At 42.9% G+C, this 70,199-nt stretch overlaps 1 long non-coding RNA gene across 1 annotated transcript; it reads left to right on the top strand.

Annotated features, from left to right (window-relative positions):
- The first annotated feature begins 26,637 nt into the window (after window positions 1-26,637).
- LOC121033437 (uncharacterized) lies at window positions 26,638-31,935 on the top strand. The gene is made up of 4 exons (XR_005791899.1): window positions 26,638-26,724; window positions 27,566-27,626; window positions 29,370-29,443; window positions 29,535-31,935. It is a non-coding gene; the product is annotated as an uncharacterized LOC121033437 (long non-coding RNA).
- Window positions 31,936-70,199: the final 38,264 nt, after the last annotated feature.

Below are 70,199 nucleotides of genomic sequence, written 5' to 3'. Positions count from 1 at the left end.
TTTGCAGAGAAATATCCTGCATAGACGTTTAAAATGTGGATTTCAGAATCCCAGTGTTCAGCATTACTCTCTAAAGAAGCTTTGAGGAGACTCCTAAAAACTGAGAACAAACTGAGGGTTGATGGCGGGTGGGAGGGCGGGGAGGGTGGGTGATGGGTATTGAGGAGGGCACCTGTTGGGATGAGCACTGGGTGTTGTATGGAAACCAATTTGATAATACATTTCATATTATAAAAATAAAAATAATACAGAAATAAAAAATAAAGAAGCTTTGAGGAGAAGAGGTGCTTGGCATGAAAGATACAGAAATTTTTAGGATCACTCATTACCGATGCACTATAATCCTCTCAAAATTTAGTCCTTAAAATTAAAATATAGGTAATATTTCACTATACATACTGTACTAGAAGCCAACCTAAAGTAAAAGTGGATTTGGGGGAGACGTGTCCTTGCTTTGTGAGATATGACTCGGTTTGGGGTAGTCATCAGCCACATTGAACCCAAAATGTTCGCTTGAGTTTAGGCAGATCCTGAGGTCTTGGGAATTTTAACTTGGTCTATAGAATCAAGTGTGGAAAGGTCCTCTAGGACAGTGGGGTTATAGGATGACCAAGGGAAATCATTTACAGGTTGGATCAGTCCTTCCAACTCCTTCTCTGGAGAGTTTGCAATCCCTTGGACTCAGGGAGCCTACGTGTCTGGCAGATTTGCAGGATGACTTTATCTGACCAAAGGTGATTCACTGGGAAGAGTGAATTTGCACGGTTTAAGGACTAAAAACAAAACTGTTGATCCCTCTTGTCTTCCGTAAACTGACCTAAACAATGTCAAGGATCTTAGAGATTCTACAGACGTGAAACAACTCCCGTCTCCAAGACAGATGTTGCCAGAATATGACATAGTACAGAAAAATACTTCTGATTGTGTTCTTGGCCAAAATGGTTGATGATGGAGTCGTGAGGCAATACAGACCGCTTTGTTTTACGCAATCTGAAATCTCAGTTTCTAGAAGCTGAAATTCAGAGCAAACTTTTCCCGAATTCATTCCAGAAAATCTTAAGGAAAGTGCAGCGCTTTGTCTGAAAAGCACCACCTCTCACCTTAGAGATAAACGTTGGTGTACAAAAACAGATTCTACCCCTGCAAGTGCCCAAACGGAGTATTGGTGCAGGAGTGAGGAAGTACGAAAATCAGGGCAGCATCAGACCCAAGAGCTACAGCAGCAGCTATATCTCCCACGAGCCGTGGAGTCTTAAGCAGAAATGAGCAACGTGCTTAAGTGTTTCTGAGCCAATTACACAGAGAAATATTTAGGCAAAAAAAAAAAAAAAATTGATTTGTAGTGTGGAATTTCTATTGCCATGAACTTCAATCTCAGAGCTCACTTTACAGCTTTGTCAGAGTAAATGGATGGCAGACAGCTTTATCCTTCACATTCCCTCCCTTCGTGCCACAAACGGGGGTCAGTGTCTCCACCGTTTGTTTTGTTCATCGTTTCTCGCACAAAGTCCAGAGTTAAGCCGAGAGCTGCTGGAACTAACCAAAACAGCTTAGGTTTTCTGCTGCCATTATACCCATTCCCTCCCTTTACGGGTCACCTGGTTCTTTAACTTTGACAAACGTCCTGTTGAGTCAATGGTCCGCATCTGGGTAATGGTGACTGATTTCTACATTCTGATCTTAAACATTGGTTATCGAATTGGTTGGTGATACCATGAACGAACAGGGTGGTACTGTTTCTATAAAACCGTGTATTAGGTGTTGAGGCACCCACAGATTCCTGGCGAATGGTAACCTGTGTTTTACCTCAGGTTCAAATGATAAAGTATAAGTACATAACCCACTGCATGGTGGGGATTTTGAAACCATCTGCCTACTCAACATGCGTGTGCCTTTGCTGTCTCCACAGGCCCAGGACTTCATTCTAGATGATTAAGGCACATCCCATGGCTATGTGCGTCAGTCAGCAGAAAATCTCTGTAGTGCTTCTCAGGACTCTCCCCATTACTTGCCTCCCTCCTTGCAATGCCAATGGCCAACTTTTTTTTTGGGGGGGAGGCATAAAGTCTTCAATATAAGGCAGGGAGGAGTACAAGGGCCGAGGCCTCCATAGAGGTCTGAAATCATACAGGAGCATCAAACATACAATCAGACACTTGGCCTTGTGAAGATTAACTTTCTCTACCCATAACTCCCATACCTTATTATGCTAGAAGAGAGTCTAGATTCTTCTCAGACTTGAGAAACGTATGAAAAGCCAGCCCGCCATTCTTGTATTCTCAGTGAGGTCCAAGGGAAGGTGAGGAGGTGGGCAAGAATTGGAGAATCCACTTCAAGCATCAAGGAAGTAGGGAAGCTGGAGTGGATGGACACCCTGGGGGGCACGCGGGGCCAGAGGTCAACACAGAGCAGGCCACGAGCTCCCGGTTAGGGTTTAGGTCCATGAGGGATGGGATTTGAAGTTCCATAACATCCTTGGCACCTGCCACAGTGCTTGGCACATGTCAGATACTCAGTAAAGGGCTTTGAAGGCACTATTTAAAAAAATATAACAAGTTGCATGTGGGCCAAGTTTCCAATCAAGAGAGACAGGAGCACTGAGCTTGCATCTAGATTTTTTTTTTTTCCTAACCCTTAATTCACTATGTCACAGGCCATTGGAAGAATCTGCAGCAAAGAAAAAAAATTTTTTGAGTATCAATTCTGAATCTTGAATATCATTTCAGGGGTTCTTGGATCCTCCAAAGCCCATCTGAAAGATTCACAATCCATGGGGTGGGGGGTAGAAGGGCAGTATTCTCCTGATGCTTGTAAAATGCTACAGAATTTCCACTTCCTCATTTTATTCACCTAAACCAGCAATCTTCAGGTTCTTCAGAGACACACTCTTCCTACCTTTTTGTTCCCCTTTCCCACTGTCCTGCATTGCTTTGCAGCGGTTCATAAGCATGCACGGAGGAGGAAAAAAACCACTAGGAAAAAACCAAAACCCAAACCAGAAACGATGCTCCTTCTAAGTACACCTTCTCAGCTTTGACCATGAAAAGAGAGCCACCCCAAACCCTCAACCCACGATAATCTGTGGGGCCGTCGAACGCTTCGAGACTGGCCTGCCCCATTCCCAATTCTTAAGATACCTGCCAGGGTTAAAATTAAAGCCAAAGAGGTCTCTCAAGGAGCCCAGGACGGCGAGGAGGAGGAAAACCCAAAGGTGGGCGGTGTGCATCTAGCCCAGCCTGCGGCTGATGAATCCGAATCCCACGGCACAACAGACCCAGACCTCATTGTGGGAAACAGTTGTTGGCAATTCGAGACGCAGCATGTACTTGGCCGTCAGGAGACATCCCCGGATAGCGCGGTGTGGTGGCCGTGCGAGTCAACGTCGGAGGAAATCAGAGCCCGCAGAGAGCCCAACAATTTTGGACCCAACAGACTTGACAGGTCTGACATAATCGTAAGCTCCCAGGAGTGTTGTAAGACAGAGCTCTTCATAGAACGAGAGAAAAGCACCTTAGAGCTCCCCACGTTCGAATGAAGGCAGAAGTCAGGAAGGGACCTCTGGAGAGCGAGTGTTACAAAGCTGTGAAATGGGTTCACGGCACATGCAGGTTCTCTGTCTCAGGGCTCTGGCAGAGTCACCCGGGGCGTTGAGAGTCACCTAGAACCCACTTTCCCTTCCCCTGCCCGTCATCTGGGGTGAGGTCGGGAGGCACGTGCCAGACAAGATGGGGAGGTCAACGACATTTGGGGGGGGCACGCTTCCATGTGCCTACTTAGCATCTCACCTTTGTTACGTTCATCTCACATCAGGACCAACGTCCCCGGGAGGAAGCATAATTTTCTGGTTAAATACATCGACCCAGAAACCATGGCCGGGGGTTCAAACGTGGGGCGCTTGACTCACTTAGGAGCGACGTGACTTGGATGGGTTCATTGCCTTTCCCGTCTCGAAAATGGGCAGAGCTGTAGTCTGAGCTCTTGGGGTGATGTCGGAGAGGCAGGTGGGTGAATTCACAGGAAGTACGGAGGACAGAACTTGGCACGGGGTGACCGTCGGGGAAGTGCTGGCGATTACTCTCAGCAAAATTTTACAAGTGGGAAATGGGAGGTTTGGAAGGTTAAGTAACAGCCGAGGGTCGTGCGGTGCTGGAGATTTTTAAACGGTTCTAGCACATTAATAACCACCCTGGGGCCCGGACCGTGTAGTCTCGAGGTGGGAAGGTGATTTGCTATCTTAAGAGCACGCCCGACGCTTGGTTCCGTGATTTACTCCGTGCAAGGGAGCAGGACGGCACCCTTTCCGCCATGCAAGTGAATTTCCCCTTCTGGAAGTACACATAAATAGAGAAAATAATGCTGCAATTAGGTCTGTGAAAACCGCCTTATTTAACATGCAAAGATGTTTTTCTTGGCTCACGTGCTTCAACCCCATCTACGCACAGGAGAAAAGCTATCTAACCATTTTGTAACCTTCAGGCTTTGACAGGGGTGAGGAGTCTTAGGATCGGGGCGGGGGTGGGGGTGGGCAAACCAGACCCGTTCTGATCTCACTGCCTCTAATAGTTGTCTTGGCCATTGCCCCTGATCTGGAACATACAGCTCACCACATGGGCTGCAGCTCTGAAAATCAGGCCCCCTTTGTCATCATTCCTGACCAAGTGATGAGGCCATCAGAAATATTCCACACTAAGAACCCACTTCCGGCTCCCAAAAGATGTGCCCTGAGCACGGGCCTTGGGGATTGCCTCTGGGCCCTCCATCCCAAATTACTTTCTCGAAGTTCCCGTCTGACGCTTTGCTTCTGATCTTGTTCTCACTGTGGACGTGAGGCTGAGACTTTCTCTTGCTTGCTAGTAACTCTTGGCCCAGGACGCAGCGCTCATGTCCCCCTTGCTTCCTGGGCCGCAGTGGGGGTTATCGCTACCCCTCTTCATACCCAGGATCGTTCCTAACCTTTCCTTGGACAGAGGGGAGCATTCACAGAATCTATCTGATTCGGTGGGATTTGATTCAACCTAACTCAGTACAATTCAAGAATTCTGAGCACCCGCTTGGAGACCAGCCTCACTCTGGGCACTATTTGCCTGGAAATCAGAGAATAAAAATGCATAATAATAAGGATAAAATATCACATATTAAGACGAACCTCCCGCCTCTCCTTTTCTCTCAACTTTAACTTCAAATAAACTCCATCTACTCGTTTTCTACCTTTTTTTTTTTTTTTTTTTTCTTCCTGGAACAAGCTAGCAGGCTTTTAAGACTCTTTGTCACATAAAAGGCAAGGCTCTGGTTCGAGATATAACCAGAGATCTGACAACTGCTTTGGAAGCAGAGTAATAGCACGCCTTTCCCACGGGTGCCCTGGGCATTTTGATTTCTCTCCCGTGCGTGTGAGAGAGTGTGTACGCGTGGGGCTTTTGCTTTTAAAAATACGGCTGCGAGAATGAAACTACCTCTCTCGGGGGTGCACGGAATCTCACGTGACATTTCAAACTCTGCTCCTGCCGGGGGGGGGGGGGGGGGGGCAGTGGATTTAAAACACGGCGCAGGCACCCGGGCACGGCCGTCCGCACACACTCCCAGGCTCACACGTTCAGATCCTGCCTGATTGCTTGCACGCTGGTAAAGGGGGCCCCACCGCGTCTGCTAAATGCACCAGGGGCAGCGGAGGCTGTTGGGGGACACACGTCCCCCCGAGATGGGACCTACACAGCGGCAGGGCGGGCAGGCTCCCTCGGCTCTCTCCTTTCCCCTGTCTACAGGGCAGTGAGTGCCCGTTGAGAAGTCCCAAGGATTCTGTATGCTTTTCTGGGTCATCCCTTGGCACGTTCAGCTGACTGCCTGGCCAGCCCTGCCCCGTGTCTGGTGTCGCTCTCAGGGCTGGGGCCGGCGTGTGTGGCCGCACCTTGCGAGACGTCGCTCGCTCAGAGGTTGGCAGGACAACTCAGGAGCCGGCAGAATCCCACACCGGGGTGGCACTCACGCCCAGGGGCCAGGGCAAAATGAAATGGCACCTAGAAACAATGCTCCGTCATGGGGTCGGGGGGGGTGACCCAAGTCAAACACCTTTGGAAAAGCTCCCACTGAAAACTTCTCTGGGCGAATCACTGTTCCTCTTAGCCTATTAAAGGCTCTGATAAGGTTTGCATTTAAAAACCTTGCTTGCCACAGTCCTCCAGAATCTTGACCTTGAATAGACAGATCCCAAACACATATACGTACTTGGGCACGCATACCCTGTATTGTCCCCGTCAGCTGCAGCGGCTATAACAAAATACCATAGACTGGATGGCTGAAACAGCAGTTTCTACCTCACCGTTTTAAAGGCTAGAAAATCCAAGATCAAAGTGCTGGAAGATTCCGCCGCTGGGGAGAAACCTCTCCCTAGTTTGCAGACAGGTGCCTTCTAGTGGCATCTTCACACGGTGGAGAGAGCTAGTCTCTTCTGATGAGGACCCCAACCCCATCATGTGGACCCCACCTCCAGGACTCAATTACTAATTTAGCCTAAACCTAATTACTTCCCCACACCCCATCCCCAAACCACGCTGGGATGTAGGGCTTCAACATACAGGTTCTGGGGGGATGCAAACCTTCAGTCTGTTAACAGTACCCGTTAACCAAGATCCTGTGTACTTGAAATTTCCCAATGCTGCTTTTCCTTGACAGCTTGCGGAGTATATCTCGCAGCGTCCAGGTCACGGATTCAGGACTCTGCCGGAGCTCCCTGGCCTGGCAAAGCGACCTGCAGCAAGGCTAAAAATAGTGACGATCGTAGAAAGTCCCTGAAACAGTGAAATATATTGACCAAAGGACCAAGACTGGCACAGGCTCTTCACAAGCAGGCAATAAATGTTAATTATTGTTAATTTCCTCTGTAGACCGTATCTTAAGAAGCGTGAAACTAAATTAGTCTTGCTGGTCACACTGTTCGTTTCTCCTGCACCCGGTCAATTTTGGTTTCTCATTTTTCAGCGTCTGCCGAAAGCGAATCTGTTATGAGTATGAAGGTCAGCATTTCGGTTTTTATCAGGGAGATGGCGACTGCAGGGACCTCCTGAGAACCCGGCCACAAACATATCACGCCGTGACTCCAGCTGAGCTAATGCTGGTCGGGAAACACAGGGCTCAGCTCTTGCTGAGTCCCCTCGGTCCCTCTTTACTTGGTGTGCATGACCTCGAACTGATACGCTTGGGAAAATAGAGGAAGGGACGTTTGGGGCTCTGGACAACCCTGAGAAGCTTGTGGCCCTGAGATAAAGTAGAAGGAGATTTAAGCCGCTCCTTGGGCCCACTGTCCTGTAAGCGCCAGCTCTGGGGAAAGTGACCGGCAGGACAATGTCAGAAGGGACCGTCTCTATCTCCTCTCCTCAATCCCTAGTTAAGATGGTTCATAGTTTGCTGAAAAAATAAATAAAACAAGCAAACACATAAATAGGAACCGTGCAAACAACGAAGACAAACAAAATCACGCCAGTTAAGCTCTGGGCTTAACAGACTTTGTGCTCTGCCTCGCTCGATGTGTTCAATGTCACGGAAAGGTAGGGAGTTCTTCCATTTTCAGTGCCTCGTGAGGCCCAAAGGCAGAGACTTCCCCTACTTTTTGAGCACTTCTGGTATCTGGTAGCATAATCCAGATTCAGACTGGTGCAAAATAAGAGTGAACATATGAAGAAGACGGGGAAGTGACAGGACCCAGACTGGGGAGAGGAAAGTGATACATTCGTCTTGGGTGCAAAATTTGAGAGAGTTATCAAAAACTCAGTAACCAAATAATATTTCAGTGTGACTTCTCCTTCTCTTTCTTTCTTTCTTTCTTTCTTTCTTTCTTTCTTTCTTTCTTCTTTCTTTCTTTCTTTTTCTCCCTTCCTTCCTTCCTTCCTTCCTTCCATCCTTCCTTCTTTCACGGGCTATACTCGATGTGGGGCTTGAACTCACGACCCTGACTGAGATCAAGAGTCACCTGCTCTACTGACTGAACCAGCCAGATGCCCCTCAATATATCTTAAAAATATTTAAAAATTAAAATTGGGGCGCCTGGGTGGCTCAGTCAGTTAAGTGTCCGGCCTCGGCTCAGGTCATGATCTCATGGTTTGTGGGTTTGAGCCCCGTGTCAGACTCTGTGTTGACAAGTCAGAGCCTTGAATTCTGTGTCTTCAGATTCCGTGTCTCCCTCTCTCTCTGCCCTGCCCCTCCCCTGCGTGTGCCCTGTCTCTTTCTGCCTCTCAAAAATAAGAATAGACATTAAAAAATCCGTTTAAAAAATTAAAATTAATGTAGAAAATCCATGAGGAACCAAATATCAAAAGTTTACGTTGAGACAAGATCGGTACTACTAAATGTTCTTTTACTTTGGATCTAGCGTGGCCTGACTGTGGGATGGAATAGGAGAACGTGAGTGCTAGACAAAGATCAGACCAATAAGGAGAAATAATGAACAATTTCCACCAGACTACCTTATGTTTCTCAAGCTTGGCAAATTTAAACAAGCTGTATCTAACAGCAAAAATGGAAAGATCTTTCTAGCTGTCTTAAAGCAAGATCAACGTTCAAGACTTCCATGAGCAAAGCTAGAGGTTGAGGCAGAAGGGAAAGAAGATTTATTGGACATCTGTTACTTCCTGGCACGTGATCCTTTAAACTTCATGACGAGTGCAGAGCTAGATATTTTTATTACCACTGGATTGCTGGGGGGGGGGGGGGGGTCCAAACCTGGAGAGGGATCCTCGAGCTAGAAGCTAACGTGGACGTAAAATTTATGATAGATCTGCTTTGCTCCAAATCCCTTGTTTTTCTTCCGCACTGTTTTGTGTGTGCCTTGGCCTTTTTCTTTGTAAGGCAGTGCATCAGTTCCCGTCATTTCTTATTAAGACATGAATAAATATACCTTACTTGCAAACTATAAAAAGACTATGGGAATATGAATTCATTTATTCTTTATTTTTAAAAATTTTTTGTTTATTTATTTATTTTGAGAAAAAGAGAGCGTGAGCAGGGGAGAGGCAGGGAGAGAGGGAGGGAGAGAATCCCAAGCAGGCTTTGCACCATGAGCGCGGACCCTGACGTGGGGCTCGAACCCATGAACCACAAGATCATGACCTGATCTGAAACCAAGAGTCGGACGTTTAACCGACTGAGCCACCCAGGTGCCCCTATTTATTCTTTAATTCATTCATTACCTATTTGTGGAGTACCAGGAAGTTGACTACGTTGATCTGGAGTATTGCACAGGGGGGAGAAAGGCCTATCGTTTGGATTTAAAGTCGTCACAGATTTGCAGATTCTGAACCCTGGAATTGACTGTTCTCGATTCTCCTCGTTTTTTATGCCAGAAACAAAGAAGTAGCTCGTTAATCTGTCTGGAATTGTTTATGAACGCAGGTAAAATATTCTTTCAGTGATTGTCCCAGTGTTAGTTTCAAAACTTTGCTGTTAGAGATTCGGCCCACAGGTATGAATGAAGCATCATATCTTAGAAGTCCCATTATTTGCCCTTGGTTCTTCAGTTTACCAAACATAACAAGATTTTTTTTTATAGGTAGGGAGATTGCTGGCATTCTGCAGGAGTGTCTCTTGATGAGTAGACAGACTTCATTCTAGTCTTCATGGCAACCGGAAGTTGAATTCTAGTTTCAGATCGTGAACACTGGCTTTCCTGAGCTGGTTATAAGTATACGAGCACGGCAGGCTATGAGAAACGCTGCTTCAGCTACTCAGGAGGATAACTTAATTGCATTTCACAACGTAAGCCAGCACATTTGAAGTGTGGTCTTTTTATGGTGACTATCTCTGGCAGGTAGTTTATTATTTATTAATCTAATGACTTAAAATTCCACGATAAAAGCTTTGGTACCCGAGATTGTCTAGCTTTGGCTGAATGATTACTAATGGGTTGTTAATAGCTGTTACACTGGTAACAGGTCTATTAAATTATGTAGATGGAAATTGCAGCGATGACCTCAGGTGAGCCGCTCTTCTGGGAATGGAGATTCACTTGAGGAAGCAGAAGCAAAATCAGGGAGCTCGGACAGGTTCTTTTAAATACAATGTCTCCCTTGACAAAAATAGTCGGACGAAAAGGAGAGTTTATACGAGAGCCTGGACCTTGATGTTCTTTTTGGAGTTTGTACCCCAGGAAGAGGTATAGCAATATTGTAGAGTAGTTAAGGCACGGGCACCAAGAGCAGAAGCTCTGACTCTAAATCATTATTTCTTCATTCCTAAGAGAGTGTACTATAACCTTAGGCAAGAATTTGACCTCTCCGAGACTTGCTGTCCTCACGTGAAAAATATAGTTATGCTATATAACCCATGGTGTTGTTGAGAGAAGTAAATGAGGTCATAGGCTTGTGAGAGGAACATATTAATAAGGAAGTACTCAGAGGTTGACACCGTTTCCTCTGCCCAAAAGGATGCTTCAGTTGTAAATCCAACTTTTCAGTGTCTGACCATTCTCTAGAGTGCATCACTGCCAGAGAAACCTTTTGTGATCCCGAATAAGCCATAAAGAATCCTAAGACTCCGAGTAAGACAGTGAGACGGGAAGAACTTAGCAGAGGAGCTGAATGAATAAGTAACGAAGTGGAGAGGTTGGAGGAGAGTAGCCAATGGAAGCCTGGAGAAGGAGGGAAGGCCAAGAGCTTGGAAAGTGAGAAAAGGAGACAGGACAAGTTTCCATTCGTGCTCTTTGAGAGATTGGAATGAGGAATTGGTCCCCTGACTTCATTTCATCGTGTCTCATTTTGTGCTGTTGAATTCTGAAGCTTTGAGCATGACCGTCTTAAGGAACCTGTCTGGAGGCCATAGATTTCAAATGACCTTACATGTAAAATGATTACTATAGAATATGGCACTAGGAACTAGTGAATACATGAAAACGTTTATAATAATAACCACAGCAACAATGGTGGTCTTGACGAGAGTGCTGATTATCCGCATTATCTTCATTATTATGTCTGACGTGAAATTCCAACAAAAGCCTCCCTTGAACATATATGTCCTATGGGCACCTCGTTAGAGACATCCATGATTGGAGCACTTAGGAGAAATGGTATTTTGCTGTCCCTGTCTTATCTGAAGTATATTTCCTTAGGAAAACATAGGAGGACCTTTCCAGTTTTGATGGGATAGCCCAAAATTAGCATGGGCTGCTGGCTCTCCTTTCTTAAAATCAACTCTGGAGAAATCAGGAAAATACAAAGATGGGAAGATTTGGGGGAAGTGTAAGGCTATCATCATGCTCTGGTGTGTGTGTGTGTGTGTGTGTGTGTGTGTGTGTGTGAATGGGCTAGGCACCTGAGAAGTAGAGAAGCTAGCCATTTAAAGGACTATTTCTTGACCTTTCCCCATAGAAATTGCAATGGCCAGGCTGTTGGTGTTGAATGTTCAGTATGAAAGCAGCATAAGAGAACCTGTGGGATGAAGTGTTGATTAAAACAACCCTTGAGTATTCATTATTTTAGCCCCCTCCCTCCAATTCCCATGGCTGGTGGTTTACAGCTATGAAAGATATCTCTTTATCATATCATTTTCCTCTAAAAACCTGAAGGTGATTTACCGACTGGCAGCATTTCCTGTGGGAATGAGATTACAGAGGGACATCCAGAGCCATTCTGTGGTATCTCAGTGGGGTTACATGCCAAGGCCAGACCTTTGAGCCATCATATGATACATCATCATGGGGCTCGTACCCCAGGGTAACTTGACAAGACACCTGAGAGTTCCTAACCACTTAACAAAAAAAGGGAATAGTCAAACAGATGGCTATTTTAAGTAAATATGATAAATATACTCAAAAAGGGAGAAATATTGGCAATAGGAAGTCAGGAAGAGAAGTCTCTTTTTTTTAAGTTTATTTAATTATTTTGAGAGAGAGAGAGAGAGAATATGGGAGGGGCAGAAAAAGAGAGAGAGATAGAATCCCAAGAAGGCTCTGTACTATCAGCACAGAGTCCAATGCAGGGTTTGAATTCACGAACACTGAGATCATGACCTGAGTCAAAACCAAGAGTCGGAGGCTCAACTGACCGAGCCAACCAGGCTCCCCAGGAAGAGAAGTTTACAATTGTAAACAAGTAGAAATATTTTGTATCAAATACATAGCAGACAAAATAAAATATTCAGTGAATGGCGTAAGTATCAGAATGGACACGGATGAAACTTTGGTTATAAAAATGAAAGATTAGATGGAAGAATTTTCTAGAGGATAGCAGGCTATGATAAAGGGAAAGTAGGGTGAGTTAAAGTGGGAAGTGCTAAAAACTAGATAATAACGTTCCAGGGGGAGTCAAAGAATGGAGGGAAGGACATATTTGATAAAGATAAATTTCCCATCATTACGTCAAGATAAAAACACCTAAGATTGAAGGGGCTCATAGAATGCCAAACAGGGCTGATCAGGGGAAACGCATTCTTCATCCTAATGAAGTGGAATCCCAGGACATAAAAGACACAAAGAACGCTCAAAAGCTTTCAGAGAGAAAGCAGACCATGCACAAAGAAACAAAAGTCAGGTTGGCATCCTATTTTTTAACAAAGTCTTTTGTACTCTTGCCATCCTTCCTGCCACTGGTGGCTGGTCACTCATCCCAGCACAAGGGGGACTGTGCACCGTCACTCACTCCTGAGTCTGCACTATTTTCGATGCCTCACAGCCAAAAAAACATGGCGGCGCGCACTGTTTCTTCTGAGGTTAAGTCAAAGCAAGTTTGGCAGCTTCCGCTTTGATCTCTTGCATGGCCCGTGCTCCAGATCTTTCTTCTCCAAAGCCAGTCCCCATTCTGGTAGAAGTTCAAGCCCCATGTAGGAGTTCTCCCAGACGAGCCCAGACTTGCGGCAATCCCCAAGGGCGCCGCTTACGAGTGAAGAAGGATCTTGCAGGTGGGCCCCCCCCCCCCCCGCCCCGTCCCAGAACTTTCAGTGCCCAGCTGTGGAAGTCATCCCCAGTTGAGGCTCTGGACATTTAGAGGAAAGAAGAGCCATCTTCACTCTATTCTTCTCGAATTCCAGACCCACAGAATCTATGAGTATAAAATTTTGAATGTTTTTTTTTTTTTGCCATTATATTTTAGATCTATTTGTTACACGGCATTACATAACTGCAACCCTTAGGGTGTTCTTTCTCTAAGAGGCACATTGTAACAGATGTAAAGAAACTTAAGTAGGCCTATTCTGTCTCGTCCATGTATTCATTCGCTCATTCATTCGTTCGTGTCCCCAATATTTATTAATCATCTACATTTGTCAAGGACTGCCCAAAGTGCTGAGGATACAAGAGTGTGCAACCTGGACGCAATCCCTGAACTCACAAAAAAGTTTAGTTTTTTCTGAAATTATTTTTTTCCTTTTCTGCATTCTTGGGGACCATAGAGTTTGAGTTAAAGCTGGAGTTTCACACAAACACACACACACACACACACACACACACACACACACACACTATACATATCTCACCTTTTTTTTTTCTTTTCAACGTTTATTTATTTTTGGGACAGAGAGAGACAGAGCATGAACGGGGGAGGGTCAGAGAGAGAGAGGGAGACACAGCATCCGAAGCAGGCTCCAGGCTCTGAGCCATCAGCCCAGAGGGGCTCGAACTCACGGACCGCGAGATCGTGACCTGGCTGAAGTCGGACGCTTAACCGACTGCGCCACCCAGGCGCCCCGATATCTCACCTTTTAAACATGTACATTGTGCACAGTGAGTTAAATGCTTTTGAATTTACGAAGCAAATTCGTAACGAATAACGAATAACGAAGTTCTGGAACAGGAGTAAGTAATGACACCAATAATACTTCTAATGGAGTTTTGTTTTGTTTTTTTTTTTGTTTTTGTGTTTTCCTCACAACAGCATATTCAAGCTCAACCATGAAGGACCCTAGAATCAAATTGGGTAAAATTCCTGAGATTCAAAACCTTGTGGAGCTGACATTACCCTTTGTGCTTGTGGAGTCCAAGCCTCTCATTTTGCAGCTGGAGCAAGTGAGCCCCAGCAGGCAGTGGAACCGGATGGGTCAGGCTATCAGTGGCACTGCACAGCAAGCTAAACTCCGCGAGGTCGGCTGAGGTCTTGTGTAACCCAGAGGGATTCTGGCATGAATTTCAAATCCTCTTCTCAGTTCTGGCACCATTTCTGGGATCCATATGTCCGTGCATACATAGAAGCTGAGACAGAGGAACGCGTGAGAATTGCCAAGGTCTTAGAATCCCGAAAACAGTTGCTATATCCCGTTGCCATGACAACCCGCTCAGGAAAGTACCTAGGTGCCAGACTTAGATTTCTTTCTTTCTTTTTTTTTTTTTCTTTTTGGGTCCCAGGGGAGTACCAGAGCGGGTTGATAACTCTTTTATTGCTACCTGGAGAGAAGCCTTTCCCACCCGGTATGCCATCCAATGGCAGATCGATACCCCAGGGATGGTTACCCAGGCGGCCGTGGCTGGATTTATTTTCTTCAGAGACAAAGGTCTCTGATGATTGTTGTGTTATGAAAAGTAAGGAGCTTGTAGAAGCTAACATGTCTATGAAAACTTGTGATTTCTTTAGCCCCGGCTTCCTCCGCATTTCTGAGGCTCCCTGCTTTATCCCTCCCCACCCCCCCCCCCCCACCTCCTTGTTTTCCACCAGTGCATCTGCCCCTTCCTGCAGAGGAAACATTTGTGCTGTTCAAATGGTTGGACTATGAGTCACAAAGTAAGCTTGAGGGACTTTTCTGAATGATGCCGAGCAAGGCCTTAATTAAAAGGGAGGAAGAAGTTCTGGTGAGTGGGAGCAAGGGTTGGGGTGTTAGAGCCGTGAGACGTGCCAGCCTCCCCCCCTGGGTGCCGAGCTCTCCTTCTGGCAGGACAGCACCATCCACTTTTAGGAGGCACACGATATCCATGGCCTGGGAATTCTCAGAAGTACATTCTGATGCTACCAGAACCATGCACCTGGATTTTGGAAGGGGATAACGATTGCCAGCCAGCCCTTCCCTTGTGCTTCCGATGCATCGGACGCTATTTTGGGCGCTTTTCTGGTTTAATCCATTACGTCTTAGCACTAACTCAATGAGGTAGGTACCAGGGAGGTCACGGTCCAGTACGGCAACCGTGCAGTTTGGCTGGTTTTATCTCCTCTCAAGATGAGATCGTTGTGACGTGAAAAGTGAGTGGCTTGTGTGAGCGCACACGCCCGTGGACGCTCGGGATTCAAATTCAGGCAAAGGGCGCCCTCGCCCACCACGCCATGTCACTGAGATGTAATGGTCCAACCAGTTGGCGTTAGATGGAAATCAGAGTCCTTCATCCCCACTTGTTCAACGGACCACCACTTTCATATTCTTCCGCCCTGCTCCCAAACTCCTTTGGCTACCATCTCCTTTCCCCCATATTCTATACTGTGCCTCAGTTAAGGTACTGATTGTTTCTCAACTGGCCAGTCCAACATCTACATGTCCTACGCCCCTGCCTCTCATGCTGGTTTTGTCCAACCCATTCCCCACACTGCAGCCAAGGAGATTCTTTGGAAACGCATCTCAGATCTTTTCCACCTCTGTTTAGAGACACTGCAATGCTTCCTCATCCTTCCCCGGATCTCCAACCTTTGGCAGACTATCTTTGCATCTTATGCGTGCTTTTGCCGCTATTAGGTTTTTCTCCTTTGTCATGGCCTATTTGTTCTGAGCGAACTGTGACTTAATCCAAGGCAGGATTTTTGTTCTTTACCCTCACCGCTCCACTTCCTCAAACACTTGCTTACATCCAATAAACATGCAAGAGGGCAAGGAAAGTTAAATTAATGGCTATGGAATTTAAATGGCTAATTAGGCCCCGGTCTCCATGTTAGGAAGCTGCCACGATACATCCCTGGTTGTATTTTAAGCCTAGTTATGACATTAACATTATAAAGCATATATTCATCTCACGGAACAATTGAAGAACATGCATCTGACAGCCACAATTAGTATACTACTCTGGAGACAGCATTTTCTCAATCATAAGACAAGTGGCTTTCAGTCTCAATCCAGGAATCATTGGCAGGCACGTGTTTCTGGTTTTTTTTGTAAATTAGTATCTGCCTTTTCTCCAAGGGCCCCAAACCAGGCTCTTCTACTCGGCGAACGCTGCTTTAGTTGCTTTTCATGCACCTGATCCATTCATGTCATGTGTCACAATACGCCTCGTTAGAGAACATTATTTCGTGGTCTCAGTCATCATCAGCCGCATTTTGGGGCGCACCATTTGAGAGCCGAGTCTGAAGCTACACCAAGATGGTTCCGTGAGGAACAAACGGGAGATGCTCTCAGTTTCCCAAGGAGGATTTCCTCATTTCACTTGGTGCACCTTCTTCAATCCAGCCATCTATCTGCCATCTTGGTTCTTCCTTCCTCTCCCTCAATCGCCACATTCAGCGGTAGTTCGATAGGTTCATTGGTTACCGAACTCCACCTCTCCTCATCTTCACCGCGACCACTTCTGCCGTGGCCTGGCTGTCCCTTAGTGGGAACTGCAGTTTCCTCTTTGCTCGGGTCCCCCCTCCTGTTTTCTCCATTCGCAATGCCCTCAGAGCGTTCTCCCTAAAGAGCAAAGCCCGCTATGTCATTTCCTCATTTAAAGCCCTTTTCGCACTTGGCGTGATCCAAGTTCTGGAGCCTGGCATTTAAGACCTCCTCTTGGTTGACTAACAGTTAGACAGTATTTACTGGATGTCAGGAACTAAAAAAAGTAAAGCACTTTAGACGTGTTAACTCGTTCATCCTTGCAACACTTCTATGCGGGAAATGCTATTTGATCACTGCCTGGCGCTCAAGTTTCAAAACTTTCCATTCCCACTACGTGCTGTGCATGGGTGGTGCGATGTGATGTGGTTCGTGAGATTTTGTTCAGATTTCTTCCTCTTCCATTTGCTTGCCATCTTATCTTCTTAACAGGTTACTCGTCCTTCAAAACTCATTCCAGGCATATTATTTGCTCCCTGAGAGTCTGTTTTTCCCTCTTTCCCAAAGGCAAGCAAGAGGTGATGTCTATGCTTCACGAACACCTTACGTAAAATCTAAACAAGATAGGCACTGTGCTGAATTGTCCTTGTCTCTTTATAGATGTATAACTATCTGAGCCTCTACCAACAGGGGCTATGTTTTATCCTGTATCTGTCTTTGCACCCCACCTATTCCCACCGGAGGTCCGATGAATACTTTAAATAGAATGGGTACTTTCCTTCATATTCATGAAAAAGAGTATTTACCCCTAGTGTCAGAAGTATGTTGGCAGGGGTAGGAAAAAGAAGGAGTTAGGGATTAAAGTAGAAGGACCAGGTCTGAATCATGTAAAAGTTTTGAAAGAACAGGGAAGCAGAGAGAGGAGAGAGGAAGAAAGATTATTCCAGTGGTTAGTTTTCTGTGGCATATTTGGAAGATGTTATTAGGGCCTGAAAATAGAATGGGCTTTACTAATGTCTAGAGAAAATGACTGGGACAATGGCAGTACTCTGAACGAAGCGCAATAAAGTATCTTAAATATTAGCCATCAGAGAATTAGTGATTGCAAGCAATGGAGAGCTACTTATGTTCTTGAGCAGGGCAGGGTGTTAACTAAGATGGAAATTAAGAATGGTGATCTAGGGGCGCCTGGGTGGCGCAGTCGGTTAAGCGGCCGACTTCGGCTCGGGTCACGATCTCACGGTCCGCGAGTTCGAGCCCCGCGTCGGGCTCTGGGCTGATGGCTCGGAGCCCGGAGCCTGCTTCCGGTTCTGTGTCTCCCTCTCTCTCTGCCCCTCCCCCGTTCATGCTCTGTCTCTCTCTGTCTCAAAAATAAATAAAACGTTAAAAAAAAAAAAAAAAAGAATGGTGATCTAAGCAGCTTTTAGGCAGATTGGACATCAGATGGTATAGGAACAAGGAGAACAAATAAGGTATCGATGGCAAACTGTAAAACTTAACCATGGTATATTTAAATGATAGAGACCTCTACAGCAGTGAAAAAAGAATGAATGAGAACTACACCTGTCACCCCAGACGAGTCTCTGAAGCACGATGCTGAGAATAAACACATCATCACAACATCTATATGAAATATACACTACAGAAAAAACGTTAGTTTTTAACATTAACCATTAGAAATGGTTAATGTTTAAGGACACCAATATGAACAAGAGTTTATACTTATTTGGGAAGGTACCCATGGGAAAGATAACAAGCAAATTCCGTAGGTCAGTTGCTCTTTGCGGGTAAAGAAAGGCCGTGAATGCCGAAGAGTACACGAGGGGCTCCAATGCTTCCTCAAGTTTTAGTTCTTATTCTGGGTGGTGGGTAGATAGATAGCGGATATTTATTCTCATACTTTATATGGCAGAACTGTTTTCCAATACTTCCAATACCAGTATTAGTATTATTAGACAAATAATCAGAAAACATTGGGAGCCTATCTGAATCATTTTAATATACTTCCTTGCACATGCCACGGCGGGTAGAAAACAGAAAAAAAAGACCCAAGGAATTACTGTAAGGAAAAAAAATAATAATAAAAAGGGTGATGGTCTTTGGTGAAATGTTCCAAGGCAACCAAAGCAAGGAGGAGGGAAAGAGCAGAGTCACTCAGGCAAGTGACATCTTGGTGAGAGAGTTTCACTTTCCTAACAGAGCTATGATGGTGAGAGATAAAGAGATTCGAGAAGTAGCAAGGAATATAAAACTGTTGAAAGAATGAGAAGTGACAAAACAACAACAACAACAAAAAACCAAAAAAACAAAAAAAAACAAAAAACAAAACACCTCTGGGGAAGGTGGATACAATCTGAGGTCTGGTGATAAGCTACAGACACTAGGAGCAAGTTCAGCGAGGGCCAGAGCCTTGAAGAAGAAACTCAAGGGCTCGGAACAATGCAGAGTTCGTGAGCCCAGGGAGCAGGGGAGCCAGCAAAGGAAAAATGTGTTTATTTCCTGGCAAGGGCTCCAGAGACGAGTCAGCTCTTTATTGAGTTCGAACATAAGGAGAAGTACCCAAGAATGTAAGCCTTTCATCACATCATCACATTGGTTTCATCTGTCACTTTATTTACTTTCTCTTGGGAGTTGAAATGGAGAGAGATCTGAGCGAATTTGAAATTTGTTATTTTGTAATGTTAAGTCCAAAGCTTCTAAATAGTTTTTGAAAAATCATCAGGTCTGTTGGAGATTTTTTTAGAACACTTAAAATAAAAAAAATGTGCCTGTCTCTTAAGTTTTAAGTCACTCTTCCCTCTTCTACACATTGCCACCTGCATTTGACTTTCAGTAAGCAAAAGAAAATTAGGACTGTCACGAACATTTGTTGGGAGAGGTCTATAAGAGAAGACCCAACGCCAAACCTCGTGTATTGATGACCTCATCTAAACCTCACAGCTTTATAAACACATACTTACCTAATCAGCAACTATTTGTTGAGCATCTATTATGTGTAGACCCAGCTCTGAGCGCTGAGCACACCACAGTGAGCACGGTAGATACAAATTCCTGCCCGCATGGAACTTCTATTCTTGTGGGAGGAAAGAAGTCACAAACACGGTAAGTTGTTATAATGTCACATACAGTTATTTTGTACTGACACAAGTAATGAGAGAAAGGCCGCGGTGTTCACCTTCAAGTAAGACGGTCAGAGAAGGCCTCACCAAGAAGACAGTCCCGTTAGAGCCTGGGTAGACGGAGTCAACAGTAAGGGTGATGTGGGAAGCGCACTTAGAGCTCAGAGAATGGCAAGAACAAAGATCTCACAATCCACCACTTGGCGGCTGTCTGTCTGGAGTGTGGCCTGTACTGTCAGGGTGAGGGGAGCAGTTAGAAACAGGGTTGGAGAGAAAGGAAAATGAAAGAAGGGAAAGCGAGCGGGCGGGAGGTGAGAAGGGTCCCGGGAGACACTTGGAGGCCCTCTGAGTGCGGTAGGGAGGCCTTGGCAGCTTCTGAGGAGATGATTGAGCTGATGTGAGTTCTGTTTCAGCAGAACCGGTACAGCAAAGACAGAAGGAGTGGTGCCCCTGGAGGGAGCCGGGATGAGTTGTTGGGGACTCAGACCAGGGCAGGAACGGTGGAAGGTGGAGGAAGTGACAGGTTTCTGGAAGAACGTTTTTTGGTTGTGATGTGACTGTGAAATCGCTGGCTGATGTCCGTGTGGCTTTAGGGCCAGCATACTTGCAAGGTCTATGCGAGGGGAGCTTTCATCCCTCTTTTTCCTCCTGTCTGTTTTTTTAACACTTGGGAAACCATCACTGTTCCGTTTGCTATGGCTATGCTCAATGCAATGGCCTCCGTTTGTTGCATAGAGATCGGTGCTCACGAAATTCTTTTCTAAGCTTTTGTTGCTCGTTAGACGACAGCAATAAAATGAATCCCGCTGACTCGATTACGTTGCCATTTTCATGACGTCAAATCAATGTCTCGCTTTATTAAAAACTTAAACACAGAGTCTCATTCCGTAGAACTGTCCTCCGATTGTGAGTTAGTATTGCGGAAAGAAGTGTATCTATGTTACCGGTAATTTAATACAGATGTAGGCCTGGGGTGACTTTGGGAAGATTGACATTAAAACACACCCTACTAATGTCAGTCAGGTTTGCTTACCAACAGCTAAATGCTATTACCATAAATACTTGCTTGGCTCAAAATAATCGTAAATATCAATCAGAGGCAATCACTAAAGTAATGCAGTAACCCCGGGGTAATACACCAGCCAGCCAGATGATCCAGGATATACTTTTATATCTTTCGAAATTACTTTCCACAGAAATTACAAAAATAAACAATAATAATTTTCCTAGGCAATACTTAACATCTTACTGACTCTTATAATAACAAAACCACAATGCAGTACCGTTTTTTACCTCTCAGAAAGCGATCGATGCACTAGTCACAAACTACCGCGCCAAGAATACGTAACAAATTACTTCCAGACTCAGTAGCCTGAAATGGCATTCGCTCAAATCCATGGATCTCAGCAGCTGCAGGTCTGCCCCTGCTGGCAGAGCTTGGGACGGAAGTTCTACGTCAGGGTGCAGGCTTGTAAATACGCTGGGAGACGCTGCTTAGCGTGTTTATCCGCCTTGAACCGGTGAGCTGGCCAGGGCGCCTTCTTCTCCGAGCGATGGCAAGCGTGTGGGGGAGCATGACCAATGGGAAACATTCATTTCAAGCAGGAGTGTGCTGCAGCTGGTTGCATTGACAGTAAAACCTTGGATGGCCAGTAACTTTGTTCGGCGAGGGTTCTGCAAGACGAGCAAATGTTTCTACTAAACTTGAACTCGATAAACGAGCCATGCCTTGAAATAGAAGTGGTACCTGACACCAGATGTCACATGACCACAACTGGGCCGATGGTTCTTGAAATTTGATTTGGTATACACGTGCTTTGGACTGTAAGCGTGTTTCAGGAACGAATCATGCTCGCAAACCAAGGTTTGACTGTATTGACAAGAGTCGATTGTTACATTTTTAGCCTTTTGTGAGCTGGTTGCTAAAAACGGTCATTATTAAATTTTAAATGATACAAAGATACAGTTAAATACATTAAAACAGAAACAGACAATTGTTCAGAGCTCACCACTTTCTAATTACTTTTCTACATTCTCTTATTATCTAGGACCTCGAGGTCATTTAGATCTATTATATCTGTATGATAGCACAGGGGCCAAGGGCAAGCTGCCTCGCAATGTGCCACACTGGCATATTGATAATTTTAAATAAAAGTGATTGGAGAGACTGCCTGTGTAAGAACACTCAGACCCTCCTTTGTCCCCCTGATAGAAGGAAATAAATCTCCCACCTGAAAGGTGCCCTCCCTGTACGGGGAGGTGAAGAGAAATTCTTATCACCAGAAATAGGAAACTTAGAGCCCAGAAGGCTATATAAACAATCCTTGTTCTTTCTACTAATTTACTACCCCGGCCCGAATTCTGTTTAGAATTCCTTACTAATTGAAGCTCCCAAAGTTAGGTTTTCTATATCCTGTCAATTCCTCAGATTCATTCTATCTTTGTCTAAAAAGTATCCAAACTGTCTGCCTTGGTCTTTTTTTTTTTTTTTTTTTTTTTAAGTAGGCTTCACTCCCCGCGCAGTTCAATGAGGGGCTTGAACTCACAACTCTGAGATCAAGACCTGAACTGAGGTCAAGAGTTGAACGCTTAGCGGATTGAGCCCCCAAAGCCCCCTGCCTTGGTCACTTCTCTAGGTCTCAATTTCATTATTGGGATTCCCAGCACATGTAATAAAACTTTAGGGTTTTCTCCTGTTAATCTATCTCATGTCAATGTAATTCTAGCCCAGCTGGAGGAGCTTCAAGGGTAGAGGAAGGTTGTTTCCTTCCCTTCAGTAGACATCCTATGAAATAATATTGTCAATGCATATTTCTGCCCAGCTTCGCATTCACCGGTATCTCGTGGGTAGCTTGAAACTGGCTGTGGTGGGAGTATTTGTACCATGAAAATCATGAACTGCCACAAATCAGAAACTCTTTCCTTCCGTTGTTTAACAATTGGTTCCACACCTAAGCTGTTTAATGAGTGGAGAGGCAGCTGTTAAACATTTTCAAGCATGGCATTCATTTAGAACTTTTGCTTGTGTCAATCTGCAAAAATCCTATTGGCCAAAATCAAGCCGCGGGGAAATGAGCTCTATGTTTAGTGACAGTGACCACAGAGTGACGTGACTAAGGTGCATCCGGACCAGAGGACGACTTATTGAAGGTAATAATTCAAACAGCTGGGCAATGGTACAATAGGCAAGGAAGCAGGCAAGTCAGTGTGCCCACGTATGGGTGAATGTGTGAGTGCATGTAACTTTGACTTTCCTCATTATTTCTAACATTTCCCAGAGGAAAATAAATATTGAAAAGCGATCATTTGAATTACAAAATAGATTTTTATCGATTTGTATTTATAAAATGCTCCGTCCTTATATTTAGGTACACAAGATCTGAATTAGCTGGCAAGGGTTGCCCGCTTATGATTCGTAAACGCTAACAAGCACACTTCCTGAGAAAATTGTATTCCACTCTAAATCAATCAGAGTCCACCCCAACCATCGTTCTTTCGAGATCCTGCAAATCTGACATGGCCTATGAGAAAAAGCCTCCAAGCCTAACTCTAAGAATGTTAATAGTCTTGCTTTCCTTACACGCTGATTTGTCTGTTAATTGGAAATCGCATTCCCAGCTGCACTGAGAATGTTTTCTGAACAAAGGGAGGAGGACATCTTAAAGATTGCATTGGAAGTCAAGGCAAACCATAATTTACATTTCAGAATAAGAATGCTCCCGGGGAGCCTTCTTCCCCTGCTGCCTAGAACTTTGATTGGCATTTCAATAGGACTCCACCAAATTGGAGGTTGGTCCCAGGAAACCCATCCTCCTGGATACCAAGGACTGTAATTCCAGGCGTCTGATCTGAGAAAATACTGTCTATGAGAACAGGACATTTAAAAAGTCAAGGCCAACTGTGAAAGCCAATGAGAAGCAAGCCAAGGACACGAGTACTGAGGATTTGTAGATGCTTCGTTATGGAGATGAGCTGTATTTCTAATTCCAGTTCGTCCTGCTTGTGTGGTTGCCAACGAAATGGCAGAGAGCAAACATATTTCATATATTTCCCACCCCCCACCCCAAATCGATCTCCTCCAGAGAGAATTATCTACTGCAGTCTCTTTTTAGATTTAAAGCGTTACAAAAATTGTAGCTTTGAGGATATGAAGTTGCTAGAATGTCTTGGGTAAAAATTTGATTTTGGATGTTAAAATTTGAAATCTGGTCTCTTCAGCTTTGAAACGTCATTATAAAAAGAAAGAAATTGAGGTCCCTCAGGGTTATTCTCAACTTCTCCTTCCATAAATAGTCACCAAGTTCTAAATCACCCCTGCAGTTCTCCAGAGCTTGGTGCCATTCACGCTTTACCTGCTGCACTAGCCGTGACCTCTCCATGCGACCTGAATTCCATCAGGGACAGAGCTCCCCTCCCTGTCTCCCTCCCTTACTCATCCCCCCCCTCTCTTTTTTTTCCCCCTTCCTTCTTTCCTTTTCTTTGGTCTTTAATCATTTTGATGAATGATAAGGTAATATGTGGTTTTATACATAAGAATAAAAATAGGAACATACAAGAATATACCTGCTGACGTGGAGAAGTCTAGTTTGCAGGATGAAAAAAAGAAATCTAACAGTGTTTTACCAAAAGGTTACCAATAGTATATGAACACGCTAATTTATTAAAGGGTCTATTTTGACCCGAAATGATTTAAAGTATGAAAAATATTGTAAAGATCATTTCCAGTTAGTTATTCACAGGTTTTTCTCCATTGGGTTTGGCACTGACATATCTACTCTCATGTTAATATTATGTGGACTAATTATTACAGGTTTCGAGTATTTTTTTTGCGTATTTACAAAGATCCCCTGATAATTTCCTAAACATTTTCTTGACTTGTCCTTCCCTTTTTTTTCTTTTTCTTTTTTCTTTTTTTTTTTTTTTTTTTTCTGGTGGGACCAGATACATTTTAAAATCTCCTGGCCAAGAGTCTTTAAAAATTCTTTTGAGATTTCAATCACGATGAATTTGGCAGTGATTGACGTCTTTATAAGTTCGCATTTTCCCATTCCATAATGCGTATGTCACATTTCATTTCAATCTTATTTTGTGCCTATTTAAAGCTTCATTGTTGTTTTCTCTTTGTGGCCTTCATCAAAGTTTGGAGTTTGCCTCTTACTCCTAGGGTACATTCTCGCTTTGCAAACGAGGAGTTTTGGAAACCGCCAACTGTATTCTTGCCATCAATTGGGATGACATGTTGCCTCTCTTCCGACAGACACTTCCCTTTGCTATCGTGGGGAATTAGAAGGTTTGCTAAAATTATTAGGAAAGAGAAATTCTCTCTTACCTGCAGCTGCTAAACCAAGAGCATGCAGAATTGGGCAGGCTTTTTTTGCTGCTGTTTTTGCCAACAAGTACAAAATCAAGTTTTGAAGGAGGCCGCGCATGATGAACCAGAACCCAAAGGTGAAGAGACAGCTGTGAAGACGTTACTTGAAGCAATTGGAATCATTTATGTCTCACCCACATCTACCCAACGGACACTTGAGTCCAGTGTATCAAAACCTCCCTCATCTTTTTTTTTGGTTTTATCAATGAAGGTTCTATCACTTAAGACGCGTACATACTGCATTTCATGTTCTATTTCTTGATCTTGTAAAATTATTATTGTTATAAAGGTAAATCCCATTTTACAGGAGGATGGAAACCAATACCCAGTCCCCCCCCCCCATGAAAAGTGACGCAGTTTGCCTGTTATTTTTTTCCCTCATTACTTCTGGCTACATTTTGTGTTACCAGGGACAGCAATTCAAGCGCTCAGCAAGCTCTACTTTTGGGAGCTCTGCTCTTTGTCTCTGTGTGTTCGTTTTTGCATCACGGTCAGGAGAATGACATCTATGATTTCTGCTTTTTGTAACTTGTGAAGTTTTGCTTTGCAGCTTGCTGTCACATCCTACCATGCCCCACGTACTTGACTTCATAAGCATATTGGTAGGAATTAGCATTCTGCATTCACTAGACTCAAAGATTCTTTCCTTCCTTCATCCTTCTTTTAGTCCTACTGCATCTATGTAACAAGACTTGTTAGTTTTAATGTTCAAGTTTTTTCTACCTTTACGCTTTCTTTTGTGACCTGCCAACTTTTGAGAGAGGGAATGGACTTGCCCTGTTATTATCCAAGTTTTTGCCTTATTAATGTAAACGATATGTTTCTGGGAACCTAAATATTGAAGAACTATTTCTTTTCAGAACTACTTACCTCACGTCAATTTTGGCTAATATTAATGCTGCTTCACGTTTTTTAAAAAAATGTTATTGGGGCGCCTGGGTGGGGCAGTCGGTTAAGCGTCCGACTTCAGCCAGGTCACGATCTCGCGGTCCGGGAGTTCGAGCCCCGCGTCGGGCTCTGGGCTGATGGCTCAGAGCCTGGAGCCTGTTTCCGATTCTGTGTCTCCCTCTCTCTCTGCCCCTACCCCATTCATGCTCTGTCTCTCTCTGTCCCAAAAATAAATAAAAAACGTTGAAAAAAAAATTAAAAAAAATGTTATTAAAAAATGTTTATTTCTTGAGAGAGAGAGAGAGTGGGGAATGGGCAGAGAGAGAGGGAGAGAGAGACAGAAAATCTCAAGCAGGCCCTGCATTGTCAGTACCCCACTCCGGGCTTCATCCCAGGAACTATGAGATCATGATCTGAGCTGAGATCAAGAGTCAGACGCTTAACTGACTGAGCCACCCAGCAACCCCCCCCACCCATACCATTTTACTTTTTTGTTTAGCATTTCTTCGTTATAACCCGTGTGTGTGTGTGTGTGTGTGTGTGTGTGTGTGTGTGTGTCTGTGTGTGTATTAGGTCATGAAATCACTGATGAGTAAAATATCCACTTAACATGCAAGATAGACCAATGAGGTTTAATATAACAGTATGAAAACTTTCATTGATATGGTTTCAGGTTCTACATTCTAAATAACATTTACAAAATGAGCACTTGTGAAGAGTAGGTGTAGTTTCAAAGGAGAGTATCCATATTTATCTGAGAAGGCTCTGAAAATCACCCTCCCCTTCTCCAACTGCATATATGTGTGAGGCCAGTTTTTTTTTCCCCACTTACTTCAACTAAAACAAAAGGGCACAAAACATTTCAGGCAGAGGCAGTAGGAGAAACCAGTTGTCTTCCAAGAAGTCAGAAACTAGAGACATTTGCAAAAGGTAAAAACTATGCTTTCTTCTCACTGAATTCGTTGTGGCTTGGGGAAAGACAGTCATTTTTAATGGGTCGTTTCTGTGAAAGTGTAATGGATTTATTGATGCTATTTTGAGTTAGTCAATAAGTATTTTCAAAACGTTTTAGTTCTAATTTTGAAGACATTACATCGTGATAGCCGTAGCCCACGTGAACAAGAGACGGGGAGGCCATTCGGTGGGTTATTGACAAGTTGGCCACGTCCTATTCCCAGTTTCTGTCATCTCTCGACTGGAAGTACCAGCGGGGCTACTGTCTCCATTTGTTGCCATTTTTCACAGAAGTTCCCTTCTCAGTTTGTTTCGGGACGTTGTTTCTCCAGTCATTGGGTCCCATCAGAGTTTCGTCACTGAGAGTCTTCAGAAAGTTTGCTATGCTGTAAGGGATACAGGATAGGGAGACCGGGGATGCTCCTGGTCCTATATTTGATCCTAAGCCACCATTACAAAGTACGGAAGCAGAAACTACCCTAGTGACTCTGGTAAAGATAACGATGAAGGGGATACTCTCCTTTGGTTGAGTGTTGCTCTCATCAGAGTCGGTATTCAGCTAATATGCGCCAGGATGTCCACACTAGCTGTATCTGGTTAGCATCCATTTCCTTTGACTCCTGCCTCTGCTATGCTTGCTATTTAATAGTATGAATATCATATTTAGCTGTGATGCTCGCAAGGTATGAAAAGAACAACCTGGTGGTCTGGAAACACCGATAAAGGAAATATCATTCTGGAAGCCCTTCTTTTCACGATTTTTTTTTTTCAGTTGGGAAAGTTGCCAACATCTTGTTTCTCTGCTTCTTTGTTACAGGAATCTATCAAGAGATCCAAAGAGGATACGCCTGTACACTTGATAGAGAGCAAGACGTAAGGTAGACATCCTCACCCGAACATGTCTTTTTCTTAACCTGTTGCCGAGCCTTAATTTCCATCCAGTAGAACCACAAAACGTGGATGCGTGATTTGCCTACTTATCTACTCTGACATGGCCTAATGCCAATATGGTCCCAACCTTTCAGCAAGCCATTCCCACATAAACCTGCAGTCTTTACCTCCCGGGGTGAGATGCAAATATCAGAAAGGATTAAATACCTTAACCAGGAGGTCACTGTCTTGTTTAGGCTTCCTCTTGGATTTTATTCTTAAGATCATAGGAGTGCTATTTTTTTTTTTTTTTAAAGATGGTCAAGGTCTGCTGACCATCCTCTCACACATCTGCAGCAGATTGCCTGGAGCTAACTCTGAGAACAGCTCCAAGGAGCCAGACATAAAAAGAATACAAAAATAAACGGGGATTCACATGTTGGTATGGTGGAATCTTAGGCAACGAAAGAGAAAACCCCGGAAATAGCATTTTGTCCGGAAGAAAGAGAGCTTGAGATCTCTGGGACGCTGGAGGTGGTTAAAAGGCTCTTCAAATTGCAGGCTTGGAGATTTCCTCAAAATGCCTCCCGCACAGCTGTCCTCTTAATGTACCTTTCAGAGGCTCAGCTGTGGTCTGTAATGGTTTTAAAAGGTTACACTCCCATGTAAGGATTTTACCCCTTTTTTCTGTAAGCAACTGTTACTGAGAGTATCACAAAATAGGCCTTTGAAGTGGGGAAAACTCAAACACCGAAGACATCCACAGAAAGATTTCAAATTTGGAAGATGAATACCTACTCTAGGATGCATTTGGGGCGGGGGTGGGGTGGGGAAAGCAGTGTCCAGTAAATTCTGCTGGCAGTTTAAGGGCTCTTGGGGCCGGGCCCTGAAAATGGGACACTTGCAGATAAGACATCGCCAACGATAGTTAGGGCTAATTTCGGAGCCCTGATAACTGCTTGCAATTGCATAAACTGATCTCTGCAAGCAGGGGCTCTCAGCGCGTCCCTGGGCTAATAGCAAAAGCATCGCCTGGGAACCTACTGGAAATGTTCATCCTGCGGACCTACCCCAGTTCTACGGAGTCAGACAGTCTGCAGGTAGGTCCCACAGTCAATTGTAACAAACTTCCCCTTGGGATTCCAAGCCAGGCTACGCTTTAGGAAGTACTGTCATGGAATGTGTCCCCAGGAAGAATGGCATCAAAGGTCACAGCTGTCCTACTCTCCCCTCAGACGTTTCTAGCTCTTCTTTACCTACTTCTTTATAATTAAATAACGTGTAGCTACAACCGCAAAGGCCGGGCAGAAATTTCCAAAGCAGCGTGGGCAAAGCTTGCCATTTGACAAATAACCTGAACCTTTGACCTCCTTACAGGACACATGTATGGGCTCCTTAGAATTTCCCTGGTGCTGCTCCTCTAGCTTTTTTTTTTTTTTTTTTTTTTAAGTTTATTTATTTATTGAGAGAGAGAGGGAATCCCGAGCAGTTTCGCGGTGTCAGTGCAGAGCCTGACGCGGGCTCGAACCCACTAACCATGGGATCGTGACCTGAGCCAAAAATCAAGAGTCTGACGCTTAATCCACTGCGCCACCCAGGCGCCCCTCCTCTAGCTTTTCAGACCTGCTTCTGGCTTCATCCTCACTGGGCGGCCACATCGAATTCCTTTGTTCCACTGATTTTCTCAGCTCCCTTGGTGTTTTGTTCTCAACTCTGCATACTTCCTCCATTTGCTGTCCCTCCTTCCACAGGCCCTCAGGATGGAAACAAGCCAAGGAGCCCAGAAGCAGGGCCACGTCCAGGAAGCCAACATTGCCCAGGAAAGGTAACTAACCCTTTCCTGTCTGTCTCCCAATCCATTCTTTTTAAAATTCAGGATCTGCTTTCTGATGTATCTAATGCAATTGCCATTTCAGGAACGAAGAAACCCAGCAGGACAGAGGCTCAAAATCACTCCCAAGTGACGATTCTCAAATGCTTCATCTGGGAGCCAAACCCGTTTTGACGCGCCTGCAAACTCCTTGTTGCCTCTTCCTCGAGGCGTCACCCCGTGTGTGTTAGCCGCTCGTGTTGGCTGTAAGGTCCATCCTGTGCTTGTGGTTTGTGGGGGCACCTGTTTGGGGCTTGAGAGTTATAGGTATTGCTGAGTTTGCTTAGTTCTACTTATAAAGAAAACAAAGCCAAATGCTTTTGCTCCAGCTACAGATCACTGGGGAGAAGGAAAAACTGTTTTTAATCATTCAGCCTGTCTTCCCTCTTCTTTCACATTCCCTCTGTATTCCTTTTTCATCTTCACTTAAGAAATGCCTTCTGCCCCTCCCCTGCTCATGCTCTGTCTCAAAAAAAAAAAATAAATAAATAAATAAATAAAAAATGCCCTTGGGAGACACCACTGAGGTTGAAGGGGGGTGGGGGAGACAAAGATGGGACTTGCCCTGGCGCGCTTTGCAGGTCAGGTGTCAGGCAAAGGAAGAAAACGGAACGTATGGAAAGGAAGAACATATTTTTGTGATTTGTTTTTTTTTTCTTTAATCAATATGTTAGCAGGACGAAAATTAATCAGGTTTTTTAAGCTGAAACTGAGGGTGCGGAAGAAGGGGTATGGTTGGTTGTCTTTATCTGTGTTACAGTAGAAGCTCAGAGAAAGGGGCTCAGGCTGTGGCAGGAAGGATGGGAGCACGATTGAGTCGGGAAGGAGGGCCCGGGGTTGCTGGCCGTGGTGGTCCAGGACCAGTGACCCTGGACTTGAGCAAGGAGCTTCAGCTGAGGCTAAGGGCAGTGCTGCCCGTGAGCCTCTCGTGGGCTCCTGGATGGCTTCTGCAGTCTCTTGCACGATAAGGGTCTCCTGGCCAATCACCACCCCGAGTTCAAATCCTGGCTCTCTTCACTTTGACCAGTGTGATTTGGGGCAACTAAATCCATATCTGAGGCTCTTTAGTGTATCTGCTAACGCAGAGTGATTTAATGCCCTGCTCTGACCACGCTGCCTTACTAGGATGTGTTACCCATTTGTGGGACCCGGTGGCGAAGAAGAGGAGAAACGCCTCCTTCAAAAGTTGCTGTCTAGACAATTGACACAAAGCGTTAAAGCCCGCACAGGGCCCTTAGTGCAGAGCCCTGTGGCTCTGCCCCGGTCACACGCCCGCCCGGGAAGCCTGCTCTATATAGCCTGGAGGTAATCATCCCTGAGCCCCTGGGGGATGGTCTGGCTCAGGAAGACTCAGATTAAGCCAACACAAGTTGACCCTGTGCCGAGGACCCGGCAGGCCTCACGCTGCTCTGCACGGACCTGCTGTGAGCAGGTTACAGGGATGGTTTGAAGCACACAGTCTGTTATGGATGTGTTTAAATAGATCTAAAAGCTTTCAGCTTGGTTTTTTTTTTCCCCCAAGTTGAACCCCCAAGCTTACTAAGGCCAAATGGGATCACAAATGCAGACTGCATGGCCCATCGTAGAAACCAACCGACGTTTCCCCGTATTTGTTCCCGGAATCCCCCGCAAGAGGGTCAGGAGATCGCTGCTTGCAGGGCGGGCCCTCGGTTTCGGCAACAGAGCCGGGGAATCAAAAGCTCCGTAGCTGCCGCATGGGAACCTGCCTTTGTACCAATGTCCCCAGAGGCTCTCACGTCTCCACGGCTTTCACCTGACTGCAGTGAACCCGATACCCATCGGCACCCTCCCCATTTGAAAGATAATCTTCATGCATAATTCCTGCTCGGCCGAATGACGCCTAGCTATCACCAGAAACGCGTGACCCTTAACAACGACAGCTCTCATTTTCCAGAGCGATGAGCATCGCACCAATTCGAACAACGCAAGCCACGGCGCACGAGCATTTTCTATGCGCCAAGCGCTTGTTTAATCCCACAATGACTTCCGAGGTGGGGGTTGCCCACCCGTGTTCTAGGAAAGGAACCGGATGCTCAGAGAGACTAAAAGACTTGGAGCCAGCAAGCAGCAGTGTTGTGATGGAAGCCTGGCTTTTTGGCGGGCCCAACATCCACAGCGTTCCATTCTTTCCACGTGAGACCGACTACCTTGCCAGGTAGGAAAAAAATTACCAGTGCGGGTAAATTGTCCCCATAAACTTCCTTTCTTTTTTTTTTTTTTGTGATGTAGGTGCATTGGCCTTCCTTGCAGCAAACTTGGAGCTTGGAGAAAGAACCTTCTGGAGAACCACAGGGTCTCTTGCTTGGCAAGAGGCCCTCAAAGGAGAAGCGTTATTGAACCGCACTGTTTTCTCTTGTCCGAAGCTAACCCCAGCATATGCCTCGCGAGACCTCTGTCACTACATTTTTTAGTTAATAAATCTGGCTTAAAATTCTCCCCAGATGACTGATGCGAGAGACAAAGAGATGCGTTTAAAACCTCCAAGTGGGGGCGCCTGGGTGGCGCAGTCGGTTAAGCGTCCGACTTCAGCCAGGTCACGATCTCGCGCTCCGTGAGTTCGAGCCCCGCGTCGGGCTCTGGGCTGATGGCTCAGAGCCTGGAGCCTGTTTCCGATTCTGTGTCTCCCTCTCTCTCTGCCCCACCCCCGTTCATGCTCTGTCTCTCTCTGTCCCAAAAATAAATAAAAAAAACGTTGAAAAAAAAAATTAAAAAAAAAAAAAAAAAAAAACACCTCCGAGTGGAGGTACGAGGAGAAAGCTGCATAAGGTAACTGAGAAGGAAAACACCAAAGGAGGTTTGTATTACATCCACTTCTCTCTTTAGTGCAGCGATGGACATTTGGGCTCTTTCCATCTTTTGGCTGTTGTCGATGGCGCTGCCACAAACATGGGGGTGCATGCGTCCCTTCGAAACAGCACACCTGTGTCCCCTGGATGAATGCCTAGTAGGGCAATTGCTGGGGTAGGGGAGTTCTATTTTTAGTTTTTTGAGTATGGAGGAACCTCCATACTATTTCCCAGAGTGGCTGCACCAGTTAGCATTCCCACCAACAGTGTGAGAGGGTTCCCCTCTCTCCGCGGCCTCGCCGACGTATGTTGTCTCTTGTGTGGTTCATTGTAGCTATTCTGAAGGGGTGAGGTAGGAGGTGATTGTGATTTTGACCCACATTTCCCTGATGAAAAGTGGTGATGAACATCTTTTCGTGTGCCTGTGGGCCACCCGGAGGTCTTCCTTGGAGAAAAGTCTGTTCATATCTTCTGCTCCTTTTTTAACTGGATTATTTGCTTTCCGGGTGTTGGGTTTTATAGATTCTTTATATATTTTGGAGACTGTCCCTCTATGAAGCATGGCGTTTGCAAATCTCTTCTCCCAATCTTTAGGTTGACTTTTACGTTTACCGATTGTTTCCTTTGCTACCCTGAAGCCTTTTATTTTGATGTAGTCCCGATAGTTGATTTTTGCTCGAATGAGCGAATTTTTAACCGTTCCTTTTCATACATACGGAGCACAAGGAAGGAAGAAGAGACGTTGTATAGCTTGGTCGTCTTTTTATTTTAACTTTCATTCCTTAGTTTTCTTTTTTTTTTTTTCCAACGTTTTATTTTTTATTTTTCGGACAGAGAGAGACAGAGCATGAACGGGTGAGGGGCAGAGAGAGAGAGGGAGACACAGAATCGGAAACAGGCTCCAGGCTCCGAGCCATCAGCCCAGAGCCCGACGCGGGGCTCGAACTCCCGGACCGCGAGATCGTGACCTGGCTGAAGTCGGACGCTTAACCGACCGCGCCACCCAGGCGCCCCTCATTCCTTAGTTTTCATTGTGAGCCACGAGGGGAGGCAGAATTATGGACATTTGATACAAATAACATGGATCAAACTCCAGAGTTCTAATTTACTCCTGCCTAATCAATTTGGGTTAATAAGAATTGCTCAGCCTGCCTATTCGTATGTCTCATAATTAGCATGCCTCACAAAATTTGATGGACATTAGCAAAGAAATATAACCCATGGCAAGATGGAAAAGCATACACACCTATGCTTAAAGCAAATACCTGTTCTTACGATTTAGTGTCAACGAGTTACATAACTGGCCAAAGTAAATTTACTTAGAACTTTTCTTAAGTAAAGAAATGTGTGGATGTTGTTCTCTTTACGTCTTGGGTCTGGATTTTCTCCTTCTACCACAAGCCCATGGGATCGCCAGTAGATGTTCAACAACCAGCTTGTCAGAGGCAGAAAAAAAAGAATTTGCAGCATTTGCGGATTTCCATGTCATAAAAACTCCCACATGGCTGACTTTAGCTGTGCGCATGAAATAACTAAAACAGAAGATGGGAAGAAATGCAAATAATCAACTCCTACAAATGACTATACCCTGGTTCCTGCACACAACGGTCCATAATTATTTTTGAACTGATAGGGACTTTATTGGTACCTATAGTTTCCCACAGATTTAGTTGACTTTCTTGAATTTTGCGTATTTTCTCAATGTGAAAATACTAGAATATATTGAATTTATTTATCAATTTTTCCTATTGATCTTTGGTGTTCCTGTGGGTTTTGTTAATAATAGCGGATACTTCCATAGCATTTGCTTTGTACCAGGCATAGTTATATTTCCCATTATTCTTTTTATTCTTTCGACAATCCTAGGAGATATTTTACCAATGAGTATGATCCTGTCCGTAGGCTTTTCATAGATGTATTTTGTCATCCCAAGGAATTTCCTTTCTGTGTCTAATTAGCTCAAATTTTTTACCATGAATGGATTTAAAATTTTGTGATGCTGTTATCTTTATTGAGATGACCATATATGTTTCTTCTTTATTTTGTACATATAGTGAATTGCATTAATTGCTAATGTAATCTTGGATTCCTGAGATAAATTTGACCTGAGCTGGATGAATTTTCCCGTTTCCATAGTGCCTCACATGATTTATCCATATTTGTCAAAGATTTTTATATCTGTGGTCAAAAGGGGATAATGAATTATAGTTTTCAACTCCTTGAATGTGTTTTTCTGGATTTTGTATCAAAGTAATGTTGGTCTTATGAGTTTGAAAGTGTTTTTCTAATTTCTAAGAGAGTCAGTATAGGATTGGTATTCACCTGTGACGTAATCTCTGCTTATGTTTCTTTGGGGAAACTTAACTACCAGTTTACTAGATTTAATACATATAGAGTAACTCAGATATTCAATTAAAAAATTTTTTTTTGCTGTTTATTCATTTTTGAGAAAGACGGCAAGACAGAACACAAACAGGGGAGGGACAGAGAGAGAGGGAGACACAGAATCTGATGCAGGCTCCAGGCCCTAAGCTGTCAGCACAGAGCCTGATGCAGGGCTCGATCCCATGAACCGTGAGGTCACAGCCTAAACTGAAGTCGGACGCTTAACCCACTGAACCACCCAGGTGCCCCTCAGGTATTCTATTTTTGTATCAGTTTTGGTAATTTGTGTCTTTCAAGAAATTCACCCATTTCAAGTAAATTGTAGATTTTTTTCAAATATTTCAAATATTTTTCAAATATTCTTATATTACCCATGAAATTCTCACGGGAATTGAAGAGAACTCCATTTTTACTCCGGATATTGTTAATTTTTTAAGTATGTTTTTACTGATTATGCAACTCTAGACTGGTAGTGTTTTTACTTTCAATATGTCCAGCGTTTCTGATAGAAAGTCAGTTGTTTTTGATTATATTTAAGCTGTTTTAAATTCAAAAATTTTAAATTTTAAATAAGTCTTCTTATTGTAGACTATAATGTTATGTAGAAAAAAACACTAGAATAGGGGCATCTGGGTGGCTCAGTCGGTTAAGCATCCAAATCTTGGTTTATGCTCAGGTCATGATCTCATGGTCGTGAGCCCATGAAAAGCTCTGTGCTGAGTGTGGATCCTACTTAAGATTCTCTCTCTCTCTCTCTCTCTCTCTCTCTCTCTCTTTCTCTCTCTCTCTCTCTCCCTTTGCCCCTCTACTCTACTGACTCTCTCTCTCTCTCTGAAAGATAAAAGAAACAGCACTCGAATCAACAATGAGTTTTTATTACTAGTAACAGAGTTCAGTAAGTTTTCCAGATGTATGACCAGCTTTAAAAAAAACAAAACAAAACAAAACAATATATGGGGCTACTGGGTGCTCAGTCAGTTAAGCATCCCACTTCAGCTCAGGTCATGATCTCACAGTTGGTGAGTTCAAGTCCCATGTCAGGCTTTGTGCTGACAACTGGGAGCCTGGAACCTGCTTCTAATTCTGTGTCTCCCTCTCTCTCTGCCCCTCCTCTGATTACACTCTGTCTCTCTCTATCTCTGTCTCTCTGTCTCTCTCTCTCAAATAAATAAACATTTTTAAAAATTTAAAAAAAAATAGATAATTGGACATCCATTGGCCAAAAATTCCCCCAAAACAAAACCACAAACAAAACAAAAACTTGATCTAAACCTTACACCTTCCGTAAAAATTAACTCAAGATAAATCATGAACTTAAATGTAAATTATAAAAATTCTGGAGAAGACTATAGGAAAAAAAATATTCAAGTCCCTAGAACTAGGCAAAAGCTTTTTATTTTTATTTTATTTTATTTTTTAACTTATTTTAAAATATAATTTATTGTCAAATTCGCTTACATACAACACCCAGTGCTCATCCCAAATGCCCTCCTCAATGCCCATCACCCACTTTCCCCTCCCCTCCACCCCCCCCCATCAACCCTCAGTTTGTTCTCTGTATTCAAGAGTCTCTTGTGGTTCCCCTTCCCCTCCCCCATGGTCTTCTGTTAAGTTTCTCAAGATCCGCATATGAGTGCAGACATATGATATCTGTCCTTCTCTGACTGACTTATTTCACTTAGCATAAAGCCCTCCAGCTCCATCCACGTTGCTGCAAATGGCATGATTTCATTCTCTCTCATTGCCAAGTAGTATTCTATTGTATATATAAACCACATCTTCTGTATCCATTCGTCAATTGATGGACATTTAGGATCTTTCCGTAATCTGGCTATTGTTGAAAGTGCTGCTATAAACATTGGGGTACATGTGCTTCTTCGAATCAGCACTCCTGTATCCTTTGGATAAATTCCTAGTAGTGCAATTGCTGGGTCATAGGGTAGATCTATTTTTAATTTTTGAGGAATCTCCACAGTGTTTTCCAGAGCGGCTGCACCAGCTTGCATTCCCACCAACAGTGCAAGAGGGTTCCCGTTTCTCCACATCCTCGTCAGCATCTATAGTTTCTTGAGTTGTTCATTTTAGCCACTCTGACCGGTGTGAGGTGACATCTCAGTGTGGATTTGATTTGTATTTCCCCGATGAGTGGGACCCTTTCCTACAGGACCTTGATACATAAGTGTTTATTGTAGTGAAAGAGTGACAGGCTGGGAACTACCCAGAAGTTTAAAAAAAAACCAAACACTGAATAAAAATTTGGTTACTTCTCAAAATTTCATTTTAGCTTTGGTTTTCAGTGGTTTAATTAAGGTGCTCTAGGTGGAATTTTCTTCTAATTTATTTTGATTGGGCTCACTAAGTTTCTTATACACGCGGGCCAATGTTTTATACCTATTTTGGAAAGTCTCAGCAATTGCTTCTTAAAAATGTTGTCTGCTTCCTTCTGTCTCTAATATTCTGGCAATTCAATTAATCATGTATTAAACCATTTGAAATCATTCTGTTATGTTATTTTCTTCTTAATTAATTGATTGGAGGGTGCCTGGGTAGCTCAGTCGGTTAAGCATCAGACTCTTGGTTTCGGCTCAGGTCATGATCTCGCAGTTCATGAGTTCGAGCCCTGCATTGGGCTCCACGCTGACAGTGCGGCACCCACCTGGGATTCTCTCTCTCTCTCTCTCTCTCTCTCTCTCTCTCTCTTTCTCTCAATAAATAAACTTAAAATGGGGCGCCTGGGTGGCTCAGTTGGTTGGGCGACCGACTTCAGCTCAGGTCATGATCTCGCAGTTTGTGAGTTCCAGCCCCCCGTTGGGCTCTGTGCTGACAGCTCAGAGCCTGGAGCCTGCTTCAGATTCTTTGCCTTTCTCTCTCCCTACCCCTCCCCTGCTCATGCCTGTGTCTCTCTGTCTCTCAATAATAAATAAATGTTAAAATTTTTTTAATTAAAAAAATAACTTAAAAAATAGTAATTGATTGTTGATTTCCCAAATTGTCTTTAGTTTGAATAGTTTATAGTGGACTTTTATTTATTTATTTTTTTTTTAGTTTTACCAATCATATTTTATTGCTTCTATTTTGCACATCCAATAAATTATTAACATCACATAATAAAGTTTTCAGCTCTAGAATTTCTGCACGTTTATTTATTTATTTTTAATTAAGAGAGTTTAGTTTTGGGGTAAGTTTTAGATTCACATGCAACTTGGACTGAGAGCAAATAGGGTTTTTACAGGCCCTATCAACCTGCCCCCCAGTTTCCCTCTTAACTAACATTCAGGTGGTCATTTGTTATAATTGATGAACCAATATTTACACATTATTAACTTAAATTCTACAGTTGACATCAGGGTTTACTCCCTGTGATATACATTCTATGGAGTAACAAATGTAAAACGATACGCATCCATCGTTACAGTAGCATACAGAATAGCTTCATTGCACTAAAAATTCCCTGTGCTCACCTATTCATCCCCTTTTTCCTTCCCCAGAAACCCTGGCAACCACGGATCGTTGTTTGTGTCTGAGCCTTTCTTTTCCCAAAATGTCATATAGCTAAATCCATATGGTACATAGCCTTTCAGAGCAGCTTCCTTCACTTAACAATATGCCTTTGAACATCCCGTGTGTCTTTTCACGGATTGATAGCTCATTTTATTCTATTGCTAAACAATATCCCCTTGTATGGGTATACTACATTGTATTCATTACATATACATTGTATTCATTTCTCCATTCATCTATTTCACTGAAAAACAGCCTGATTTCTTCCAATATTTCTCAGTTATAGGCAAAGCTACTAGAAACAAAACAAATAAACACGCCCAAAGTAGAATCAGACCTATGAATGCAGAGAACAAACTGATGGTTGCCAGAGGGCAGGGGTTGGGGGATGGGCCAAATGGGTAAAGGCCAGTGGGAGATACAGGCGTCCAGTTTGGGGATGAATAAGTCATGAGAATGAAAGGTACGACCTAGGGAATACACTCAGTGATGCGCCAGTGGTGTCGTGTGGTAATAGACGGGAGCTACACTTGTGGTGAGCACGGCAGAACATCTACAGAAGTTGAATCACTGTGTGATACACCCGAAACTCACGTAACACTGTGTGTCAAATACACTCCAATAAAAAATTTAAAATAAACACCCAAATAAATAAATCTATAACTATTCCTGTACAGGAATTTGTGCGAATCGGCTAACTTCGGTAAATACCAAGGAGCGTGATTGCTGAGTCCTAGGGTAAAGGTACATTTAGATAGTTTGAAACAGCCAAACGGTCATCCAAAGAGCTGTACCATATTGTATTCCTGCTGTCGACCAAAGTTACTATTGTTCCACATCTCTGCTGTCATTTGTTGTTGCCAGCGTTTTGGATTTTGGCCATTCTAATAGTCGTGTGGTGATAGCTCATCGTTCTATTAATTCACGATTCCCTGGTAACGTCTGATACGAGGCATTCTTCCCTATGCTTATCTTCCATCTGCGTATCTTGTTTGGCAATGTGTCCGTTACGGTGCTTGGCCCATTTTTTAATCTGGTCGCTTGTTTTCTTATTGTTGAAGTGTGAAAAGTGCATGCAAATGTTGCGACCAGTCCTTTATCAGGTATGCGTTCTGCAAATATTTTCTCCCAGCCGGTGGCTTGTCCTTTTATTTTCTTAACAGTATCTTGTGAGGGGCAGATACTTTTCATTTTAATGCAGTCCAATGTATCACTTTTGGTGCTGTGTCTAACACGTTATTGCCAAACCTGAGGTCATCTAGATTTTCCTATACGTTATCTCCCAGGGGTTTTATACTTTGCATTTTACATTTACATCGATGCTTCCTCTTGAGCTAACTTTCACGAAAAGCGTGAGGTCTGTACCTAGATTACGTTTTCTCACATGTAGAAGTACAGTTGTTTCAAAATCATTTGCTTAAAAGACTATCCTTTCTCTATTAAATTGCATTTGCTCCTTTTACAGACATCAATTAATTACATTTGATCCATTTCTGGGTTCTCTATTTTTAACTATTCATGTAATCTTCCTTATATATTTATATGTATGGTGTATAATACCACCCAGATTATATGTATACATTTGTAGTACATATTTCTATACATTTACTTTTCTGTTTCATTTTTCTCTGCTGAAATTCTCCATCACCTAACCCACTTTTTTCCATATTTTCCTATGATTTCTTTCCCAGATTTGTGATACTTTTTTTCAATACATTGTTTTTAAATTTTAATGTCGGAATCTCTATGGGTCTGCTTTTATTGTCTATTTTTGCCTTGGCTCGTGTGTCATATTTTCAAACCTTTTATATCTTTCGTGCATCTTTGTTGCATTCTGGACATCGGATTTAAGCACGAACAATAGAGACTGGAGTTAATGCTATTTTTCACCACAGGGGGTACACGAAGTCTATTGCCAGGAAGCTAAGGAGAGAGATGGTGCGTTGGATTTCTTCAGGTATTGAGCTGGGTTTGAGCTGTGTGTAGCTTTATTTAGTTTCAATTCATATTTGGTTTTTAAAATCTTCATGGTGAACCTGTCTTTTTTGTTTTTTGATTTTAGGGCTCTTTGTCTTACTTTTTTTTTTTTTTTGGAATATAAGTATTACATGGCTCTGAGAGATTTCCTTCTTCTTTTTTTAAAGTTTATTTATTTATTTTGAGAAAGAAAGCACGAGTGGGGGAGGGGCAGAGAGGGAGAGCGGTGGAGAGAGAATCCCAAGCAGGCTCTGCGCTGTCAGCACGGAGCCCACGGCGGGGCTCGATCCCACAAACTGAGAGATCGTGACCTGAGCTGAAATCAAGAGTCGGCCGCTGAGCTGACTGGACCACCCAGGCGCCCCATGCAATTTCCTCTTTCTTGTGGCATGCGCCTGCCATCTTTCCTGCAATGCCAAGGAGTAGGCCAGAGTAGCAGGCAAGCAGAGAGGACTAGATCTATATCTGGGGGGCTTCCAGATTCCTCTTATCGTACATCGCCGTCACAACTCTGAAGCTTTCTTCTCACCCTAGCAATGTCCTGGGAAACATGACCCACAATCGCCACACTTTAGCCACTTAAATATCCATTAGCCCATTCACCATTAATGACAACACTGTATGAGTGGTACTGTTCTATTCCCACTTAGGAAATGGGAAAACTGAGGCAAAGAGCTGTTTAAAAAAAACAACGCTGCCCAAGTAGCCACACGGCGGGTAAGGAGTCACATAAAACTCAACTTCTGCAATCCGTGGAATGAACTTGCTTTCAGAACTACCCCTAGAAAGTTGCTTTCTGTAGTATGAGCACCACCGTTGTTAGTGAAAGGTATCTCATACATATCTCAATCTGTCTTTGCTCCTTTGAGACCCTCAGGCATAGCTGTTTCTTTTCTAAACAGCGATCTCAACAAAGAAGCCCATGTCTGTTCCATTTCTGGGCCTTTTCAGATGGCACCAGGTATCACACCCTGTACTGTTCCACTAACGTCAGCTGGCTTCTACCTTCTCCTGATCGTCTGCTCTTCATGTACGTCTGCTTTCTGGTGCCCCCTGGCTTTCAGCCCTCTGATCGTGGCCTTGGGTTGTGCTTTGGACAGAGCAGGGATCTGGCCACTCATTATCCCATGGTCCATCTCATGCAGACCCCGTTTCTTGCTGTTTCTGGTCAGTGGAATGCTCTCTCCAAGGCGCTGGGATCCCACATAGGCTTTGCCCCTTCCAGGGCTTTTGGTTGGGAGGAATTTAGATGAAAACAGGAATATAGATGTAATAGCTTAGATCTATTCCTTATTAGACATTTGGTAGTCAATCACTTGCTGATAAATATTATTCTGAGGGGAGAACTACATCGGGTTATTGAATTTTGTATTTTGTGTTTCCACGTGTAAACCATTCAGCTATGAATGGAGCTAAATAAAGCTCAATTCGAAAACTCGGAACGGGTAGGTTAGATAATGTAGATAATAGTGTTTCATGTCTCAGGCTTTGGGCAAGATTGAGGAAGCGTTATAATTCAGGTTGAAATAAGGGTCCAAGTGTCACCTCCTACCAAGCAAAGAGCCACACTGTTCACACAACGAGTGGACATTCCATCGACATTTATCCGCATGAATGTGAAAGGCCATCCCCGGCACTTAGAGAACAAGTATTCATGTGTGGAGCTCTCATTGTCATGACAAAGATTAGAACAAGAATGGAAAATATCACACCATCCCTTATTTTTCCAAGAGTGCCGGAATGGGTTTCTGACACCTTGTGTTCTTAGGAGCACGTTTTCCTTCAGTCAAAATACGGCCCCTCAAGATGGCTGTTCTCTCTACAAAGCCGAGAACAAAGTCCACAGAGAGCCATCCTAATTTTCGAGCCGGTGAGTATTTTGGTGCTCGGATAATCTAAATACTATAAGCAACGGCTTTAGCGGTAGAGAAAATACATGGAGAAGTGAAGTATCCATCTCTGCTAATGACCACTGCAGTGCACCCCCGTTCCTGCATTTAGTGAAGACCCGTCAGGCTGTCTTTTCTTTTGAAGTTCCACGGAGAGTCACATTAAGGGGGTGAATGCCTCCATTTCAGGTTCCATTTAGGCCACCCTATTAACTTTCTGTTAAAAGCTTTTTCTTTTTCATTTTTTTTTTCCTTCTTTTTTCCCCCCCATTTGAACACCTTCTTGTAAAAAATCTCTGGCCGGAAGAAAAATTCCTTTTAGGAAACTTTGACTGAAATGTAGAAGCAGTTTTTAAGTTACAGACCTTTGAAAAGAAGTATAGATTTTCCAGCTCTGTTAAAAAAAAAAAAGAAAGAAAGAAAGAAAGAAAAAAGAAAAGGAAAGAAAATTCTTTTATCTTGTAGAGTCTTCACTCAAATCTAGTCTGATGGAAAACTCCAAATCTGCATTTACTTTATTGTACCTACTTGAAGAGCAGTGGGTAACATTTCTGGTGAAATTTAACTTATTACTTTTTTTTAATTGAAGTTCCTGAGCACTGCAACCCTGGGGTGATGCTATTCGCTGCTTTATCCTATACTTGCAGGAATAAAAATGGCAGGGTCGTTATCCTGAACCAATTCCCTAGTCGTCCCCTGTGCAACATTTGTAAAGAAATCACTTGGCATCTCATAGACGCCTGCTAATGGCTTAAATTATGATTAGCCACAGCAGCCAGTAAAGGGGTAATTCAAGGATGCTTATTAGGACCTTCTGCTCCTAAATACCAAGTGTGCTATTTCTTATTATTGTAGCTTAAGTCCTTTGCATGCTGAGGACTTCAGGGAGGTTTTTGTAGTCATTTGTGGATGTTCAGACCCCTGGGAAGTACTCACTATGAAGAATTAAGATCACATTAATGAGAATCCTGTAAGAGTGATAGATTAGTCCTGTTTTGAGAAGCTTGGTATAACAGAGATTATGTTCATTTAAGTCTTGATGATGAAAGTTCTTTGGTCAAGGGAGGGGATGAAGGATGCTCTTAAAGAGGAAGTATAATCTCCAAACAAAGTCTGTTCATGGGGAAACCACACTCTCTGGACAACATGGATGGGTTGGTCAGAGTGGTAGGGATGAATTTATAAGGGAGGCAAGGGATCCTATACACCCGCTAAGAAACCTAGGTTCATCCATAGTCCTCAAGTGGTGATGGAAGTGTCTATGGAGGAAAATGATGATATATTTGACCTTGGAAAGTGCATTCCAACTAGGAAAGGTCAGGGAGGGTAGATCAGAAGGAGCAAATATGGGAGAAAGAAAGCCCATCAAGTAATCTGGGGGCACCCATGTGGCTTAGTCGGTTAGGCATCTGACTCCTGATATCAGCTCAGTTCATGGTCCCAAGATTTGTGGGGTCAAGCCCAGAGTTTGGCTCCACACTAACAGCGTGGAGCCTGCTTGGGATTCTCTCTCTCTCTCTCTCTCTCTCTCTCTCTCTCTCTCTCTCTCTTCCCCTCTCCTACTTGCTCTCTCTTACTCTCAAAATACATAAACTCTAAAAATACTTTTAAGAAACTTATTTAAAAAAAAGAAATGTGTAATCTGGATGACGGATAATAAAACAGAGCAGTGTCTAAGAGGGAAGGGATGGAGTTAATACGCTTTGGAAATAAAGAATATGATATCGTTGGGGCACCTGGGTGGCTCAGTTGCTTAAGCCTCTGACTTCGGTTCAGGTCATGATCTCGTGGTTCCTCTCTCTCTGCCCCTCCCCCGTTCATGTTCTGTCTCTCTCTGTCCCCAAAAAAATAAATAAACGTTGAAAAAAAAATTAAAAAAAAATTAAAAAGAAAAGAATATGATATGGTCAAAGATGATTTGAAGATTTTAAGTGGGTAGAAGGAGAAATTGCAGACATAATTTTCAGTATGTTTATTGAGTAATAGCATAAGATGCTGTAGAATGCTTACCTCCCATATCAAATTGATTTGTCATATCAAACTGGATTTGTCCTTCAGGTTGCCCCATCTTAAAACACTTTGATTTTTTAGACAGGAATATCAGGACGCTTCCTAGAGCTTGTCCATGAATATAAACTTTTGTTCATGTGTTTACTAAATTGTACGCATTGGAACAGATGATAACATAGGACAAATAAAAGACAGGCTTTCAGAAACTGTTTATTGAATAGATTGACCAGGAAATAATCACCATCATCATCATCATCATCATGGCAATGCCTTTATTATAGTGTTTACAGAATACATCTCACATGCACTATCTCACGTGACTGTAGGTGAGCCGGGTCATTTTGTAGTTGGGAAGACTGCAGAATGGTGAGGGAATGTTCTCAGTGTCGGAGCGCTGACCAAGTTGGCGCTACCTTGGCCCTCCATCTTGTTCATGGCTGCCAGTGATTCCACTCAGGGTCACGTGTTCCATGCCTCAGGGAGCTTAATGTATATTCTGACTGAAATGTGGGGAAGCTAAGGGCAACCAGCTGGTTCAGTGGGTTAAGCGTCTGACTCTTGGTTTCGGCTCAGGTCATGGTCCCACGGTCTGTGGGTTCGAGCCCCGCATGGGGCTCCACACTGACAACGTGCTGACAATAGAATTCTCTGTCTCCCTCTCTCTCTGCCCCTCCCCTGCTAACTCTCTATCTCTCTCAAAATAAATACGCATTTTAAAAAAAGAAAGGAAGAAATGTGAGAAAGCTTGTCCTGATCGTGCTACTGTAGTTCACAGATGGCTCCACTTTAGGTAACTACCCTATGACCTCACCAGCATGCCCTTTGCTCCGTAAACGCTGGGGATTAAGGCCCAGACGTGGTGGAGAATGGGGCTGGAGAACAGCTGCATAATTGCCTGGATCATTCATCCACCCACTTCCCCCATGTCAGTAAGTTACCCTGAATAAAACTGTAAACAGTATGGAGTGACTCACATCATTTTTTGGCTTCGAATTGCCTTCTCAGTGTGGAAGATACTGACTCTCTTCCAACCTCTAATGCCCAAGGTCACGAAGCCTGTAAATCTAAGGGGTTTTCAATATATCGACCGCCTCATCGACTGATGTTGGAACTGATACTGGGGATTCAATGATCTTTCCAGTGTTTTCCAGCATCAGCTGGGTAGTCTAGCATTGTTAGGGGTATTTCTCATTGGACATTTTTATACGGGAGTTCTTATTAATGGTCCATGTTTCATGCTAGAACATTCTAGAACATGCTAGAACATTTCTAGAAATGTTACCCCTTATAGTTATAATATCAACAGTCAATTTGCCTTTGTTTTTGTTTTTCATTAATCTAAGTTAGGTGAATTCATTATCCATTAATTTGGCACAGCTAATTCCACTGTCTCCATAGATTCCCAGATAGCAGGGTTATAATCCCCCTAATCATATACTGACCTTTCTTTGTCACAATATCAATGAATCTTATGAAAATTACAACAGTGTAAAAAAAAATACACCCCTAAAAGTTACGTTTGTTTGCAAACACATTAAGATGAGTAGCATTGAACAGTAACATAATAGTTTCACTTAAAATGATCTTAAACAATATAATAATAAGGCACACCCTCATGAAACTTCAAAGGAAGGACCAATGAAGGGTGAATAGGTTAATTGGAAGGGCCAATTCGATTTTCAAAAAGGAGAAGTTTCTCAGATGGATAAAAAGGGAAGGGCATTGCAGGCAAGGGAAGAACGAACACAAGGGTACATGAGATATGCAATGGTGTGGCAACGGTGGAAGCCACTTGTAGTTGATTGGAGCTGAGGCAGACAATATGAAGAGAGTCAAGGTAAGCATTAAGACTACAGATGCGGCCATCTGATATGGTAACATCTAGTGCCGTACTGTTGTTCGGGTGAAATAAAACAAAAAATTCCATTTCTCAGTCACCCTAGCCACATTTCAAATGTTCGATGGCCATGTTTGGCTCGTGGCTACCATATTGGATAACATAGAAATAGAATATTTCCATTACTGCAGAAAGTTCTTTTTGGTACATCTCGGATAATGGACGATGGTCATGTGACAGCTTTGTAAGCCCCTAAATCGTGTGAATGGAGACCAAAGGACTCGTAAATGAGAGATGTGAACCTCTCAACCATCTCATCAGTCTCATCTTAAACACACTGTTTTATCTCCCTCGTATTTATCCAGATTTACTTAAGCTACTATGTATATTTGTATAGCATTGTAAATGCATTGGAGTTTTCATCTTCACATAGATACAGATGTAAAAATCATAGCCAAAACATACAAAACCCACAGAGAACATAATTTCTTACCAAAATATTTATAATAAACACAAATGCATAAGTTTCCAGAGGAGCAAAACTGATAGATTAATATCCTATGGTTAGTAAGTGAAACCTTTGTTTTCCCCCTCACGATGGGCACCTGGGCTCACAAGATCATAAAGTACCCTTGGATCCGGATTGAATTTTAAAGATTCTGACAGGGGCGCCTGGGTGGCGCAGTCGGTTAAGCGTCCGACTTCAGCCAGGTCACGATCTCACGGTCCCGATCTCACGGTCCGTGAGTTCGAGCCCCGCGTCAGGCTCTGGGCTGATGGCTCGGAGCCTGGAGCCTGTTTCCGATTCCGTGTCTCCCTCTCTCTCTGCCCCTCGCCCGTTCATGCTCTGTCTCTCTCTGTCCCAAAAATAAATAAACGTTGAAAAAAAAAATTTTTAAAGATTCTGACAAACTTCAGTTGTCTCTGTCCTCACTTCCAGGGTGTTATGGTATTCAACAATAACAATGTGGTGAAATGGCCACGTCTATTCCCCCCCCCAAATAATTCAATTATGTGAATCCTGAAAATCTGATATCTGGCTCAGGAATGAGGGACAGAAGGCACAGCGGTTGCTCTGGGCTCTGGGAAAGTTTTCTTTTCTCTCCTATTAGAGGAGCTACAAGACACAAGTGACTAATTTTCTTTCTACTACCCAACGCCTGGATGCCCCTCCTGGAACGTCTGCCCTCTGAGGAGGCAGCCAACCCAGGAGAATGGCAGAAGAGGAGAGCTGGAGGCCTTCCCTTCCACGGCTGGAGCCACCTGCCTCATCCAATGAGATCGCGAGGATTCTATTTTTGTTTAGAGCCAGTGATTATAATTAACTTAATTTTGTGTGCTGAAGAAGGACACATAGTACTACAGATCCCGGGCCGCCGGCCCCCAATCCCCGGGGGACACATATATCTTTACACGTAACAGATAACCCAAAGGGAAAGAAGGCATTCAAATTAGATAAATTGATATGTGTGAAGGCATAGAGGTCCAAAAGTCTGGAATATTCAAAGAATGCTCAAGGTTCGTTAGTTGTCAGAAATGAATAATTATGGCAGAGTCGTCGTAGGTGAAGACAGGCAGGCAAGGGGCAAAACAGGAATAGATTCTGGAAATCCTTGCTTGGCATACCAAAGACTGTAGGTTTTACCGCAGAAGTAAAAGCGTGAATTCTATCAGCCGTCCCCAAAGCTGGTTGGTAATCTCCCATTTGAGTGACATTCATGGAGGCCTTGCTAGAATAAGTTTTCCGGCTGAATCCCTTGTTCCATGTGACTTTCAGTCACAACATACTGTTACTGTCCGCGTGTATTGTTTCCAACAATTATATTAGGATATTCTACTATGCTAGTAAGAAATACAGGTGGTGATTTGGAAGATAAGTGGAAGAGGGACTGTTAAATCCCAAACAGCTTCTGTAAAGGTCAGTTTGCCAAAAGCGTATCTTTGCAATTTCCCCAAAGGCTTAGACATTCCAAAGCTCCTGTATCCTCACGAGAGAAACCGTAATGATAAAATAAAAGGCTAGATGGGCCTGTTATCTTAGATAGAAAAGATATGTGTTTTAGTTCATGACTTCTAACTTTAGAAATGACACCGACAAAAAAAAAAAAAAAAAAAAAAAAAAAAAAAAAAAAAAAAAAACCAAAAAACCTCAGGCAAAGAGCACCCACAGTATCCCTGAAATGCAGGCCTTGAGACAGGAGTGAAAAGATCTAATTCATTTGAAAAATTATTCCTGCTAGCATGCAGGGACAATTCTAGCTTTTAGACACATTTTCACAGTGTAAGGAAAACTCTGGCCTCGGTGTATGCTTTAAGCAGAAAGTGTTCCTGCCTCTTGCACTTAAGCTATTACTCAGTCATCACTAATATGGGTATGGGTTTTAAAAAGCACTTTCAGTCTTGCTGTGTTAATAATTCTGTTGTTTGTGAACAATAGAGTGCATTTTTCAGATGGTACATTTGAGGCTAAAGAGGTACAGTCCTTGACTAGGAAGCCAAGGATTTTCTTGGAAAAGCTCAGGGTCATTACCAACAAATACTCCCTGTTAAATACATACTGTGTGCTCAGCATTATGTAAGATGCTATGGGGGGGGGGGGGGCGGGGGGGGGACACCAGCATAGGGTTAACGCATACTGGGTTGGATAGCGTCCCCCTCCCCTAGATGTCCACTAGGAGCCTCAGATGGTGACATGATTTGGAAATAGGACTTTTGCAGATATAATTAGATTAAAATGTGGCCATGCTACACTGAAGGCATGCTACCTACAGGGTAGTAGTCATACAGGGCCCTAAATAGCCAATGACCCGTATCTTTGTAAGAGAAAGGAGCAAGAGACCCGGAAACGGAAACACAGAGGAGGCAAACAGGGGCGACTGCCATGTGAAGACGGAGAAATCAGAAGCGATGCAATGATAGACTAACGAATGGCAAGATGGCTGGCGATCGCTGGGAAGGAGGCATGGGATGGGTCCTCCCCCAGAACCTCCAGATGGAAGCCACTCTGCTCACACCCTGATTTTGCATTTCTGGCCTCCTGAGCTGTTGGAGGATAAACTTCCATTGTTTTAAGCCGCTGGGCCTGGAGTCATTTGTTATGTTAGCGCTAGGAACCTGCATTCAGAGAACGGCTCAAGGAGGGCTGGGGAATCCAAAGACAGCTTCCACGTGGCAGTGGAGCTAAGTGGAGGGCTTTGAAGTTTCAGCTGAAGATGGATTGATGCAGAGGTTCAAGAAGGTTTTTCAAGGGCAGAGAGATTGGAATTCTGAGCCAGTTCTATGGTCTGAGCAGTCAAATGCTGGTGCACCTGCTGAATCGTACCTGTTCTGCACAGGACTGCTGCATCTGTTGTGTTTCAGTATTCTATACCCTGCCAGGATTCATGCACATAATGCCCACTCTGCTCGTTACGGTCACCCTATGGCATAGGTATCCCCTCCCTTATTAGTGTGAAGAAGGAAATGATTCTCCGGAAGCTTAAATGCTTTTTCTTCAAAGTCACAGAACCCGGAATGGAGGACAGGGAAATAAATCCTACATGTTTCCGACTCCAAAGTCCATGGGTTCCCACTACTCGGTTGTAGAATGATTCCTCCTCCTCCACTCCCCATTCTTCCTCTTCCTGTTTTCCTTTGGATTTGTTTAGTATCTTTATAGAAGAAGAACATCGCCACTTAGAACAAGAATTGTATAAGACACATATCTCAGTGAGGAGGCACCAAGTTCATGTCTTTCTGAACGTAAGAAGGTTGTCAACCCTGAATGTGTACATGCATTTGGTAGGAGGAACTAAGCATATTCACTATGACCACGGGAGTGCTATGGCTTTTAGGAGCGGTCTTGCTCTTCGGCTTTGAACTATACAAAAGTCCACGGTGATTGCCCATTTATCTCTATCCTGCTAAGCTGAGGGTTCCCCCGGGGGCACAGGCTCTATCATCACTGTTGCTATCCTCTCGGCGTCTGGCTCTATAACCTGGCACATAGCATGTGGTCAGTAAATATTTTCCCGAATGAATGAGTACATGGATGAATGATTACGTAGCATGATAGATAATCTATGTTCCTTTAGTTCCTACTGATTCTTATTCCTCAAATGGTTGATAATACGCATGAAACATCGAAGCCATATTTAAAATAGAGTTTGTTTTTTTTTTAACGTTTATTTATTTTTGAGAGAGAGACAGAATGTGAACAGCGGAGGGGCAGAGAGAGAGGGAGACACAGAATCTGAAACAGGCTCCAGGCTCTGAGCTGTCAGCACAGAGCCCGACGTGGGGTTCGAACTCATGAACTGTGAGATCGTGACCTGAGCCGAAATCGGACGCTCAACTGACTGAGCCACCCAGGCCCCCCTAAAATGGAGTTCTGAATGCAAACACATTTTCCTAAAAATTATGAAAAATTTACTATTTACACGCTTAGTAAAAATCTAATTTTCTTACAAAAAGAAGATGTCCAACTTCTTTCTGCCTTGATGTGATTCTCCTAAATATCAGGTTTCTCTTGCTTTCCTTACCCTTCTCTGCCATTTTATTAGTAGTCTAGACATAACACACAGTTAATAAGGAACTCCTTGGTATACATGTGTAAAAGCAAAAAAAAAAAAAAAAAAAAGAAAAGAAAACCTGGTTAAGAAGCCATACAACCTTTCTGCTAAAACCTTAATTCCTGTTTTAATGATTAATTTATACAATCCAGAATGTAAACCCATTTAGAAAGTTTGCTGATCATTTAAACCAGACCTTATCAGGGCCACTGTATTCCCATCATGTGTCTGTGAACCAGTTGGCCCAAACAGGATGGCATTAAGATAAGGAAACAATATGCATATGCAAATTGCCCAAATAAAAATTACGTTCTTGGACACGGTAAACAGGAGATATTAGATATAACGATGAGCTGACGTACAAAATATCTTCATTTATTCGGAAAAAACATGCAAAAACATATCACAAACACGACCTGGTGTGCTTATTATCCACTAAAGAAGCACCAGAGAGGATGAACTACAATGCTCGTGGCTTTATTTTACATTACAAGAAATATAAAGCAGCATCCTTTTTGTAATTTTGATGTGGAAAAGGCCCAACTCCTTTCTTCTGCCAATGGATCAAAAAGCCAAGTGTGCTAAAAGTCACTGGTACCCTGATCCCAATGACAGCTGCCGTGATTCTGCCGTAGAGTCAGATGGATCCGTGTGTGGGTTTTCCTTCTCTCCCCTACCCCTCTCCTGCTGCGTCTAGATCTCTATTATTTCTCTCGATCTCTTTTATTGTTAAGTTGACTCTTCGAACATGTTTCTTTGTCTCAGTCTGCTTATTTACCTAAGCCGTCTGGTCCCCTTAGGTCCTCTGGCCTCTTGGGGAGATTGTGAATAAGGCAAGAGCATCCCCTGGGACGTCAGAAATTGTTTCCAGGAGTGGACTGGGGCCCAGTTTCCCCTCTTCCACCCATACTGCTTTGCACAGGTTAAGGAAGAAGCCAGTTTCCCGTAGAGAACTATTTTCTTGCATACAGGGGAGATGTGTCATGAAAATGGCCTCCCGGGAACTGAAAAGAAAGGAAAGATTTTTTTCCCCCCTGCCTGTTTTGTTCCAGACATTGTTCAAGGACGCCAGCAAAACTCTGGGAAGTAGGCATTATTATCTCTGTTTTTCAGATGAGCCAGTAATTTACTCAAGGTCATACAGATAAGTGGTAGGTGTAGAAGTTAAACTTGAATTTATCCATCCTCAAAACTCTTTCCACCATATACTGACCCGGGAATATATCTCCAATCAAGGCAAAGCAAATAGTATCGTCCCATCGAGCATCCTTACACAAGCCGACTAGGAATCATAGAACCAGAGCACTGGTGGGGAGCTTCATAATCATTCAATCTAGTCTTCCCATTGCCAGATGAACAGTGTGGCTCCAAGAGATTCGGTGTCTCAAGCAAGGTCCTGTGTTACAAATATAACTCCAGTCTTTTAACTCCAAGTTTGATATTGCTTGCTATAGACTGAATGTTTGTGCATATGACTCCCCTCCTTCTCCCCGTTCACGTATTGAAAACTAGTCTCCCGCATGATGGTGTTAAGACGTGGGGCTTTGGGGAGGTGATTAGTAGGTCATGAGAACAATGCCCTCACGAATGGGATTAGCACCCTTTTAAGAGAGACCCCAGAGAGCTCTCTTTAACCTTCTGCCATGTGAAGACCCAGGGAGAGGACAGCAGGCCATTTATGAGCCAGGAAACAGACCTTCACCAGACCTTCACCAGACACTGAATCGGTTGCCTGGTTCGGACTCCCCAGGCTCCAGAACTTTGAGAAATAAATTTCTGTCGCTTATAAGTCTCCCAGTTTATTGCGTTTTGTTACAACAACCTGACTGGATTGAGACACTCATCCGTAATGATATTTCACCTCTTACTTTACAATTTGGTTTATGGTAGAGTTACTTTTTTCTTTTTTTTTTTCATTTTGGTGTTATCTCTTTTAATCCTCCATTTCTTTTTTTTTTTTAATTATTTTTTTTAACATGTATTTACTTTTGAGAGACAGAGAGAGACAGAGCACAAACAGGGGAAGGGCAGAGAGGGAGGGAGACACAGAATCCGAAGTAGACTCCAGGCTCTGAGCTGTCGGCCCAGAGCCCGACGCGGGGCTCGAACCCACGACCTGGGTGATCATGACCTGAGCAGAAGTTGACTGCTTAACCGACTGAGCCACCCAGGCGCCCCTTTAATCCTCTATTTCAACTGATGATCTTCACTGATGAAAAAACCCCAAAAAACAAAAATTTGCATTCACCAACCTTCATGTCTCCCATTATGACCAAGTCTGAAGAATGCCTTAGAAAAAGTGCCTTTGAGATCACCATGAATTCGAACGCATGAGAAAAAACTGCAGAACAATTTGGGGTTTACTTCACAAATTGTGAAGAGTTTTCTTTCTACTTTCGACTTCTTTTGAACCGAGCTGATTTTATTTTGTTTTATTTTTTTAAATTTTTTTTAATGTTTTTATTTATTTTTGAGACAGAGAGAGACAGAGCATGAACGGGGGAGGGGCAGAGGGAGAGGGAGACACAGAATCGGAAGCAGGCTCCAGACTCCGAGCCGTCAACCCAGAGCCCGACGCGGGGCTCGAACCCACGGACCGCGAGATCGTGACCTGGGCTGAAGTCGGACGCTTCACCGACTGAGCCACCCGGGCGCCCCATGAACCGAGCTGATTTTAAAATATTGTCAATGCTCTTACCACTTGCCAGCCAGCGAGTGTGCAACTTGCCTGTCTGCTTCTGCTCAAGGCTTAAAAATAAACAAACAAAGCAAGAGAAAAGAAAGAAGGAAAGAAGGAAAGAAAGAAAGAAAAGAGGAAAGAAAGAAGGTCAATAAAATAAAAGTGCATAGCTGCTTGACAGACAGACGGCTTCCGTGTGATCTCCGAGCCAGAGCTTTCTGAAGATGCATAACGTGTTCCCTTGTTAGCCATTGTTCTCCCATCTTGGGAACAGTTAGGATTCCACGCATCCCTAAGTTCGGGCTCTGTAGAAAGACGAATGGTTGAGGTCTCTTTGCTCCCAAATGATGAGAGGAACCGAATGCTTGTGATTTTTCTTAATGGAATTTGAGTGAGTGGTATTAAAAACAAAAAAGAATAAACTACGGGACACATGCGCATACATCTCACAGGGCCTTGTCAAAATCTCATTCTCCTTTCTGACGCTAGTCTTTTGCAAAGGGTATTTGTTTTGACACTTCGCCTCAGTGCATCTGTCGCTCATCCCGAACACCCTTACCGACCCTGGGATTGCACTTGGAGAAATTCAAAAGAGGCAGAATCCATTCCAGAGCCAGAAGCGTGATGAACGCCTTGCACAAAGGGTAGTTCCAAACTGGAAAACAAAGTCCAGGTCAGTAGTTATCGCTGTCTGTTACCTTACCACGTGATTCGGCGTCTCCTTTCCCATGGATACTGAGAGGTGACTGCGGCGGACGATGGCGGTCCCTACAGAATCTGTGTTCTCTGGGGCAAGTGCAAATGGGAAGAAATGAGTAGAGGTTGACGAGACGGGAGACAGGGGTTATGGCAAGGATGAGGTCATGTTGAGGATAAATCTGTCTGATTCGTCATTAAGTAAGAACTGCAAACCTTTATTAAGTTATTGCCTTAGATCAGTTTCCCTGGAAGCTAAGTCCAAGCTGAGGATTTTTGGACAAGTGAGGTATTTGGGGAGGAACGGGTGAGAAAAGCAGCATAGGACAGGGGTAGGAGCTGTCTCCGTAGGATGTGGTCTCAGCTGGCAATGGGCTTTAGCCCCATCTTATGAGAACTCTGGGGCTACATTGTCCTCTGCGGTAGCCGCTGGCCCCGCGTGGCGATTAGGTGCTTGAAACGTGATGAATCTGGGCTGAGGGGTGTTGCAAATATAAAATACATAACAGATCATAGACATAGTCCAAACAAAACGGGAAAACACGTCACGGAGAGTTGTTTCTTGATTACATGTTGAAATGATAACATTTCGGATTCACTAAACTACACGATTACGAGGGGGTGCCCATTTGGTTTTACTTTTTAAACGTGACTACGAGGGACTTTGTCGTGACATATATGGCTTGCGTTTGCTTCTACTGGATAACGCTGCTGTGGAATGAAAATGTGCCTTTATTTTAGCCGAGGGAGGCTGGTACACAGTCATGGAGTATCTTCTCCCTCCTTCCCTTCCTTCTTCCTCCCTCTATTCCTCCCCCCCACCCCCCAATTCCCTAACCACTAATGTGATTGAACACTCAGCGAGGCACGGCTGTTTTCCAGCTCCCCTGCTCAAGTGACACACAGGCCTGTGATCTCATCATCCAAACACCCAGGCAAACATATCCATAAATGCACTCCGCGAAGCACGACCACAAAATGCTCCTGACAGCTTGGTGGTGGGAAGGAATATTGGCAGCCGCTCTGCAAAATAAGCAGCTTATCCAAAGTCCAAAAACACATTATCAACTGGCTTCCAGATGCTACCATGTTTCGCATCCACGGGCCCACTGTGTGGACGGCAGGCGAGTTATTGCGGCCGGACACCCGAACGAAAAAGGACCTCGGCACGTTCCATTTCTGAAGCTTTGTAATTTGCAGGCGCCCAGACGACACTTCAACATCCAGCAACAGCAGCCAAAAGCCAAATGGTATACTGTAAAATTCATGTTTATGGTATATCACGTTACATTGCAACTTATACCGCCATTTCTACCCCAGACTCAACTTTTCGGTGACGTGTGAAATGCTTCGGTGCGTGCTCCTTCTAGACGTGCTTGATGATGGCGCGAAATTCTTGCCAGAAGCTCTTTTGATGATGCAGGCTCATCTTCATCATTCGCCCCACGGCGTCACCACTGATAATGTTTTGCAACTCTGGATCTGCGTTAGGCACCTAGATGATTTATGACCTTGGAACTTTGGGATAATGACTCGAGCATTTACGTGGCGAATAAAACCAACAGTTTAGCCATTGTCTTCTGGACCTTGGCAAGTTTTAGCTCAAAAGAATTCGAGGACAGGCAACAATTCTGGAATATGATGCAACAACGTAAAATGCTGCTAGCTGGGGCAAATCTTATTCCTTTCTCTTTTCTTACCCTCTCAATTCCTCGCGTTTTATGTATGTACGTATGTATTTATTTAATTTTGAGAGAGACTGAGACAGCACAAGTAGAGAAGGAGCAGAGGGAGAGAGGGAGAGATAATCCTAAGCAGGCTCTCCATGCTGCCAGCACAGAGCCCGATGCAGGGCTTTGAACCCACGAATCCGTGAGATCATGACCTGAGCCAAACCGAAATTTCCTTGCATTTTAAAACGGAAGCTCAAAAGCCAGTCCTGCAGAGTAATAGGATTGCCGACCAAACCTCCACTGTCAGTGACGGTGAATGCGACATTGGGTAGAGCGGTGGAACAGGGAGGGACAGGAAGCAGGGGAATGAATTTCTAGATATATTAGGTATCTGAAAATGAATGAATATTCAGTTGGCTTCCTAATATCTGATCTAGAAAGTATTGGTAGTGCCTTGATTTTAACATTTGGAACTAACACTAATTTATCTCATCTCTGTTTCAGTTAGCTTGTAATTAATTTTTCTTTTCAACACAGAATGGAAGCCATATCACAGCCAAATGCTAAACTATGATTTGTGTATGCAAAACAGTTCAATTATTTGACGCAATTACACTAATATCTCAAGAGCAATCTGAAAATGGAATATCTCGGTAAAGAAGACTTCAACAAAAATGTAAAACATAAAGCTTTTCTTTGCTGTGATTTTGAGGAAAACATATTCAAAATGGACCAGAGAACACAATCTTCAGTGTGTACCCAAAACTCAACTCTCTGATGGCTTTCTTAAGTGTCTAGAAGAAACTTCCTGGTTTCACAAAAGTGACAATTTTTAAGGGAGGTCTTTCTTTGTTAGAGCTGGTTTTTCACTGCTACCTCCATGAGAGCAAATGTGAAAAATGGCGGGGGTGGGGGGGCGGTGTGTGTGCCTCACACATGTTATTCTGTGGACATTTGCTCTTTGAATCTTTCTGAGTACTATTTTGCTAACAATCTCTTGAACTAGAACCTTCCACCTGACTCTGATTTAAGAAACCAATAGGCTGTCAGATCTTTTCCTCAGATAATCTCAAAGGATTTTACTAACAACCACATTACCCTTCAAAGGATCCCCTAGATAAAAAGTAGTTCATAGTTGGGAATGATTTACCCAAATGGCAAACCTAAGGGTCAGACGAGCCAGCGACTTAACCCGAGTCTCAGATAGGGTCAAGTAGGAAATTCTGATTTTCATGTGATTGTATGATATTTTACTTCCCTATGACCACATTGTTCCCCATGAAGTTTAGTAAATTAATGATCGGAGCTGAATAACTTAAATTCAGGGATACCATGATACAACATTAGAACAGGACTAACTCTTCGCCAATTTGTGGAAGAAATCAAGGCTACCAGAGTCCTAGTTGGTATAACCAAAAAGTCTCCTCATATGTTAAAAATTCTAAGTTCTGGGCACTTGGGTGGCTCAGTCAGTTAAGTGTCTGATTTTGGCTCAGGTCATAATCTCACAGTTCGTGAGTTCGAGCCCCATGTCAGACTCTGTGCTGACAGCATGGAACCTGTTTCAAATTCTCTCTTTCTCTTTCTGTCTCTCTCTCTCTCTCTCTCTGTCTCTTTCTCTCTGCCCCTACCCTGCTCATGCTCACTCTCTCTCACCTATAAATAAATAAATAAATAAATAAATAAACAAGCAGACATTTTTATTTTATTTATTTATTTATTTTCAAACGTTTATTTATTTTTGAGACAGAGGGAGACAGAGCATGAACGGGGGAAGGTCAGAGAGAGAGAGAGGGAGACACAGAATTGGAAACAGGCTCCAGGCTCTGAGCTGTCAGCACAGAGCCCGACGCGGGGCTTGAACTCACGAACCGCGAGATCATGACCTGAGCCGAAGTCGGACTCTTAACCGACTGAGCCACCCAGGCGCCCCCAAGCAAACATTTTTTAAAAAAAATTCTAAGTTCTTCCAGTCAGTTCAGTTCAATTAAGTATGTACTGACTCTTCACCTAACACCAGCCCTGTGTTAGGTACTCAGGATACTGAGTTCATGCTCTAAGATATAAGCCTAATTTGGATTTGTTTTCGCCCCTCTACCTTAGAATGCGGCAAATTTTTATTATTGGTGTCAACTGGGTTTATGTAAGTGCCTCAGAATTGCTAGGAAGGAGCGCCACAACAGTGACTTTATATATTATTTTGAAAGATTGCCTGACCTTTCCAGTGGGGAAGAATGATGAGCCGACAGAGTAACGCTTAGTTTCTTTCAAGGCAGGTGCACAGCTTCCATTACTAGGGGATAAAAAGTCATGAGTCAATAGGTCAATATCTTAGGATACTTAGAAAGGCCCACCCAGAATGGTCCACAGTTGTGTGCAGAAGTTTCCGGGGACCATTTACGCAGCCCATCAGAAATGGTGACGATTGGAAATGTCACCTTCGTGAAGAATGTAACAGCTGTATGGGAAGGATCTCCAGATGCTTTCACTCCCAGATCCATAGTTTGTCGACCAGTAAAAGCAACTGAAAGGACACACAAATGCACACAAACACAATACGAATTAGAATTGTTACCCAAATCTCACTTCGTGTTTTCCCCTCCTCTGCCTGTCACATGCGGAATCCTCTACGACTCCACGGCCATTCCTCTTGCTCGGCTCCTCACCATCTCAGATCTGTGGTCAATCTCGTGCCTGAGTCCTCTCGCTGAGACAAACCTCATCATGGCTCTGCCTTTGAAACACTTACTCAAGGGCCCACTGCCTACAGGTGACGCACAAAAGCCAAAGTGTTCCGACAATCTGTTTCCAACTGCCAACTTTATTGGCCCATATTATACTTCTCACGTTTCCATGAAAACACAATGCTTTGCGGAGCGCCATTTCTTTCTGGAAGGCAAGTTTTGCTTTATCTGAGGAATGTCTACGAATGCTTTTCCTGGTTAGCCACCTCCCCAACTCTATCCTCTCAACATAAATCCTTGGTGTCTTTTCTACCTACACATTCCTTATTTACATGGTTGGTTTCAGCTCTTTAAAATTGCTTTAATTATTTACACACTGGTGGCCACTCTTAATATATTAACTGCCACACATCCAATGCTGGGACTCAGCACATTTTAGATGCTCTTAAATATGTGTTGGGTCGCACTGATTATATTTAGCTTCATTATCTTTCTCCCTTATAAGTCACAGATCAAAGAATACTCTCCTTTAAGCAGATATTTAATGGGGGAAATATACACCATTGTTTCAGAAACTGATTATGCAGATTGACTCTCTTACTAAGAAATTAGAAAATTAACGCAGCACCACTGCTGTGGGACTTGAATTACGGAACTAGCTGTATTTTGAAAACTTTGAAAATCTGCCAAAAGAGAAAATTATGAGATTGGTTCTGTAAATGATGCTGTTCAAAGTTAACGTACTTGTCTAATGGATTTGTTAGAAAGGATTTTTTTTTCCCCCCAGCCACGTCTTTTATTTTCTTTCTTTTGATCAGTGGGTATCTTCGGTTTCATCCTGGAGTGATTTCACCTGCAAAAAATGTAAACCTATAATCATTGGTGCAAGGCAAACACAGTCCTTGATTAAGTAAATGAATCATAAACGGAGTCTCAGTACTCCAAATAACACCACCTCATCCCACACTTCTTATTTTCGTGAGTATTATCACTAAAATAACAAACATGATGAGCTGGGGGCGGGGGGCTAAATTCCTTTTTCTTTCCTTTAGATATATAGTGCTGAAGTCAGGCATTTTTCCCATTTAGAACACATTTATTCCTTAATTTGGCATCGAAGTGACTATACATACAGAAAAGTGCATATAGCGTAAGTGCAAAGCTTAATGCATTTTACAAATGTAACACACAATGTACCAACACACAGAAGCCCCCCTCCCGTCTCCTTCTAATCATGATCTTTCTTTCACCCCAGGGGAGCCATTATCCAGACTTTTAACATCATGGATTACTTTGCCTCCTTTTTTGTACTTTATGCAAATTGCATGTTAAATAGGTACTTCTTCCTTTCTGGCTTGTTTCCCTCGATACTATATTTGTGAGTGTCTATATTTTGTTCATTCTCATTGCTATATAGTACTGCATTGTGTGAATATACCATCATTTATTTATCCATTCAACTGTTGATAAGCCTTTGGGTAGTTTCCAGGTTGGCTTTATGAATACTGCTACTATGAATATTCATGTGCACGTCTTTTGGTGAACATATGCATGCATTTTCCCAAATGCTAAACCGACCTTATATTCCTGGAATAAACCACACATTTCGTGATATATTATCCTATTTATATGTTGCTGGGTCTGATTTTCTAGGATCGGATTTAGGACCACTGCATTTACGTGACTGAAAGAAATTAGTTGGTGATTTTCCTTTCCTTTAATGTCCTTGAGAAGTTTTGGTGTTGGGTGTCCCTGGGTCTTGCAAAGGAGCTGGCAAGTGTTCCCCCTTTTTCCTGCTTGCTGTATGAATCTGTTCAATATTGGTGTTATTTCTTCCTTGAATATTTGGAAGAATTCACTTGGAGGCCAGGTGGCTCTGGGGTTGTCTTAATAATAGATTCAAGTTCTTTAATAGATGCGAGATTAAGATTTTCAATGTCTTCTACTTCTGTTAACTTTGGTGTCTGGATTGATGTCATTCATCAGCTGTGGAAAATTTTTGGTGATTATCTCTTGAACTATTTCTACCGCTCTATTCTGTCTATGAGACTCCATGTATGCAACTATTATATTAATCGAATGTGCGTGACATTTCTCTCACCCTTTTGTTTCCCTGCCTCTTTCTCTCTGTGCATCGGCTTTGCATTTTGCATTTATCTGTTTTTTCACTCGTTAATCATGCTATGTCCAATCTATTGCTAAACCCATCCTTGAGGTTCCTTATTTCAGATTTATTTTTTAGTTCAAAAATGTCCATTTTTTTTATATATAAATTTCAGCTTGGGGTTGCAATTTTCTTTCTTTCTTTCCTTCTTTCTTTCTTTCTTTCTTTCTTTCAGTGTATTTATTTTGAGAGAAAGAGAGAGAGAGAGTGTGTGTGAGTGGGGGAGGGGCAGTGAGGGAGAGAGAAAGAATCCTAAGCCGGCTCTGTGCTACCTGTGCAGAGGGCAACATGGGGCCCCATCTCATGATCTGCAAAATCATGACCTGGGTGGAAACCAGGAGTCAGACCCTCAACCGACCGAGCCGCCCAGGCACCCCTGAGGTTACAATTTTCCATCCATATTCCTTTCTCCCATTTTTTGGTGTCTGTTCCATGAGTGTATTTTTCATAATTATTTTCATATTTTTCATCATGTTCTTCTGCTAATTCCAATATATATGGGTCTCCTTCTATTGTCTATTTTTTTAAATTGTTCATTACTGGTCACGTAGTCTGGATATTTTCCAAGTTTAGTGTTTTCATTGGGTAAAAAAGAAACACAGAGTCTCCAGATTATGCAATACTCAGCCAGACAGGTTTAACCCTGTCCTCTGATGGGCAGAAACCACGTGGGGCTGAAAACCTCAGTCCAAATCAGATCACAGCTTTGGTAAAGAGATCTCTGGTTGCCTCTATTTCCTTTTTTTTATATACATATTTTTTTCATATGAAATTTATTGTCAAATTGGTTTCCATACAATACCCAGTGCTCATCCCAATAGGGGTGAGCCTCTACTACTCACCCAACGCCTCTATTACTAAGGCATAAGGTTTTCTGCCAGGGCCAAGTCTGGATCTCACCTCCTAGTTGTGCACTCCCTACACTCAATGTGTTTTCATAAAGGCCAGGGCACTCCTTTGCTGTTTGGAAAGTTTAGGCTTATTTCCTTAGTCTTCTGTACAGCTTCAGGAATCAGAAGTTTTAGGAGCGGGTGCGCAACAATATAGGACGTCTCCCTGTTTTAGCTGTTTCTCACTCTCATGCTACGTAACTGGTGAAAGATCCGCTGTCTTCTCTTCCCTGGCCAGGTCCCCTGGCCTGACATGTGGCACACATCTCAATTCCTAAACTGCCCTCAAACCTAGTAAATGCCACCAGAGAAAAATAACTGGGATCCCAGCAGTTGTCCTCTGCTGGGTCTCTCCTATCTGTTCTTCTGTTCCGTGAGCTTTCATTTTCTTATAAGCCTTGATGCCTTTAAGATACGAGCCTGGTAATGTATCTAGGTTTTACAGTTCATCAGCTGAAAGAGACTTCCAGAATCTACTAGTACTTACCTGGAAGTGAAGTGCTCTAACACTGAAAACATTTTTTTTTTTAATAGAACATGATGTGAGGGGCGCCTGGGTGGCTCAGTCGGTTAAGCGTTCGACTTCAGCTCAGGTCACGATCTCATGGTCTGTGAGTTCGAGCCCCACCTCAAGCTCTCTGCTGTCAGCTCAGAGCCCACTTCAGATCCTCTGTCTCTCCTTCTCTGCCCCCTTCACACTTGCGTGTGAGTGCTTTCTCTCTCTCTCTGTCTGAAAAATAAACATTAAAAAAAGAACATGACTTGAGCTATTAAAAGTCTAAAAATAATTTTTTATTTCCCCTCAGTAAGTTAATAAGAATTTAAAACAAAAAAAATTCATTCAACTGTATTGAAAATCATTAAATTTTACCATGTCATTGAGAGAGAATTTCATCGTAATTATTTTTGAGTACCCAGTGTATGGAAACATGCCTTCTTTTTTTAATACATAAGCTACACATTTGTCTGATAGAAATCATTACTAAACATTCCTAAGAAGTCAGCTCTTCAACACGCTGATTTAACCCATTCAGTTGTCTTAACCCAAGTTTTTTCTTGTTTTTTTTTTTTTTTTTCAACGTTTATTTATTTTTGGGACAGAGAGAGACAGAGCATGAACGGGGGAGGGGCAGAGAGAGAGGGAGACACAGAATCGGAAACAGGCTCCAGGCTCTGAGCCATCAGCCCAGAGCCCGACGCGGGGCTCGAACTCACGGACCGCGAGATCGTGACCTGGCTGAAGTCGGACGCTTAACCGACTGCGCCACCCAGGCGCCCCTCTTGTTTTTTTTTAAATAGTGGGGGAAAGTCTATCATGCTGGTAAATGGTACTGTCCACATTCAGGCAAAAATAATGTAAACTCTGAGATTTGTTTATAAAGAGATGATAAAAGGTGTGATTGTATATCCTACATATAAAAGCCTGGGACTCTAAAGCTTCTGGGAAAGATAAGGGAAATTCAGGGTTTTCTTTTTTTCCTTTTGCACATTAGAATGTTGTGGTATGCTGATTCTGTATGGAGTTTCCGTTTTGAGACATGAAAGTCAGGCATAAACTTGGAAGATAAACTTGTAAGCATTGTTTTCCCACTCCGTTCATTTTAAGATCTTTCTCTCCAAACTATGTTTTGAATAATGACATTAATCAGAAAGAAGAAAGACCGCAAGGAATGGCATAATTGAATGAAACAGAAACATAAAGCAAAATGAAAAAATGTTGTCCATTTGTATGAATGACTGGAGAAAACTTTTAAAAGATACAAGTCCTTGGGGCGCCTGGGTGGCTCGGTCAGTTAAGCATCGACTTTGTCTCAGGTCACGATCTCACGGTTTGTGAGTTCGAGCCCCGCATCGGGCTCTGTGCTGATGGCTCAGAGCTTGGAGCCTGCTTCGGATTCTGTCTCTCCCCCTCTCTCTGCCCTTCCCCTGCTCATGCTCTGTCTCTCTCTATCTCTCAAAAATAAACAAACTTAAGGAAAATAAATTAAAAAATAAAAGATACAAGTCCTTGTGATTTTGAATTCTCTCATTTGTCCTCATTTTCTGATTCTCTTCTCTATCTTCATTTCCTTTTTACAGTATTTTCCAAATAGTGTCTCCCCCACTGTCTTGCCCCCCAACTTGCCTAACTTTTATTTCTGTCTTCCACCAGTATCATGAATGGCATTCATCAAGAATTATTAGTCGGTCAGCCTTTGCTTCCGTGCTCCGCACCCCCCTTTAAAGGGGGCTCTTTTCAATGACTTTACTTCTCCCTGATTTAAATAAATATTTCACCAATGTCTTCTCCGAGTTCCCCTTGTATTCTGTTGACATAGAAATATATCAACCTTCTCATTTTCAGCTGAGTGTTTTCATGAAAATAAGATACATCACAGAACTTATCTTAACGTCTGCATCGCTGGGATTTTTTTGTGGCCAAATAATGCTACATGCCTGTACTCATTTCCTTTGTGCACAGTTTGCGTGGCTGTGAGTGCATGACAAGTGACAGGAATCGAATCTGTGGGGCTTTGGCTATGAATTCTGACTTCATCAAGACCCTTTATATTAGACAAGTTATGTACGACTTACTAGGAGAGAAGTGTATGGTAAAGAATGGAGTGCAGTTATGATAACTTGAATTTGCTTGTATCATCTCTCAGACGCGTGAACTGGTGTTGACCAAAAAACTTGGATTGGAGCTATGTATGCTTATCCAGTTGTGGATTGTTTTTTAAATAGACACTGAAACCTCTGGGACCAACTGAGTCACCTTCAAAAAGAAATCCCTGCCTCCTTCTTGGAGAGAACAAAGACATAGATGAAATACGTTGCTTTGCTCAGTTGTTTCTGTGAGACTAACACAATTCAAAAAGCTCAGTACAGGACACAGCTGTAAGACAGGCTCATTTGTGAGCGTTGATACAAAAATAAATAAAATATTAGAACCAACTCTAGTAATTAACGGGTTATTAATTAATACTAAGTATGGCACAAAAATGACAATGGTTAACATTTAGCGACTGCGTAATGTGCACCAGTCACGGTACTCCCTGATTGATTTGTATAAACACATTGTATCTGCTCAACAATCAAAATACTGTATTATGATTACTACCATTTTTAGCAAAGAGAGATTAAGTTACTTGACCAGGTCACATAGCTAGTCAAAGTTAAAGACAGATGGGCACTAAATTTCTCCTTCTTGACCGACAAAGAAGAAAATTAGCTTAAAGTCAAATACACAGGGAGAAAGAAAAAATTTCAACATATTAAAGAAATGGTAGATTAATATATATAATATATAGAAATAAAATAAGAATCAATAAAAGATCCCAGGGGTAAGTAGACAAATATGAGCAGTTCATTCATAGAAAGAGAGAAACACAAATGATCAAGAAATATATGAACCTATACCAAAAGCCCCTAGGATTCAGAGAAACATACATTGATAACAAATGATCAATTCCCATTCACTAAAATGGAAAAGATATCATAAGCATTGAATATTTGTGTTGGCAAGTGAAATTTAATATCTGATGAATTCAATCTTTTAAAGATTTCTTTTAATCGACAACGCATGTCTAGAAATATATCAGAGGAACATGTTCACGTGCCTAAATAGCACATCTAAGATTTGTTATTGCAGATTCATTTGTAACAGCTTAAATAAGGAAATGCTTTTTAAAAAAATATATGGCAACATAAGGTATTACACAATCTCGAAAAAGAAGAAAGACAAAGAAAGCAATCCAACACTTACCGATTCAAAAATTTTCCTGGAAAAAAAGAGCCAATTTTAGAATAATATACAGAATGATTCATTTGGATATTGTATAAATGTGATACACGCACGCATGCATACAAGTGTGCCTGGAGAAAGAAGTTGAAAACGTTCATGTCTAAATGTAATCAGGGGTTATCTTTGATCAGGGAGTGGGAAGTAGGAAGCAGAAGGGAGACTCTGATATATGAGCATGGATTTTTTTTTGTTTGAATCTTCTTGCCGTGAAGATGTATTTTTACGAATTAAAAAGAAGTTTGAATAAAATGATTTGTTTCTGCCCAGTTGGATCAGTCGACTGTATGCCATGTTTCCATCAGGGACTATAAAGAAATGAAGATTTACCTCATATGATTTCGATCCTTGGTATTTGGGGCTTGACGTCCATTCTTTGGTCTTGGGATTGGACTAAACCTGAACGAGTTATCTGACTTTGAAACAATGTTCCAATATCCTTTTTTTCCCATTCTTTAATTAGGACTGTGTCAGTGCCAGATTTTCGGTTGGTTGCCAGTGATTCAGAATTGAAGAATGTTCAGTCAGTCCCACTCCTAAGGTATATCATGATCAAGACCCTGTTTCACACATAAAAGCTTCCAAATCTGATACGGTAATCATTCCAATAAGAGGAGAAAGTGGGAGAAACAGAGCCTTTCTCCAAGTACTATACCATGAGACAGCAGAGTAGGAAGGAAACCTAGGTCCTGTGCTAAAGTATTGCATAAGAAATCAACAAATTTTTTTAAAATATCAGGTATTTTTAGATGAAACCCACATTTCCGGCTTCCAGGGGATTATTTTCTCTTTCTGTCTTACACAGACGCACGTACCGTATTTATATAAATCTCTTCTTAGCGTACTCCTTGTCTAAAGAATGCCCTGGCTTCTCACCAGCCACCTTACTTACCACCATCGCCTCTTGTGCTCCTACAGGTGTTTTATGTTTTGTCACTCTTGTCCTAGACAGCAGAGAAAAGAAAAAAAATATCCTGGATAACTTGGGAGGTATGACAGGTTGGAAAGAGATTTCTCCATTGTAATCACCCCTAAAAGAGGAGAAAATGCGGTAGCACAATAAGTCACACTATCGAAATATCTCTTTCCCATCTTTATCTAATTGTGAACTTGGTAAAAAATTCATAGGAAGTTATCATGAAACAAGTTCTTAGCGGCATCCGTTTCTTCATGTTTTAATACGGCGTGTTCTCCTGTGGGCTTTTTCCTTATCTTGCGTGTCTTCTATTAAATGTAAAGAAAATGGACAACTTTTCTGCCTGAGGAGACCGAGTATTACTTGAGATACTTGGCTCTGTGCACGAGTGTACAGAATAAAGAAAAAGCCTCTGATTGAAAGAAAAGAGTCACATAAAAATAGCCACTGGTTCACGTGCGGAGCATTTTATTTTATTTATTTATTTATTTATTTATTTATTTTTTTAAAAGTTTTTATTTATTTTTGGGACAGAGAGAGACAGAGCATGAACGGGGGACGGGCAGAGAGAGGGGAGACACAGAATCGGAAACAGGCTCCAGGCTCCGAGCCATCAGCCCAGAGCCCGACGCGGGGCTCGAACTCACGGACCGCGAGATCGTGACCTGGCTGAAGTCGGACACTCAACCGACTGCGCCACCCAGGCGCCCCTACGTGCGGAGCATTTTAAATAGGCTGCTTAGAATTCTGTTATAGAGTTTTCCTGGGGGCCTTGCATCAGTAAGCCCATGGAGATATCCATAGTGTTTGGCTATTTGCATGTGCTCTCTGGTCTCGTGGCTTCGTTACGTGACTTTAGTAAAGAAGGTGTGGCGGGTGTCATTTATTAAAGATGGCATAACAATCTGTCATGCTCTTGAATGCAACTTTGATCCTCCTTCCATTGATAAGCGTGTCTATATTTTGACTTTCTGCAGGCTTGCGACCCAAGCGGAAGTGAAACGAATTCACTTCTGGGGCTGAGTCGCACCAAGATGATTCAGCTTCCCCTTGGCTCTCTTGGAATGCTCCCCCACAGGTCACAGCTGTCATGCTTCGAGGACCCCCAGGCCCCGTGGAGAGGCAACACGCGCAGCCGAGCTGCTGGCAGATGGCCAGCATCAATCGTCAAACATGTAGTGAAGATAATTCCAAAAAAATTCTAGTTATTGATCCACCGCAGGCTTTGAGTCTTCCAACTTTGAGATGCGGGTAATCAGAGAGCAGATACTACCCGTCCCAACTGTGTCTAATCCATAACGCAAAAGTGTTACAAAGATCGAATGAGACATAATGTTCGAAAAATCCTGGCGTCAGGTCTAGCTCACTCAATAACAGGGAGATCTTTTACATACTCAATGCTTTTGAAGGATTTAATAGATTAGTAAGTTAGTGGATCCGCTGTTAGAATCACAGTGTAAGTTCTCATTTGATTTCCAGCACTGTGAACTTACATACCTTTCTGGGTCTCACCTGAAGGAGAACCTTCCAGAAGAGGGCAGGGGGACTCTTCCCCTGGTGATTCATGTGGGATCGGCCTGACGTTTGTTCTTGGATACACATCTGGGAACTGCTGGGCACGCTCATTTCAAAGATCAGTCGTTAATACGCTAAGATGTTAAGCACATTCAGCTCCCAGTTTGTCCTTTTCTTGTTAATTTCAAGGGACAGAGACAGGGAGAAGTCTGAGGTTTTTCATTGGCTCTGCCATAGGAATGTAATCATGTCTACTGCTCCCAGGGTCTTCCTGAAATAGCCTTCATTTATATGTCAAATATGATGTTCTTCTTCCTAAAAGCATGCTCGATGTTGTGCCCAAGCTGGAGTCCAGTTAGAACCTCCTTTTTAAGGGTCTGGTGTCAGTGAGGTGTGACAAAGCATTTGACACATTAACTGCTCCTGAAAGTCAGAAACCTGTGTCCAATCAAGGTACTAAGCTAAAAAAAAAAAAGAAATAAAAAAAATGAGGCTAAATCTGAGACATAGCAATGTCCCAAATTGAAACATTTCATGCCAACATAATGCCTCCCTTCTGTGCATGTATGAACGTCAAATGCATACAAAGTACCTGTTTATCTGCCCATAGTCAGTCCATTTTTAAAGCTGAGCGGGAACACAGTTGCTGACCCAGGGAACATAAATGACATCATTACCTAATGAACTGTTGCAGAATTCATTTGAATGTGGCCGTCCTTTTGAAAAGTATGAATCTTTCCAGTGATTAAAGTGATTTAGACAGGAGTAGTTCAGGGTAGACAATATTAATTTAGGAATGAGTCATTATGTTCAGCACCAGTCTGGAACCTAATGAGCTGATTCAAATTCATTTAAATCACTCGGAAAATACATACAGAGGCTGCACAATATACATAATTTGGAACCAAAAGACATTTCCTCTAAAAACCAATATATTTCAATCAGTAGAAATAAAATAAATCCACAGATTCTTTTTTTTCAAATTAGCGGGCTTCTTTAGCCCTGAGATTTGGAAATTAACTGAAACTATGGAGGCACCTGAATTAAAAACTTTTTTTTTTTTGAAAAAGGAGTGAACAAAAAGGCTGATTAATGATATTTCATCATTTGCTTAAGTGAGAGCTTTACAAGATGTGGTGTCATCTCAGCTATAAGAATTACTTTTGCATTTACCATGGTTAATTTGGAAAGCACGCTAGCAATGTCCGTCCCATTGGTAAAGAGATCAGGATTAGAATACTCATTAAATAATTACAAAACATATTTTTAAATATGTAAGTATCAATGTGCCGAAACAAAGAAAGAAATGCATTCGTTTTGATATTTCAGTCAAGAGATTGTATGAGACATGAAGGGAAAATAGGAAACAATTTTTCCAATTTTTGAAGAATCGTTCTGCCTTTAAAACCAATGGGATTCGATAACAATTTTGCAGACACTAGCTGTTCAAGCTTGGTCTTATGAGTTTTGTGGACTTCTCATCAATCCCGTACACTGAATGTTGATTACAATGAGTTGCCCGTGGGGATTCCCGACGTGGCCAGTGGTTATTTTGATCTGAGTATGAAACACAACCCTGGTCAATGAGACATACACGAAAATGTTAGAAAGCTTCTGGGAAGTTATCTTCACTTGTAAGGAGAAAGACACATCTAAACTTTCCTTTTCCCTTTTTAGGATATAATGCTTACTATCTGCCAGCCATCTTGCAACCCTGAGGGGGTCACTGGGAAGCTGATCAGAAGCCTTGGCATCCTTGAAGAATCTATTAACTGGTCTTGCATCTACTCTTACCTAAGGCTATGAAATTCCTATTTCTTTAAGTCATTGTCTACTGGATTTTCAGATATCTGTAGTTGTAAGCATCTTAATTGGGATCAAGGCTTTCATAAATAGGAATTATCCAATCTCCTTCATGTAGATATTCCACTGCACCGAGAAAACTTGCTCAGGAATATTTTCTTCTGTCTAGCTTCAGTGTAAGAGCCTCTAAGCTTATCCTTTTTTATACTGCAAGATGATTAGGAGAATACGTCTATAAATTTAAATTTAACTTCTGCTGACTTCTAGCTTCCGGTGTTAAGTTACATAAATTTAAAGAAGGCAAATATTCTCAGGGTGAAACTAATTGCCTTGACCTAGAGATTAACATAAAGTGATACGGAATTCTTCTCTCCAAGCTCAGAAATAGACCTTAATTATCACAGAAATGCAAATTCTCTCCACTCCCTTCTTACACGATATATACCACCATGTTATCTTATCATCTCTTTTTCCCTTGTGGGGTCCAAACTTGCTCTTCCATTCATGAAAAACAGTCCCTTATCTTTAATAGGCAGATAAGGTCGCTTACCTTGATGATGATGATAAGTGGGAGAATTAGAAGCAATATTTATATACTGTCTAGGACAAGTCTTGTCTCCTAGATGTTTAATAGAGAATGACTTTTTTTGCGTAGAGTGAATTTTCTGAGGTCATTGGCAGTAAGAAAGTGCCCAATTACCTCCCCACCCCACCCCAGTCCCAGCTTAACCCTCATCAAGAAATATTTGCTTTTAGGGGCGCCTGGGTGGCGCAGTCGGTTAAGCGTCCGAATTCAGCCAGGTCACGATCTCGCGGTCCGTGAGTTCGAGCCCCGCGTCAGGCTCTGGGCTGATGGCTCAGAGTCTGGAGCCTGTTTCCAATTCTGTGTCTCCCTCTCTCTCTGCTCCTCCCCTGTTCATGCTCTGTCTCTCTCTGTCCCAAAAATAAATAAA

Source organism: Herpailurus yagouaroundi, unplaced genomic scaffold (genome assembly GCF_014898765.1).
Source record: "Herpailurus yagouaroundi ecotype Mexico unplaced genomic scaffold, PumYag 159, whole genome shotgun sequence".
NCBI lineage: Eukaryota > Metazoa > Chordata > Mammalia > Carnivora > Felidae > Herpailurus > Herpailurus yagouaroundi.
This window is presented reverse-complemented; position numbering and strand designations above follow the sequence as displayed.